Below are 60948 nucleotides of genomic sequence, written 5' to 3'. Positions count from 1 at the left end.
CCACCCAAAATGCGAACACAATTGCTCATCAGCTCCAGCCGCCAACTTGCACTCGACTTATGATGTGCATGAAGGAACCCAGCACACCAGCATGCGATTAGATCCATATGTCTCCTAGGAGGAAAATGCACGTGTGTTGAGTCACTCAGTGGCAGGGCTGTTCAGCAGAAGAAAAGAATGAGCCAGCTAACTTGGCATCTTGCCTCCAGCCACAGTGGATCCAGCATACACTTAGTCAGTTCCTTTGGAGGGAAATGAGATGGCAGTTTAGTATCTATTTGCTAACCAGTTTTGATCCAGTAGTTGCTAAGGGAAATCTAACCTTTAACCCAGTAAATGGCCGGGAGCCTCACTCCTACAACTTAAGAATAATTCCAGTTTGCACCGTTTTCCAAGTAGCCTAGTTACTGAATAATAAGCCATAGGCTGTATTATGTCTGGAAATTTAAAGAACCAAATAGCTGAACAAAAACTGTAGCCTCTGCAAAGTAAACTATTCAAAAGTAGATTATAAGATGAGTAAGTGTTTTTACGCTGAATTTCCTTGCCTTGCAGTATGCAATTGGCTGGAGATGTGGAATGCAGTCGCCTCAGAAATATGGCAGGCATTTCCAACAGCCATGTTATTACATATTAGTATATTAGTAATGTCAGACAGAGGGCGCTGTTGACTCCTTTTTAAGGCCACACCAACGTAAAATAACTATATAAGCAACAGAGTTTATAAGTATGAGCTCTGGAAATGCCATTTTCCTCGTTATCAGCTCTTCTGAAGCTTTAACAGTAATGCCGAACGAGACAAGAAGCGTAAACGAGAGGAACAGCTACAGGTGCTGACTGACCAAAGCAGTTTTAATAAAAAAATAAAAAATGTTTAAACTTATGTTTTTAGCGCGTCCTCCGCTTCTCCACCTCGTTCTGCGCACGTACAGTCGATATTTCTTCACTGGCCAGATTTAATTTCGCCAACTCTCTGAAAGAATTCACCAGCTGCGTCTATTTCTGGCCTCCCCTAGTTTTTCCCGCCTGGCTGACGTCAGCAGAAAGTTATTTTCATGAATGGAGGGGGCGGTCACGAGGAGCCGGTGACGCGCGTGCTTGCGGAAGCGGAGAGTGGAATGTTGGTACACTGTTGTTGTTTTTGTAGTTTAATGTAGTTGGCGGTTCCGTTTCGGCTCGGCTGCGGGACACTCAGACCCAAAAACCTGCGACGAGCCACGGCGAACCCCTCGCTTTAGGATAACCCCCCTCAAGAGTGCGCGCTCCCGGCTAGAAATTCCGCGCTCACGAGGTAAGGTGGTGGTAAGGCTTTTTTCTGTTTGGAGGAGATGTTTTGAAATTCCTGTCGAAATCGCTGATGTTCTCATGATGACGGAGCGGAGCCGAGCCCCATTCCAGAATATTCCGCAGTACAATTTATGGAATTTTTAAAAAATATATACTTCTCTCTCAGCACGTTCACCTCTGTAAGGTAGATGGGTCGAAGTTTTTTAAAGTTTAGAAAATATTTGATAGCAAAAAAAGTGCTTAATGTGTGGACACGTGTGTGAGCTTGAGACCTGACAAACAGCGCTTGCGAGCAACACTTGGCGTTTAGCGTCGCTTTGCTTATTTCAGACGAGCGCAAAACTTTGGCTTGGCTAGATAAATCCCAATATTTAACGTAAATTACATTTTATTAAAAAGAAAAGACTATTTAAAGGGAAAAGAAGACAGCTACGCTGTTCGTTCGCATGGTCGAGGGCGAATTTGACATATATTTTTTTATTTTCGACGGAGTTAGTGAAACTTTTCTGCTCGCTGTACATTTCTCTGTGAGTAACCGATCCTTAATATTACGACATAAGGAAATAACACGTGGTGTGCCCTGTAGGATTTCTGGGACAAAGGGCACTATAGCCAACTCACGCCATCTGAAGGACTCTTTCTGGCATGTTTGAACCGCTCGTTTGAACTGTAGTGATAAGTAAATATGAAATATGAGGCGAATATTGTGTTATTTGTTGTTATTGTGTTGATGTACGCTGCGCTCAGTGTCCAGGCGGCGGGCAGAGTTCAGGGTGACGTTATGTCAGATGTGGGAGTTCACTCGCTCAGTCAGTCAGTCAGGCAGTCGCTGCGCTCTGAGGCGCTCGCGCTGCGTGTTTTTCACTCTCTTTCAGACGGTCTTACGAAAGAAGGTCATTACTGTAGCCAGCGTTTCCCGCTTATATCCTTGGCCAGTCCTCATAGCACGGTTATTCATGTAACCAAACTCGTCATTTATATCAGCAAACTATTAATAGGCTACTTCCATATGTGGACATAGACGCGCTAGTTTTACAGTATCTGAGGTAACTGCTTGTTTAGCGCCGTTTGTGTAGCTAGCACTCACTCACTCACTCACTCACTCAAACCCTGAAGGAACATTTTGGAGTTTGTGCAGTAAATCTGCAGACTGTTCATATTCAGGAACATTGGACAATAGTCCATTTTGTGGAGAGGCTAGTACCAGAGCTACGCCCTCATAGGAAAAGTGAGTCATAACTGGATAATGTGATTCATTTCCACATGTGATAAAAGAGTTGTCATTAGGCCCTTCAAAGTGACACAACTGGGCTCCTTCAATGTAAGCAATGCAAATAATTTCTCTGTCAGAAACAAGACTCTGTCTATGTTATGTCTAAAACATGTCCATTTATGGATAATTTAAAAAAGGGCCACCATCCAGTTACTTGTGAAGGAGTGCTCTCTACATCTTTGTTAGTGGTGAGGCTGGCCTTTAGTTTTATTGTAATACTTTGGCACTTGAGATAAACTGTTACGCACAAGCCCTCTACATAAACTCCTGCTGCTATAAATTAAGGGAGGTAGTCCTTGATGTAATTCTGTCTGCTGGGCTGGCTATGACCACAGTGAAGAGCAATGGCTGTGATGATTTCAGTTTTAAATGGGAACTAAAAAAAAAAGTTGCTGGGCTGAAATTACACTCAAAACTTTCATAAAATATGTGCAATAAGCGAAAGCGCAAAGTAACTTCCTATCTTGCTGCCAAGCTCATGGCTCAGTAAAGCAACCGTATTCACTCATCGATGACCTTTGCCCTCGTGATTTATGTGGAAAATTTTGGAGGAGGTCCACCCCGTTGCTCCTCTTTATGTCATACTGTACGCAGGCAGCGTGACCTCGTCTTAGGGTTTGTCTGACTCACGGCGGCTGAGGTGTCTGTGGCGCTGACCTCCCACACCTATTGCGTCGTCTGCCTGCCTCTTTTAGAAGCCGTGAGGAAGCACATGCTTGTCTCCATCATAAGATGCACACGTGGGCTGGTCACCAGCATGGCCCACACAGCCCTGTCCTCACTGTTAGAAGTGGCCTGTGCTCACGCAGCTTTTCTTCATCGGCATTTGATCACATGTCTTGCTGGAGGTCAGAGTGAATCGGAGTTGTGATATTTGTCAGCTGCATATTCAGTGTCTAAAGAGGACACAGTGCCTTAACAAAAGTTGTGGTAAGAACCACACAGCTGGGTAAATGGAAGCGGATGCTTACTGTACTCTTTGTGGTTTTGCAGAGCAGGCTTTGAAAGTGAATGAAACAGTGGTGGTTAGTGAATTAATGACTCAGAGCGAGATGCGGGGAACTCCAAAGTCTGAAACTTTCTATTTGAGCAACATGTCTTGACCGAGGCAGCAATATTAGCCTTAGTCATCATGAGACAAAGTTTAGCTATTTTGACTAATTTCACTTCTGAAGGGTCAGAGGTCATATTTGTTGTTGCATTATCCTAGCAGCTAGTAATTGGCAGGATTGAAGTGGATGGCTGACCCATATCTGACCATTTCATCAGCTAGAGCATAGACAGTCAGTCAGCATGTGTAACTTATTAGCATGTTGATGTGTCTTGATTAGGGTGGGTAGGGGATGCATTAGCTCTTTCTGGGTCCCAGTGAGAGCTCTGTGGGGGTGTCTGAGCCACGATGTGCCAACTGCACCCTGCCCTTTTCCTGTTACTCTCACCAATTCCTGGATCTGAGAGGAGTGACCGCACCACACTGTGGTTTTGGGCTGTGGATGTGCCGTCTGGAGCTAAAAACCCATTTGGGTGATTCGATGTTTATGCTAGTAAGAAGCAGTGATGTATTTCACAAAGCAGGATTTCTCAGGAAAATGGATAATTTGAGCCCAGCATGAGGATTGTGCAATAGAAATACCCTCAATCTTCCCTCCTGTTGGACAGGCTTGACTTTGGGCTTAATTTATCTGGCTAAATGGGAAATCCTACTTTGTGAAGTTCCTCCTGAACAAATGTAGCTTTACTATTCCAAGAGATTAAACTCTCAGTCTTTAGACTATACATGCCTACCCATAAAAGAACAGAGCACTATCACATTTGATTTTCCTTCAAAGGTTTGAGGTTATTAACTGGTCTGTTTCAAACACCTGTATGATTTGCTGGGTTTGCAAGGCAGCTGAAAATAGATGTGTTACACATGTTTCTTCCTAAGGGACTGTGTTCACTGCTTTCTGCTCTTTACCCACGGTGTAATAGCTTCCCGTCGTCGTACATACTAGACTGCCTTGTCTTTGTTTTGTGCATGCTTTGCATTCCTCTGAATCCCTGCGTCCCAAGTTGGAAAAAAGTAGCTTTGCTCAGATATCTACCTCTCCTCCCTATCCGCAGAAAGTTCCGGTGATCACGCCAGCCCCGTTCCCCGTACTTTTCCTTCCGCCCCGTGAAACAACGGGATTTTCCAGGAAACGTCAGTTTGGGAGGGTGTGATTCCCTGCCGTTCGTCCTCGCTCTTACCAGTAAACAGCATGACTCACCGCTCAGCTATGCTCTCCGTTTCCTTTACATAATATCCCACCGAATGCGCAGCTACAGCGCTGTGGAGCATAGTGGGCAGGGTCCAGAGGAGACAGGCCTCTTCACCTCCCTGTGAAAAACAGCCCAAGCTCCGGAGCAGGGAGGAGCCAGCTCCTTCTAACTGTCCTCTCAGCAGAGCTAGTCTGCTCAGTGCAGAGCCTGCACAGTTAACTAGAGGGTAGAGAGATAGCAAAACAAACAGCTAGGACAAACCAGCGTGCCAATTATCATGGCAGCGTAAGCACAGGTGCCTTTGAAGTACTGTTTGACATCGCCCGAGGTCTGGTGTAATACATTACCTTTCATTCAACTCATAATCATGCTTTGAACTTGCAGAAGCCTCTTTGCCGAAACACAGCAGTTTCACAGTTTACAACAACAACAGTGGCTTCAGATTCCATAGTGAGTCTGGGACTTTCTGAGAAGGCTTTTAAATCTCAGAGCACAAATAGTGCAATTATATCACTGTCTGGGCCTAAAGACAACCATACAATGGTTAAACCCGGACCATGTAATGCTTGGTAAATATTATTGCTGTTGGCCCGAGATTTAGTCATAAATGATTCTGCTGCTTTGTTTTATTGGGATCAAACGAAGCTGCGCCAGTAAGCATGACGCAGAGACTTCTTGTACTTTACATCGTCGCAAGTAATGGAAAATATTAAGGATTTGGCAGTAAACTTTTTCTAGCATGGGGTTTTTCCTTTTTTGTGAAACCCAGCACTGCGCACACTTATTTTCACAATTATATTATTGACTGTAGTTACCCCATGAGCTTAAATACAGTGACTAACATCCTCATGATACCACCTACATATTTAAACACAGGGTGATGACCATCTTTCCCTTGTGATCAATGAAAAGTTTCAGTTCTGTTTCATCTGTTTATTCCAGACGGTGTCTTAATATTTCTCTAACCAAGATAGCATTTTATAGAGCAGTGATTCTAGCAGGATGATGCTGAGTGATCTTTGCTGGGCCAGAAAGAACTCAGCAGTTATGTTCTGCCTGATTAAAGTTTCTCTGATGCTATGAAGTTCCTTTTTGCTTAGAGATGGCACAATACCACTTTTCCCTTTTCAATGCTGATACTAAAACATTGAGTAATGGTACCGGTACCGATACCAATACGGATACAGTATTTTTTCGTTTAAAACCACAAAGTATTAAATTTATTTTTTAATTTACTCGAGATGAAGTAGGCTATCATGCTCACACTACTCAAACACTCTACAACCCCATAGGAAGAAATACACAGCTAACAGCATCACATCACACAATTTGAGTTGAGTTCATGCTAGATTTGTTACAAGATTGGATCACGTTCATTCTTTTTTCCCTCCATTATTTTCTGCTGTTATTGGTCCTATACCGATACCCATCAATACTGATATGCTGTCTGTTTTTGCCCAGTATTTTAATTTAGCAGGTCCTCAGTGTTATGACCACAGAGACAGAGTACTGATTAAGTGTTCCTTTACTTTGAATCATTCAGTCACTAACAATTGTTGTATTAGCTTATTAGGTTATCACTGGACAGATGAAAAGCCAGGGACCCTTAGTTACTGGTGCAGTAGCTGTTGTCTTAGATTGTGCAGCTCAGGGGAAAAAAGTAAAATAAGTCATTTCATGTTGTGTAAATATGTTGTAACATATTTACATTTGTGGTCCGAAGTGTGAAACTTTGATAAACATCTCTGTTAAAATGTTGAGAGCAGGGAGGGAGGTAAGATCAATATTATGGATTCCAGTAAAAAAAGGTTATGATTTTATATTCCTGATGACAACCATGATAGTGATGAAACTATAATCTCACTCAAGCAACTGATGAATGAAATGATAACACACTTGATGGCATAATCACGGCGATAACTCACTGAGTGACTCATCTTTGGATGATAGAGCCGAATGCCTAGAGATTTAAAAATGTCTGAATGAAACTTGCCTACTAAACATATGAATAATGATACAGTGGTAGTTTGAGCAACTGAATAGTTATAAAGTAATATTAGAGTGATGGTCAGAATACTTGACTGATAAAAGTAACATTTACTGTGCAGCATTTTTGAACTGCTCAGTGTTTGAAATGATCATAGCTTTTCAAAACAGTAAAGTTTGACAATCATGCATTCGATAAGTAATCAGGCATCAACATCACTTTAGTTGTTGAAAGATTGGTAAACGCTGACAAAATTGTGGGGCCTTGAACCTTTGGTCCTAATCCAAGTGGCCTCCGGGTTACTTAAGTTTGAAAACATCAGTTGTCAGCATATATATTAACTGGAAGAGTAGCTGACGTCAGTGTAGTTATTCTGTGTCAGAGGCTTTTAGACGGACCAATAGGCAATCATGTCTAAAAGGGTCTTTTTTATTCCTGTGTTGGACTGCATATACAGTTCAGTCATTTCTGTAAATGATCAAATATCAATAATATGTATTAATGAGGAGAAAAGGAAAAAAATGTCAAAAGCAGCTAAAGTTACTGTCTGCCACATGTAGGGACATTTATTTTCAGAATACCTACAGTGCAGTGCTTTTATACTCTGATGTTTAGACTTTAATCCATTGCTGTCTTTCATGAACTAGCACATTTTTTACATGACTTCTGCAGTTTGCTCTAATCTTGTATGAGCTTTCAGTATCATGTTGTGTTAGATCTCTCTATATAAGTATTTTGGTAGAAACAGAGCAAAAAAGAGTTAAAATGTTAAAACTGCTACCATACTAAAGTAAGAATAAGCTGAAGCTAAGGAACTGATTTGCCTAACTCTCTTCAGGCTATTCTGAAGGTGAGAAAGTTATGCGGGAAAGACATTAAGTATGCAACTTTTCCAAATGGAAAGTGGGGGCCCCTTAAACCTTGCCCAGTATGTGTATGTGTGTGTATAGTGAGGAATGTGGCTCTGTTATCCCCACTTCGTGCACTCTCCATGGCTTCTCTCCCAAGGCTCTTTCCCTGTGACATGTTTTTCTGTTTTCCTAGCCTGGCTCTTGATAGCCAGAATAAGAGCTCCAGTGTTTCTGTAGCCTGTTGAACGTGCGTCGCCAGAGGCAGCGGCGAACCGGGTGGGGTGTGTGCGGGGGTGAAAATGCAACCGTTGTTCTGCAGTAGAGATGATGAAAACGTGGCCTTGGGATGCTAGGGCTTTTCCTCTTTAGTGGGATTGCACAGGAAAAGGGGGCCCCGCTCTGGTCAGGTCACTTCACTTCCCACTGCAAATGGAAAAGGGGGGGCGACCACACGCCGTTGGAATTTGAAGGAAATTTGCTCTATATGTGAGTGAGAATGAGAGCTGAAAGGCTCGAGGCCCTATGTATAGAGAGAAGGGGGGGTCTTCTTTTGCATTTGCTTCGATGGGTCTTCCCTGGAAAGAAAAGCAGGGGCTCCCCCCTTGACGCAGCCCTTTTAAAAACAGCCACTTCAAGCCAACTTGCTGTCTAGGAATGCTCCTCTCATTGCTGCTGGCCTTGCGTCATTTGTCACATACTTTTTGTTTCTGGCATTAACCCTTGGGGACTGCTCAGTTTTCCATGTTCCATGTGGGAAAAGCACAAGTGACGCCATCATCTTGAACATGCATACCATTGCTAAAATTCAAAATCTTGCTATATAAGGTTCTGACAACTGTCTTTTTACTGACGGTTTCAGTGTACTGTACGCACTAAAATTAGTTTTGTACTTCACTATTTCGATCTGAATAAAATGTGTGGCCAGGCCCATATGGGACCTTACGCTGAAGGCCAGATGGTATGAATCAAGACTTGCGCGTACTTCTCATGTGGTGTTAGGTTTCAACTGTGCAGTTCATTATCTGTGCTGAACCTGACCGAGGATCCCTAAACTGCAGTCTTTGATCCCGTCATGGCTAAACCATTCGGACTGCCGGTTAATGCATGACAGGTGTACCGTACTGAAACCAACCATGAGAGTGACTAAGAGCTTATCATCGTAGCCCAAACCTAAGCCTTTATGTGCTACTCAATGTAGCAGATCACCCGTGTCACTAGGAAACCTACAGTATCCAAATTTTTATAGTTATGATTCTTCCTTTACATACTTTGAACTTGTTTGTTGAAGACTGTTTTCTTTAAAAAGCATATATACTGTGCAAAAGTCAGACATGAGAGACCACCATTCACTGAATTTGTACTTTGTAATTGTAATTAGAAAGAAGTTATTCATTTTTCAGGAGATATTTCTGAGGACATGAGATATAAGATAATCCACTGGCATAAGGAAGGGGAAAGTTAAAGGAAAACAAGTGAAAAAACAGGAGTTTCCATAAATGGAGTTCAAAAAATTATTAAAAGTTAGGCCATAGAGAAAATGGGGCTCTTAACAACCGTGCCAGACCTGGTAGGCCACCAAGACTGCCACCATCAGAGATCATCTTTGAGAGATAGGAGAAAAACAAAGCTTCACTCTTGATCTGGAGAAATCCACAGGTGTTTCTGTCCATCCTTCCACTGTGGGAAGACAAATCAATGGGATGGGTCTGAAAGGATGTGTAGCTGACAAGAAGCTGTTACTGAGAAAAGGAAACAGATGACAGAAGTCCATACCTCAACATCATTGAATTCTGAGAATTAGCAAAATGCAACCAACTTCTAAAACTGAACTTTTGAGGTGTAAAAAATATCCCTCCAGATTCTTTAGTAAATATAAAGGATGGACACATTAAAAGAATATCTTGTACTTAATGGCTGATTTAAATGGAAGTTATATAAGTGAAGGGTGGTCTCTGACTTTTGCACAGTGCTATATCTGTTGAATAGGTTTTGTAATCGAAATGCCCAACAATGGGAACCCGCCCCCCATATCTTCTCCCCTAAAGTTACTATTTTAGAAAAAGCATTTTCCCCAACAATAATTGTTATATATAACAGTATTATAACAATATTATATATATCATATAATTTCAATTCATATAAATACATTCTGTACAATGTGGTCTTCTGTAGGGAAGATGTGAATAAGGACATAGGAATGTAGAGACATCAGCAGAATCACAGATAACACGCATTACTAGGAACAGATACGAGACTGCCTAGGAACGGATGTTTTCCTCTGAATAAAGGATTAACAACCCGGGGGAATAATCACTCTTCTTTTGATCATCGATGGTGAGCACGATGCTGCTGTTGAGCTTGACCTAGAGTCTTTTCCCTGTTAATGAGGCATCACTTATCACATTTCCACTTAAATTGCATTGCTGGCAGAATTTTATGGTCAGCACACCGAGCTAAATATAACCAGCAGAGTTAAATAAGGGCATGAAGCAAGCCAGGAAAGCCCAGTGTAACAGAATCCAGTCTGTCAGCCGCGCTCCTAAACCTGATAAAGTACATTGTCTAAAAACAAAAATATAACAGTGACTGTGTAAGGGAAACTATTTGCGAGTGACACAGTGCCTTCTGGAATGTTCCGCATATCTCCTGCATAGAAAAAAGTACAGTATGGTCTCGGCTTAGCAGAAACGAATCCCAACACGTTCCAAAAAAAGGTGCATGACCAGCGTCTTCTGCCATACTTTGTTCGCTTTTTAGGGTGATGATTGCTCCTTTAGCAAAAGATGTAATTAGTGTCTTAAAAGGTGTGATGTAACTTTAGTGTACACAAAAGTCAGATACATTTTAGGAAGATTCTAGATAAACATAGACACATAAACCTAAGCATACACATAAACCAAAGACATACACTGAGATAAAGCAAGTGTTTCTGCTCAACTGCCTTGCGTAAAAACCAGTGTTTCATAAGTGTCCTTATCAGTATTACCCATCTTTGGGAGTTGTATACTGGGTTTGTTGAGGAGGTTGCCCACCATGTGTGGCAACGTTATGAATGAACCTTGTTTACCATTGGGCTGCTCATGTGACCAGCACTCCCACACCCATTAGCTGGGCGTCTCCATGGTAGCACTCTTCAACAGAGTTCACGGTGCATTCTGACACTGAATGAGACACTCCTGAAATGGAGACCGTTGAACGCGTCTTTACGGGCTTTTTTTTGTCAAACTTTGTCTTATTTTGGCTGTGATGTCTGTCTTGAAACTGCAAGCTCCTCTGTACAGAAAGGTCTTTTTAAAGCCCGCTTGAGCAAAAAATAACCTGGCGCGGATAGCTGAGCAGAGAGATCAGACAAAGCCTCATGTTGAGGGCTGACCTGCTTCTATTATTGTACTCGCAATGGTCTAGTGAACTACATTGTGAGAACGCTCCCTCAGCAAGTAAACAGGGTTGCCCTTGTCTGGAGCTCGGTTTGTGGGGCAGTGCTGACCTCTGGCGGCCAGCATGCAGAACTGTTGGCTGACTTTAGTTTATTAAAGAGCAGTAGATATCAGTCTTAGTCCCCATGCTCCTTAGTACTTATATTAGTCTTCCAGTCTTAGTCCCCATGTTCCTCCTCTGGCACCCTTTATTCAAGTCATCATGTGACTTCACAGGTGCATTAAGGCATAAGTACATGTTTCAATGACCATCTACTGCTTGAGACTTACTCTGATTGATCCTTGAGGGCCACAGAGCTGTGCAGTTTGGCACTTAAAATGCTTTCCAACTTCTGATTCAACTCATCATCTAATTACTAAGCTCCTTTATTAACTGCATCAGCTGTCAGACTGTGCATTGCTGTTGCCCTCCAGAACCAGACTTTGCATCAGTTCAAATTTACAGTGAGTTTTTGTCCCTCATGCATTAATGAATCCTCTCCATTCTTTTCACAGGCATTTCTTAGAGCTTCTGACCAGCTGCTTGCATGCAGGGTATGACGACTCATTTTAAACCCAGCAAAGCTTTAAAGGTAAGCTTTGTTTTCAGTGTTCATTCAGTGTTGTGGGACATTTTCCCAGGCCCAGATTAAGCCTAAGTATAAAAAGGATTTTTGTTTAAAAAAAAGAAAAAAAAAAACAAAAAAAACACACACTTGCAATAATGGTGTATTTAAGCTATGGTATTACAGTTTGCTCCAAGCCTCAGCTTAAGCTTTGTCTGGGACTCTGTCCCTACAAGCAATATGTTTAGAGTCATAGCATTTTATACTCTGTTGCAGGTAAAGAAGGAGGCGGGTGAGAATGCGCCGGCGCTCAGCGACGATGAGCTGGTGGCCATGTCGGTGCGGGAGCTGAACCAGCACCTGCGCGGCCTTACCAAGGAGGACGTGGTGCGACTGAAGCAGCGGCGGCGCACGCTGAAGAACCGTGGCTATGCTGCCAGCTGCCGCATCAAACGCGTCACGCAGAAGGAGGAGCTGGAACGACAGAAGACGGAGCTGCAGCAGGAGGTGGACAAGCTGGCCCGGGAGAACGCCAGTATGCGGCTGGAGCTGGATGCTCTGCGTGCCAAGTACGAGGCGCTGCAGTGCTTCGCCCGGACTGTGGCCCGCGGGCCACTCTCACCGGGAAAGGTGGCCGCCACCACCAGCGTCATCACCATCGTCAAGTCGAACAACCACAGCCCCAGCTCCCCGCCGTTCTCCGCGCCATCATAGGAGGACGGGAGGAATGCAGGACGGTCCATCTGGTCCAGCCCGGTTTTCCAAACCCCTGGCCTGGCCTGGCCTGCATCCACCCGACCCGCGACTGAGAAGGACACTCAGTGACTAGACTTGAGGGGGTGGGGTGGGGGAAGGGAGGCTGACTCTGTGTGACAGTAGACTGCATTGACTTCTCTTTCTCTCTCTTCGTTTCTCTGTCTCTCCCTCACACACACACACACACACACACACACACACCTTTCTACGTTGTCTGTGCACTGTGCTCTAAAAACCTCCGGCACCGGCAGGGCACACTGGCCTCTTCCTCTCTCTCTACCCAGACTGAGACTTAGCAGAAATGAGACTTGCTGAAAGTGGGACTAAGTACTTGATTTAACCTGCCATGGCAGTCTGTGATAGCTCTGATGCCTGTGGTATCTTGCATTTTACATCAGAGAGTAAAGATATATTAGCATTGTAGAACGTTCACTATACTATATTCTTGTTGATATCATGCTTGTTTTTCTAAGTAGTTTGAAACATTGCATGTTGCCTCCGTTGGCAACAGTTTAATGGGCACAGATTCTAACAGCTTTTCATCTGAACTTTTATATTGCCGTCCATATGTGAAGACAAAACATGGTTTCATCACTGAAATTAGGACCCATAATCTGCTTCATACTTAAGGGATATCAGATACCGTTGAAAAACTGGTGAAGAGTAGAAACTAGAACAGGGAAGTTCTAGCCATTGCAAGCCATGTGGTTAGTTGTAGAATAGTCCTGTACTTGATTCACAATTTAGACAACAAAGAAGCAAATAGAGTGAACTACAGGGAAAAACAGGCTAGTGGCTAATACTTAGCAATTTCAACACGTGAAATGTATGAATAGCACTTATTTTACTGTTAAATTACAGTTTAATACTACAAAAGCACTTGCAAAGTGGAGTTATGTATAGATATATAAGAATGAAATTCTAGACGCTTCTTGAATACAGACTACTTGTATAAGTCAATCACAAGATTAACCCTTCGTTGAACGTTATCCTCTGATAGCATTAGCTAAAGGGTACATTTAGTTGTCAGTTATCTTGAAAAAGATATGCACTCTCTTTCCCAGTTTTTTTCCTCACCAGCGCCATAATGAATGGTAGGTAATCCATATTGGATATAGAGATTATGGGAGCTGCCTTGGCAAAGTAATGCAAGTCCATTATTACCTGTATATTACAGAACTTAAGCTATGGCCTCATGAATGAAAATATCATCCAACTTCAATTTCACACAGAGAATTCCGTCCATGTAGAAAGCATTCCTACTGCTAGGTCACGAGAGGTGGCACTGCCGGTGTTGGTAATCCCTGATTAAACGTTTATAAATCGCAAATACTTTGAAATTTCGACACAGACTCTTGGGTAAAGACAATCCTGACGTTTTGACTTGAATTGAGGTATCATGTTTATTCAGTTTTCAGAAAATTATCTGACTCTCAGTGTCTTAGTGAAACGACTAGTCGTAAGTGAGAGTTGTTGTTGTCAGGATCTCTTACCCAAGTGACTATGACTTTTCCTTCTGCTCCATTTCCCTGTAGTGGAGAGCACCGGGGGAAGACTGTGCTGCTGTGTAGCTCGCTGCTAGCCTCGGCTCAGTGAGCTACTGCTGTGCTTTTAGCATACTTATGTTTTTTGTATCTTCTCTGATGTTTTATATATGTCCTTTTTATGTTCAAATGCTCATTCTCGTTTGTTGTTTTCTAATGTTTCTGTGTGATTTTTATCTCTGTATTTTACATGGTTTAGGGCATGACATGCATATCTTGGGAGTAGTGTGACTTTGTGACAGTCTGTTTAAGTTCAGTTTTACTCGATTGATTTCTTTCAGTTGTATAATCTTCTCTGAGACTTCAGACACAATAGCCATTCTCGCTTTAAAAACCCTGCTTGCAAATAAGCACATGTTTAATCAGTCAGTCAGCTCCTAAATCTAGCAGTGTTCATGGTGATCCAGTGCTTTGGGCTCACACAGATGCTTGTGCTATTTTTGTCACAATATGAATTGTAAAAGAAAATGCATAATTTCAGTATTCACAGGGTTGTAAGACATTGTTGTGGTTGGTTGTAAACCGACAGACAGCATTTCAAACTATGTGTCTACGGAATGCGTGGCCGCATTGACTAACAACATGCAGTTTTTTAAATGTAAATGTCACAGTTGCTGTGTTTGGCATATGTTGTAACCTCAGATGTGTTTTTCCCCCCGTTTTACTCTACTCATAGACCACAAAGGCATTCTGAAAAAGCCCAAAAATTCCCAGCCTCGTGCCCACTTTTCTCAGTTCCTGTTATGTGGAAGCCATTTATTAATTCCCCACAAACTCTTACTCTCATTTCCTCATTAGGGATTTCTGTCTAATTTGGTCATTTCCATTTGATTCAGATGTTTAAAGAAAACTGACAAAGCGGCTCTTTTCGTGCTTTTTACTGACATCTGGTGGTGATCTTTCAAAATGCTGTGAATAATGCTGGTGAATCCAAGCGACTGCCTCTCCCTGCTTTGACAACAGAGGCATTGTTTTTTCTCTAAAGGATCTCAGCTACCACCAAAAGTGATAGGCTACTTCATTTTTTTCTTTCAGAATACTAAACAAGTCCATACATTCTAGCAGGCAGATTATAATGTCCCCATTTGTTCTAATTGGGCCTTGTCACACTCAAACCAGGGCACATGCAGCTCTAAAATGGTGCCAGTGCTCTGTTGGCCAGTTTGGATGCTACTTCTTGCTGCACACACTCAAATCGCTGAGGGTGTAATCTGATGCTGAAGAAAGGACATTAGCCACCTGTGAACTCTGATGTCTCTGCACAAAAAAATGGCCTTGTCGTCTTCTGGACAAAGGTGTACTTTTCCATACCAGATTCCATTTGTAGTTCCTTCTCATTTCTCTCCTAACATAGTCCATGGTGAGCATAGCATCTTGACTAAGTGGGTACTTTTTGGTCGTTATATTCTGTGTATGCTGTGTGTGGCCTTTTAGGCTAAACAGGTTAAATTATTCTATATTTTACACATGACTATATCTATTTTTGAAAGTATAAGTATATATTATATATGCGCTCAGACAGTCCTTAAAGCTATTTACCATGAACGCACATAGGAATTTTAACCAATGCTCTTGAGCATACTTGCCTATAAAACAGAAAGGAACTTCTTGATAAGGTATGCTGCTCCAAATTATTATGTCGTAATTGTCAATGTTAAGGTTGAATGAACAGGTAATGGAGGAAGAAGTCATATTAACTGTAGTTAAAAGTAGAGTCTATAAGGAGCTTGAGCTTGGCATCATTTATGTACTGTAGAAAAGGCTGAGGTAGTGATTTGTTTTAATGGGCACCCGCAGACAAAAGTTTAGTTCTGGTAGGTTTGAGGCGTAAATCTAAACTGCTCTACATTCAACGGTGATTGTAAATACAGACAAGAAAGGCAGCAAACCTAGGCTTAGATTAATCCTACTATCATGATTTACATCATTAATCTGTTTGTATGTGTTACATTTGAACTTTGATATTTATTTTGATTTTCTTTTTTTTTATTTTCAACCTCTAAATTATTTTATTTACTTTTCAATGAACTACCCTCATGTACAAATAAAATGATTCTCTATTTTCCACTCTGGCTGAAAATAAGGAGGTAAATTATTCCTGTACATAGTATGCAGTGTCCATTTTGTACTTTTAAATAAAGCTTCCTCATTTAACCAGGTGTCAGTGATTGAAAATGACTAGATTATAATGTGGTACACTGGTGTTAATATTAGTTAAAAAATGAGATAGTAATAGGAATAAAACACAACCCTTTACAAATATCTACTATCCATTCTTTTATTCATGAGAAACTTTTATAAACATGACAATTTTAACAGTTAAAACCCACAAAATTATGAACATGCATTGCTTATTACTTAAAACTACCTAAGCTCAGGTGATTCATAGAATATAGCATATAATGTACAACGTTAAGTTACCATAGAACCTTAAATCTGCTTCTTTCACGAGCATCTATAAGGCTGTTATCATTGGCACAACAGAAGACAAGTTGCATAAATGAGCCCTGCTCCTAATACAACATGTATATTAAAAGTTCAAGACTGACTGAGACAGTTTGGATTGCCACAAATAATAAATGACATGTTAAGAGTTTGGAAGACCAGTTGAGAAATGAAAAGGTCTACTCCAATATACATTAGTAGGTTTAAAGGCTTTATAACTTAGTTCCATGGCTGATCCCCTGTAAAAGCTTTGCCAATTGTGATGAGGCACAGTTTGTGGTCATCATTGCATCAATATAACTTATTATTATTATTTAATATAACATTCTAAAATGGTTTAAAAGTCCTGCTGAGAAACAGATTATTAAACAAGCTTATGGCTTGTTAAAAACATACAATATTTTCAACTTCAGTTTACCTTAATTTAACTAAAATGAGTTAATTTGTGACTTTCTGTGACTTACTAAGTGAAAAATTAATGTGGGGAAAAACAAAACAGTGGATAGAACCAAATGCAAATCAACATGCTTAATTATACCCTATACATTCCCAAACATAATCTGTACAACCAACCAAATAATAATCTTATACAAATTATTTACAATTAAGAACGCAGGTCCATTTAAAGAACAAGATGCTGAAATTCCCTGATTCTCATCCAGTTTGCCATGCTTGGAGTGCATGGCAAGAAAATTAATGAGCTTCCCAGTCACTGCAAGTGGCGTGAAAGCCCTCCATTTTGTCCGTGATGTGAGAGATGTGAAGTGTTTCAAAGGGTCTAGGTAAACAGTTTGAAGTGTGCGCTCCAAAGCTGAGGTGTCTTTGAGAGACGGTTCCGTTTGTCAGGAGACCCCGGCGGAGGGCCCCTGGGCAAATACTTCAAACGGGCACATGCTTCCATACTCTGTGAAGGGTCAGTTCCAGCCAGAGTGAGCTGTGTGAACACCCAATCCATATCCCACCGTTTACATTTATCCACCATGCTGTTGTACAGCCAGGAGTCAGAGGGGCACGGATGAGCAACGTGACTAAACAGCGCAAAGTGGCCTCTTTTCCCTGCTGCTAACAGGGAAGTTATGAGCGTTAATTCTGTTAATCCCTTCATATTACTTAATAAAGTCATTTTCACTGGAATCGGGTGGATGACTATTATTAACATGCCTTCATTAGTGGGGGCTTAAGAAGACCCAGATCAATTTAGGATTAAGTAATCTGAAGCAGAGCACACAGATCATGCCAGTCTGAAATATTTCAGTCTGAGTTTCTGAGTCTGTTCTGCATGAAAACCGCAAGCTCCCATTCCCAAATACTCACTGCGGACTGCTCTCTAGAACTCGTCGTCCGTGTCGATCAGAGTGATTTTGTCAGACTTCTTTGGGCTCTTGGTGACGCTGGGGCCGAGCTTTCCATTCTGGGTGGGCTGCACCACCTCCTGGGTGGACTGCTGTGTGTACTGCTGGTAGGCTGGGGAGAAGTTGTGGATGGCATCCTGGACCATGTCTCCAGGGTTGATTGTCTCCTTCAGTCCACTGGAGATGCTGTGCATGGGGGCAATGTTATCTAGAAGAGTAAAAGAATGGAATTACTGTGCTGTCTTATAGAGAGGAGGGTATTTGTTCAGTCATTCACATCTCTGAGCATGAATGCTGATCTAATCCCAATAAATATGAGTATGTGGGAAGGTTGAAGCAGATTAATCATCAGTACTTTCACTCTGAGATGCTTTAAGAAAAGAGTCCTGCTTTCTGAAAAGAAAGAAACATGAGAGGGGATGAGAGAGACCCTCTAGGTATGGTGACAGGAAATATAAGAGAAATTCGAGAAATCAGAACAATGCAATAGCATATGACTTCAGGATGACCTGGAAACACAATGGAAAATGGTTCTCAATCCTGGTCCTGGTAAGCTTGTTATTGTTGTGCTCCAACACACCCAGTTTGACTTGCAAAAGGTTTGTTAATCAGCTGATCAATTGAATCAGGTGTGTTGGAACATATAAAAAATAAAAAAAAATAAAAAAACACAGGGTGGGGTTGACAACACTATACTGGAACAAATGTAGGTATGTAGAGTGAACAGACACTACTAAATATGCAGGAAATCATGGGTAAAATGTGGATTTATTTTTGTGGCCAAAAAAAACAAAAAATAAAATTTACCACATTTGACTCACTCTCCTTTCACTAATCATATTTTTGCTGAACATATTTTTTATGTATTTATCTTGGAAAGCTCATTCAGACAACACAGATCTGTATTTAATTAATTTGCATCAATTTATCAGGCCTTTTAGTGACTGTTTTAAGTAGCCCCTCCAGTAGTTACACAGATGTGTAGGTTGCTTGTATGAAGGTATCAATCTTGCTCAAATATTTGTTCAAATTATTTAGCAGAACAACAATGTGTTAGGGTGTTCCGTGTTCTGAAAATAATATACAAAGTCATAACATTTGCAAAATTTCCATTACAAAGAAATAAGGAATTCAATAGGCAACCAAAAAGTGAGGATTTCAAACTGGTACTGCTAGGTTACATAACCTCTGATTTTTAGATGATGTTTTTAAACATATCACTTGGCCCTATTACATAATCTCTCCATGTCACTAACATTCTGCTACGACTGCAACACTGCCATTATTTGCACTTTTGTGAGGATGTTCTGCCACAGGCCCTGCCAAGGTATGACCCAGCTGCTCTCAAACAGAAACTGGAACACACACACACACACACACACACACACACACACACACACACACGTATGTATGTATGTATGTATAACGTGCCAGTGTTCCCCGACATGGACACTGAATCACTCTTCTGCTTCCTTTCTTTAATACAGCTAGAGATGCCATGTTCAGTGACAGGAGAAAAACCCCTGACCTCGCTGCTCCTGTGCGCCGCTCTGCTGTGGATCTATAAAAAGAGGTTACTCAGTGGCACCTGATGTAGTGCTGCATGAGAAGCTTCATCTAACTGTGTCTACTGTTGCTGCTGATGGATGAGGGCTTAGAGAGAGGTTGCCAGGGGCTGCTGCAGAGGTGAAACCATCCATCTCTTCTTCTGCCCTCTAGTGGACAGCTGGCAGCTCTGCCTGGAGGGAGCCTTTAGCCTTCAGAGACTCATCTCTGCGGGGCTACTCTAGGTGACTGGTCCAGCCCATTGGAGTGAATGTTTGAGGGTCAGTGGGAGAGTATGATAAGTGCTGAGGGGCCAAAAGCTCTGGGTCAGCATGTTCTCCAGAGCTTCAGCTTGCAGCTGGTCTGCTGTGATAGGAAAGGATAGCCTAGAGCTGCGGTCGACCCCTTGAACCTCCACTGAGATCCAATTGTTCCCTCCTAACCTTTTTGCCCATCAGCTAAAGGTCATCAGCTCAGTGGTAGCATTTCCCCTTGGGTTACAGAGTTGGACAAGGTCTTGGATGCAACTGGCACAAAAGTGACATCGTATTCGGTGATAATTGAGGGTTCCCAGGCATTGAAATGACCAGTCACGGAAGCTCTTATATTAATTTGCCAACAGCATATTCCATCAGACGGTTCCTCAGTAACGTCTAAAGTACACAGAGTGACAGAAGACCACCCCCCGAGATTATGTATTGGCATTCAAACCCAGTCAGCCACAGCAGATGGAGTTGAAGGTTTGAGCTGTACTTCATGCAGACCTCATTGAATCATAATACAAATCTAACACAGTGTTTAACATTCTGCAACCACAATGTCATTAGCACTCAAATTGGAGAATATTAAATAGAAATTTTCTATGCAGCCTTGGAACTTGCATGCCGCCAAACAGCACTGATTCATTTCAAGCGAAGGTACTTCGAAGCCCTCTGTGAGATGAAGAAAAGGGGAGGTCTGCCAAAATGAAATGGAGATGAAAACGTTTGACGGTTTAAAAACCACTGAGCAATTCTTTCTTTTCCAGCATGTTTAAGCTCAGTCAGATGAAACTTTTTAAGGGGTAAAAAAAAATGAAATAAAAAAAAGAAACTGGCTGAAACACTATCAATTTCTCCTCCTCTGAAATAAAATGTTCTAATACCTCTAGCTGCGTCACAGGTCTCTGTTCCTCAGTAAACAGAGGTTGCTGAAAACTCTCTGGGCTCCAGATGAGAGCTGAACTTTTCTGACTTCTGCTGTCTACAGTCACCCCACTGAGACACATTATTCTGTGTCCATCTCCTCTGAAGCAGCCTGGAAAGCCCAACAAAGCCTCTTCAAAAGTGTGAACATAGTAGGGGAATTGGATGGTTAGACAGTGTACTAACCCGGAGCATGGCTCTTCTTTTGCTGGTATACATTGTATGTGAAGGCATAGCGCAGTGCAATGGCAGCAAAGAACATCTCAATGCAGGTGATAAAGTTCTGCCATCCAGCTGCCACAGTTCCAGCGCCCACCTTATGGCCGTCTATGAACAGTGCCTCAGGTATTACCCCACAGCGCTCCAGGATCGCTAGAACCATGCCTGAGGAAAAAGCAAGAAAAGATTCAATTGTAAAACAAACCTAACTACTAACTACACGTTTTAAAAATGTTTGCTATTCACACAAGAAAAATGCACCTAACTGCATTCGTTGTGACCCCTAGACACTTCCCAGCAGCAGGGCTCAACTTTGAATGCCAAAAGCAGCTCTTTTATCTGAACATCTACAAGTGATATGCTGCCCTTTTCACATTTTGATTGTTGAGAATTGTTCCTGCTAATTACTGATTACTTAAAACTGTTGCTTATAGTAAATAACTGTAGTGACAGCAATACCCTCCAACTTTTCAAACTCGGAGTGCCTAATAGCTTGTACATACTGTATTGTACAAAAGTCAGAGACGACCATAACAGCCATTAAGTACAAGTTATTTATTTTTCGGTGTCAGGAAAAAAAAGCAGACTTGCTTTGAGTTTTTCCAAGTAACCCCAAACATTTAATTATGCTGAGGTCTGGACTTTAGGGTGGTCAGTCCACTGTTCTAAAAACACAGACAGCTTCTTTATTTGATTTGCAAATTTTCTTTTTTATTGAAAGCTCTCTTTCAAAGATGGAAGCTTTAAGGACTGTTTCTCTGATGGTGACAGTTTTGGTGGTCTACCTGGTCTTGTCCAGTTCCAGTTGACTTTTATTTATTTTTGGGACTCTGTTCAGTACTGTATTTTCAAGACTTTAGTCATATTTGAACAGGTCAGCTTATATTTTGGCCTGAAGAGCAAGCTCGCTCTCTACTATGCTAAGCAAAAGCATAGCTCCAAAAATGAAATAGTTGCTGTATTTTATATGCCTTTGACATTGTTTATTGTCTCTTTCATTGATTTTAATTGAGCAATGAGGCTGGCTGTGTTACCAGAGTAAGGTACCTCCAATTTTTATAGGCATTTTTGGGCAATTTATTGGCCATGCAATGATCACTTCTTTTTTCTCTTCCTCCAAAACTAAGGCTTTGCTGTTATTACATTAAACAGCTGTGAAGTAAAAAGAAAATGGTAAACACAAAAGATAATTATATAGATATTGATTTTAATGCAATTTGAATCGACACTGTCCAAAAAACAAAAAAAAAGTAACACCATTTTTTTCCTGTTTTCCATTTTCTGACATAATTTCAGAAAATCAACTGCCCTTTACATTTTGTGAAAAATTCATGATGAATAGACCAATATAAACGCTCCAAGAATTGCTTGAAATAAGAACTATTTACAATAACTTATATTAAAAGTAAAGAAGGTTTTTGCCTTCTCCTAAAGCTGCCATTTTGGAGATAGTTGTTTTTCTTTGTACAGCGACGATATATTGATGCTGTAAGAATTTATGAATAAAATCAAATACATAACAATCTAACCCTCCATAAACAATGTATTGATGACTGATGACATTCTTATTGACAACCCACATGAGGTCAAAAGATGGTGATCTACACACTTGAGAAACGTTTTTTTTTTTTTATTCAAAATCACTGCCTACTGGGTTGGCTGGTGTCCTTTGACATGAGTATGACAAATATGGATCCTGAAGTGACCCACCTTGCCAGAAGGAGAGGAAGATGACTGATTTGATGGTGAGGAACTTGAGCACAGGTTCGTAGGGCCTCAAGAGATCACTGGTGGCAGAGTAGAAGAGGAAAAGGGCATAGAGAGCCAGACTCACAGAGACGTTGTAGATGATGGTAATGTAGAGATATCCTCCTGTCACACTAGAGGAAAACACACATGAGAAATGCTCACAAAATGTTTTGATTTGCTCTACTTGAAGACCCGACAACAATAATTTTGTAGTAATCAGATTTGGTTTACGACACTGAAATGTAAGTAGAAATGGAAAAGCGTAACTCACTTAAAATCTCCATCGTGATATTTGCCAAAGGCCTGCAGGAGGATAGTGATGAGGGACATGATCGGTTTCACGACACAGAACTGAAGGGTGGCCTAGATGACATCATCACAATGGAACAACATTAGGCACTGCATGCTCTTGGGCACAAACATAAATGTATGTAAAAAAAGAAAGTCCACAAACATAACTCTTCAGCATAAAACATTAGCAGATGGATATTTTAATGGAATGCTGGTACTCAGCTCTACTCCGTCTGTTATGTTCTCATTACTTTTCAGCAAATAAAGAGATTCGTAGAGTTGGAGATCATAACGACACAGTCTTAACTGCTCACATCCCATAACAAACTGTACACAATTAGGCAGGATGTCTTAGTGTGCAAAATTAAGTTCACTTTTAAAAAGCAGCTTCCTAATCAAAGCTGTCTCTTCAATGAAACAGAAAGAAAAAAGCCCTCACTAAGTGTACTTCATCTGAGCTCTTGTGTCTGAATGTATAGCGAGGAGCTTCTTTGAAAAACTTCCACGTAGGCATCCCGTCAAAGAGAACCACATGTTTAGCAGTTCCCATTTCGCTAAAAAAAAAAAGTTCATTTCACAGACTCTTCACTGTTTTGAAGGCGGAGTGCTCAAATCCAATTTCCATCAGTATTATTCTTTGAGTGCAGGCAGCTTCCCCAGTCCCTCTGCAGACAGCATCAGCCTGACAGCTCCTATTATTTCTCCATGTTTATTACTAAGCTGCGCACACCTCGTCCTCATTGTTTTTTATTCTCTACCTTCCCCTGCTAGATGTTATCGGAAAGGAAGTGGACGAACAATTTTACACGTCTGTCACTTTATAATTTAGGAGAGAGCAGGTTAGATGATAGTTCAGATAAAAGTATAGGGATGGAATGAGTGAAGTTTTTCCCTATATCTATGTGCAAATATTTCCTCTGAATCTTCATAGATAATAGTGGAAAAAACATGACAAAGTGGCATACAGACAGACAGCTCTTACGTTCATTTGCCAACAGCATATTTGATCAAATGGTTGCTCTGTAATGTCTGTAATGGCACAGAGAGTGACAGCAGACCTCCTCCAGAGTTTAAATATTGGCAGTCAAAGCCACACAGGCTTTGAACCATGCAGCTGTATGAGCAGGGTTCTGAGCTGTACCTCATGCATACCTCAGAGAATCATAATACAGATCTAACGCAAAGATCATGATATCATTACTAAAGATGCTGGTCTCAAATAATGTTCACAATAAGGTATTCTCAGCACCATGCATATGATCATCAGGGAGGTGAACAAACCTGTTTGCAAAACCTCAGGAAGCCAATGGAGTAACTCATTCCAGCCAAGCAGCAGGTACCATACAGGCAACTTGACCTAAATGGAAAAAAATGATAACAGCTGAAATGCTGAACATTATCATTATCATCATTTACATGACTATTGAAAAGCACACTGTAACATCACAGCCATAACACAATTATATACAGTACACTGCAAAGGTCAAAGGCCTTCATTATTTAATTTCTAGTCAAAACAGCCATTACGTACAAGTTATTCAGGATATTTTTTTTTTCAGGAGGTTAGATATAAGAGAAACCTCTTGCATGGGGAGGGGGAAAGCCAAAGAAAAATAAGTGGAAAAACAGGAATTTCCAAAATTGGAGTTCAAAAAAAGACTAACATATGGAGAGAAAATGGGACTCCTAACAACTGTGCAAGACCTGGTAGACCACCAAAACTGTCACCATGAGATAAACAGTACTTAAAGCTTTCATTTTGGAGAGAAAACTCAAGCTCCACTCTTGCTGCTGATCTGTAAAAATCCACAGGTGTTTCTGTCCATCCTTCCACTGTGAGCAGATAACCCAACGCTATGGGTCTGAAAGGGTGTTTTGCTGTCAAGATGCCATTACTGAGACATGAACACAACAAAAAAGAAAAACAGTTGCCACCCCAGAGCCCTGCATAATCAACATCAACATCACTGAATGTGGTTGGAATTAAATAGATAGAAGCAGAAAATGCAACCAATTTCTAAGACTAAAAATAAAGTGTGGGAAAAATACCTCTGCAGATTTCTCCTGAAAAAGAATGGCAGCAGCAATAAATACTGAACAACCTGATATATTTAGATGTTGAGGCTTTTGTGTAATTTTGTAAGTTGAATATGTTTTCTGATTTTCCCCTGATGCTGAAAAATGAATAACTTGTACATAATGGACATTTTGGCTGGAAATCACGTAAATGAAGGGTGGTCTCTTGATTTTTACATTTTGCACAGTGCTGTATATTTAATAAGGTATGGAAAATTATTAAAATGTACATAACTATAGCTTAGTTTATTTCAGAGCTACAAGACCTGCCCAATACTAACACAGTGACTACTGCAACTCTCTTCTTACCTTCTGCTGCACTGCAGGATTAAAACAAAATGACATTGTGTTTTCTCAATTTATTCTTTAATTTGGAACCAATAACATTCAAATCAAGGCAAAAGGCAACATTGTGTGCTAACTGTAAGAAAAAAAGCAAAAAACAACTAAACAGAGTTTGGTTTGGGGGGTTTACAAACCCCTTAACTGTAAACAAGCCGAGAAGTAACCAATTTACTTCCAAATAACAAAATGCTAATTAGGCTCATCTGTGTTCAACTGTTGGGATTCTGATTAGAGCCGAATAAATCCAGCTGTTCCTGAAGCACTGCTTTGGTGAGTAGTGCTTCTTAAAGTAAAGAGGGCAATGGGGAGCTTTTAGAAGCCCTCAGAATAATGTTGTGGAACGGCACAAAACAGGATATGGGAGCCAAAAGAATTTCAAAAGCCCTAAAACAGGCGCTCCAAAATCTGCTCATGGAAATCTACCACCCTGCAGAGTTTAGTTCCAACCCTGATCCAGTGTACTCAGAAGCTAATCAAGGTCTTTTAGGAGCATGTGAATATTAGTGCCAGGTGCATTACATAAGATGGGGCCAAGCAGATGATACAATAAGATAATATGTTTTGTACAGTTCTGGGCTGTATGAGAGAGAAGCAAGAATAAAGACAGTACTCAACAAAGCCCACATGAGGTCTCACTTAAAGCGTTCAATCTGAGGCCCAAGAGATTCTGCAGCTTAGTGAACAAAGGCTTGTAATATCAATGTAAAATGGAGTTTACTAGAACACTATAACAGTGGCGTGAAGTAATAGAAATAATGGATTACATGCAGTCCAAAAAAGTGCATGTGTTTTTTTTAGCATTTTCTAAGCCAACTCACACTACATGAATATTTTACACAGAAGAGGGAAAAAGTATGAAGATCTCTATTCGATATTAAAACTACAATTCTCTTTGATAGCCTAGACAGCCTTAATTTTATGAGGGCATTTCTATTGGGTGAAAAGTGGGGCACTTGTGAGAATAAAAGCAGAGCTAGACCTTGCAAACCTCAGATAGATTCCTGAAGAATGCTGCTGTACTCTGCCAGAAAACTGACAGTAGGAAGAAAGCACACAGCTAAAACAAGAGTGGACAGACTAAAGAACAGAAAGGTAGATGTCCTCATGTGGCCTTGGTGAAGCACAGACCTCAATCTGACTGAAAATTCAAAGAGTCGCCTGAAGAGCACCATCCGGTCCCTTCTGGCTGAGCTGGAGGAGACTGCCAGATTGAGGAGTACATACAATGGTGCATGTACACACAAAGACTAACAAAAACTAACTGTGGTAATTCAGGCAAAATCCATGTTTTGTATTCAGAAAATAGGATAACTGGGTGAGTCTTGATTTCAGGTAGTTAGGCCAAAAAAACATGAGCATTATGAAATGTCATTGAGATTTGCTATAGCCAGTGTCATTTACTTCAGTGGATGAGCCAGCGTTTACACTTCACATGAGGTCATGAAAGAGCAGTTCAGCAATCAAACCGCAGTATAATGTGCATCCATTACTCCAGAGGGGAAAGACAGACACTCACTGAATTTGCTTCCCTCGTATTTCTGCCATGATGGCACTCTCTCCTCCTAAATACTCAAAGGACAGGCTGAGAAAGTTGTAGATCACAAAAGCTGAAAAGGATAGAAAAATACAGTATAATGTCAGAAAAATACATAACAGTTTTACACAAATAATAAAAACAAATCAGTTGCCTGGACAACTACACTGGTATAAAAACTGGACACAAAAAAGCAAGAAAATCTATCTTCCTCTACACTGTGAATGTAATACAGGTCAAGCTTAATGGAATAGGTTGTCTGTCCAAGAAAATCCATCTTAATCCGTTGTTTCTATTTAAAGGGGGCTTAGATAAAGCTAATAGAAGGACTGTTCACTCTCTCTGTCTCTCCCTGCCAGAGCATTATGACAACAGTTGGCTATTTTATTATATGAGTTATTTTCCCCTGATAGTATCTGGAACCAGTCTGACCATATCTGAAATTAAAACAGTAGATAATGTATTCAAATTTTCAAATCTTTTAACTTTTTTAGTAAAAGTTATTTGTATGATTCATCAGCACTTTTAATAAAAGCTCTGCCTTTTGCTTAATGTAACAGTGCACAGTGCTCTTATACAGTGAAAAAAATTCTTCTGAACAATTCACACTACATGAATATTTTACACTGAACAGGGACTAAAAAAGGATTATAAAAATGTCTGTTTGATATTAAAAACTACAACTCCCTTGGATGGCTGAACTATTTTGGATGATATTGGTTTAATAAAAAGGAGGGAAAAAAGATTCCCCTGAGAAGCAGAGTCCCAAGCAGATAACTCAGATAATGGAATTCAGGACAAGTGTTTTCTAGCAGAGGAGAGGAAGATACGACACCAGAGATGATAACACTCTTTTTCTACTACATGGCAGGATAAAGGAAATAGGCTTGAGCAGTTAAGTGAAGCCTATCTCTGAGCTGAGATCAGTTCTGTACAGCTGTTACTCTCCATATGTAAACTGAGGTCTGCAATGTACATAATGTCATGTTAGGGGAAACTGTAAACAATAGAGCTTATGAATTGCTCGTCTAAAGTCCCTTGTAAAAACAATGAAATCCAAGATGTCAACATTTTCACCAACTGTCTGCAGCTAACTGTTTGAAAGTGTCTTTGTGCTTTAAATCACTATTTCTCATTTTCATTACCATAAAAATTCTGACACTTCATTGTAGGTATATTTAGCCATTTTTCTCTCTCAAAAGTGCCATTTTTTCCATTTTTCTCCCCTATTTGATGCATTCCTTTTTTGAAATGTAAAGATGTGGAAGGATTAAGTCAGCAGTATTCCAAAAACCAAGTTAATTACAGTAATAGTTTTTATAGTCCACATTGCAACTGTAAATCACTGTTAAAATGGCTGGAGGGCAGATTCACCAAAAGGGCTAGAGGGTTTCTTTCCTGCCTCACAAACCTTCGTAGCAGTCCCGGACAGAGTCAAAGTAGACATAGTACTGGTCATTGCTGATGAAGAGGAGGCTGAGCCAAGAGTCGAAGGCATAGATGGGCACGATGAAGAGGATGCGTATGATGTATCGCTGCTCGTTTGGGACCGTGTATGACCTCAGGTGCGAGTAGATCTGTCACATACACAGAGGCAAAAGAACATTTTCATGAGCTTCAGCAAACGAGACACTGAAAACATGAGACGGAAAAATCCTGTTTCAATCATAAACCTACCCAAAATGAATAAATGTAGCAAATTAAGTAGTAGATATAACCCCTTTAAACTCTAAGGGCCTGCAATTTTAATTCCACTCTGTCATAACAACATAACCTATGTGCCAGCTGCATAGTATTTACAGTATGAATAACTGATTAATAAGTCTGCAGTTTAAGGGATTAAAAGCAATGAATCTGTGACACACTGAATAGGTTATGGATAAAGGTATTTCTCTCAATTTTTCCTTATAAAATACTGCACCAGAGGTGTGGAAGAAGGAGCCATGTGATAAAAAGGGAATTTAAATTATTAAAATGTAAAATCAGGGAGCAAGCTGGAACTGAGGTCAAGGGGTGACTGAGGTTATGGGGCAAATGGAAATAATGCATCAAACACTTCTTTGGTAATAAAGGAGGAGGTCAAGTGATCAAAGACACTCAAACCAGATATATATATATATATATATATATATATATATAAGTAGAGCAATGAGTAATAATGATAGCACAGAGAGGAGAAATAATCTACTACTCTTCCAGAAAAAAACAGGAACCTGTTACCTTACCTTATCTCTTAAGTTTTATAACACCCAAGACCGATTTTGCAGTTAATCATTACACATAAGGTATACCTAGGTAAAAATGGATTATTGCCTTTTTGTGATTAACGTGACAACACAAGATACACAGGATTATTGGAAAGAAGCTTTTTTTGACACTCAAAAATCCTACAAAGCTTGTGAGACATGTCAATCACCCTGTACAGTCAAGAGTTATAGACGAGCTTCAATTTGTGCATGGATTCTGACTCACATGAAATTAGATGTGAGATTTTTTCTGGCTCAGTCATTGCGTGGGTGGAGGACTGATGTATTTGGGCACTCTGGAAAGCTGGGGTGAGTCAGCCTGTAGACTGATGTGGTCCATTTCTCCTGTACTGCAAGAAGAGAAATATGCCCACAGCCTCCCTGGCTCAGTAAACTCTGCTCAAGGTAATGGCTCCTGCCACTGATGCCATCTTTTTTTCCCTTTTGATGAATTTGTTTTTGATTAATTTAACCATCTCTAATTGCCAATCCTTGCAAATGTATGTATGTTTTTATGAGTCTTTACATCTTTTAAAACCACACAAAGTGCAGAATTGCTCAGAGCATTTTAAGACGACCAGCTACTTAATGTTATAATGGCATTCCCTGGTCATGGACAGCACATGGCAAAAGTAGAAATATGTTCATTTAACGAAAACATTAACTACACGCATTAATAAAGAATTTGTCCTGCATTTTCCACAACAACAGCCTCTACTCTTCTGGAAATGATTCACACAGGTACTGATGTTGGTTGGTAAGTTCTGGATCACAAGCAGTACACCAACTCATCCCAAAGGTATTGGTTTGTTATTCATCAGCAGAAAATGCAGTTCCACTGAGCAGCTGCTCCAGAGCATCCCATTCTATTAGCAAAGCTTTTTTATAGGTATTACACAATGTGTGCATGCAATTGACCGCCTGTGTCAGCAATGAATGCACCATAAAGAAGTTAAATTCAGTAATTAGAAGGGGTGTCTGGATACTTTTGGGCAAAAGGGCATGGTTAAGGTTCTTAAAAATAAAGGGTACTTTGGAACGATGCCATAGAAGAACGACTTTTGGTTTTCTAAACAACCTTTCAATCGAACATGGTTGTATAAAGCACAATTTTTGTCAATGTGAGTGTGAAGAGTCTTTTTATAGCTCAAAGAAACTCCACATGATGTAAAGCTTCTATGCAGGTTAGGTTTTCCTAGAACTGTATGTCCAAACCAAGAAACATTTAGGAACCTTTATTTAAAATAGTGTGTCCTACTAGTTCATTCTGGTCCCAGTGCATCAAATGACAACAGGTCTCCATGCAGATCTTAAGATCTTCAGCTTGCAACATTACCTTCAAGTGATACCCATCTAAGGTAGTAACTAAGTCTTTAGTAGCCAGTCCCTTTTCCCTTTTTCTCTTTTGGCATCTATTAAGTGGCACTCTGCACTTGTCTTTGCATGCGATGTGCAGTGCATGTTCAGGCATATTCTGTCACCTAATCATAGTGGTATCCTGTAGTCTTTTCACAATCCCCTCGTTTGTAAGAGGGTCATGCCATGATATCCATGATATGGTCCTAAGGCACAGACGATGGAAAACATGTAACCTTTTACAGATCTGTCTTGTCTGATTTCATGTTTGCTGTCACATAGTGCTGTAGATATGATGACTGATTTACAGCTTGGTGCTCCAGCTGACGAAAGTGCTCAAGCATGTGGGATACTCTTGGCATTCCACCAATGGCAACTCCTAGCTGAAGTTATAGGGGGTGGCTGGTACAGGCTGCTTCAGCACCACTTGGAAATGTTCTACTCATCTTGCTGACTGTCCCTTGGCTGTTACAAATACCTTGCCATCCTTACCCTCAAGTGATATGCTAGAGTCGCTTCTGGAATCCTGGAATTGTACCGTGCTGTCTTTACCTCTGCTTCTTTTCCCTGCTCCTCCAATCTGATTTTCTTGACAAGAAGAAATACAGTTGAACAAGATGTCTGCATTCCTCATCCCTTGCCCTCACAAGGTCAATGTCACCAGTTCAAGGCCTTCTTATTTCCCAACAATGAGAGGAACTGCCAAGATTGTACCTTAAGACTGCTCCATATATACACTCACCAAGCACTTAGAGCCTCCCTTTGCTCTCCTTTGCTCAATTCATCATGGCATGAATTCCACAAGACATTGCAAACATTCCTTTGACATACTGGTCCATGTTGACGTGATTACATCATGCCATTCAAGCAGATTTTTCAGGTGCACTTTAAAGCTCCGGATCTCTCATTCTACCACATCACAAAGATATTCTATTGGATTCAAATCCTGTGACTGGGAAGGCCCCTGAAAAACTGTGAGCTCGTTGCCACGTTCATGAAACCTGTTTGAGATGGCTTTGTGATATGGTGCATTATCATGCTTGAAGTAGCCATTAGAAGATGGATGAATTGTGGCCATGAAGGAATGCACACCGTCAGCAACAAAACTCTGTCTGTGGCATTCAAGTGATGACTGATTGGTGATAACAGGCCCAAAGTGCACCAAGAAAACATTCCCCACACTATTGCACCACCTCCACCACCACCACCCTGTTGACACAAGGCAGGTGGGGTCCATGAATTCATGCTGTGTCTCAGACTTACCAGACCAGGTTTTGTTTTTCCAGACTTCAACTGTCCAGTTGTGGGAAGCCTGTGGCCACTGCAGCCTAAGCTTTTTGTTCTTAGCTGACAAAAGTGAAGCCCAACATGGTCTTTTGCTGTTGTAATCCACCCACCTCAAGGTTAGATGTGTCAAGCATTCTGAGATACTTTTCTGCACATCACAGTTGTACAGAGTGTTTATCTGAGTTACTGTAGCCTTTCTCCCAGCTCAAACCAGTCTGGCTATTCTCTGTTCAACTCTCCTATCAACAAGGCGTTTCTGTCTGCAGAATTGACCCTCACTGGATATTTTTTCTTTATCGCACCACTCTTAGTAAACTCTACAGACTGTTGTGCATAAAAATCCCAGGAGATCAGCAGTTACAGAAATACTCAAACCTGCCCATCTAGCACCAACAATCACACCACAGTCAAAACTACTGAGATCACATTTTCCCCATTCTGATGGTTGATGTGAATATTACCTGAAGCCCATATCGGCATGATTTTATGCACTGCTGCCACACAACTGGCTGACTGACATAATTGCATGAATGTGTAGGTGTACAAGCGTTCCTAATACAGTGCTTGGTGAGTGTATGAAAGCATTACAGGACAGCTAAACATGCTTGTAAGAGACCTCTAACTGCCCTGTTCTGTATATATGACCGAACATGATTGTCTGTCATGAAGTGCTGTTCTTTCACTACAGTCTCAAAATGGTACGAATTCATCCAAATATTTGATTAATCTGTTTTAACAGGTGTGGACCAAGTAAACTGACACTGCCTGCTATAGCTGCTTCCAAATATTCCCCAAAACAGCCATTTGTAACACTGAAATGGTTGGTGAACCACTGGCAAGTTTCAGGAATGCCTTAATATTGACAATTTTGGTGAAACAACTGTGATGTCCAGGTCAGCTTTTCCCTCCTAATTCTTTTGAATACTGAAGAAAATTGTGATAGTATGTTGTGGTCTTATATCAAAGACTTTTATTACCCAATCTTCGACCCTCTCCTGGGGGGTATTCATAGAACAGCAAACAGCAGAAAAACTATTCTTGGTTTAGCATTTCCACTTAAGCACATGGTGAGATCTTGGCAATGATAGCTTAAAACTTGATCCTAGATCAGCATGCTACTCTAAAACTCTTTGTCAGCACAGGCCCTGCCAACAAGAAGCCCCTACTGTGTGGATTTGTCTTTAGGGGGTTGCTTTGACGTGATCTGAAGTGCTTTGTGAGTTGGACTACTGTCAGGTTGTAGCCAGTGAGAAAGTGTTTAGATCCATTCACTGGTTATAATTTGTAATCCTTGCTGCATTTATGAGCACACATTAGTCAGGCCTCTGAAGCCAAGATGTTTTCTGGACATGTTAGTATGGCGCATACATAGTATAGCTTAATTACATGGATGAGATTTGTGAAAAAGATGAACATAGGTCAGTTGTAAGCAATAAATAAGGGTTAGAAAAACAACACATGCTTGCATAAAGTCAACACTTTAACAGCCAAAAACAAGCAAGAAAAAGGTTACTTTCTGTCACTTATGTTTACATAGTGCTTTGGCATCAAGTAAAAGAGGTTACATTTTCAGAAGTCTGAATTCACAGTTTGCGTCTTGTTAGTCTTGGGCACGGATAGTAATGCTATTGATCCAAATCAGTGCCTCAAGAACACAGTGTTTCGGAAATACAACCTCAAGCTTACCCTTTTAGCATGCACAGAGCACTAAGAACGGCAATGACAGAATCTTTCAGAGAGAAATCAAGAAGAAGACAGCAGAATACTAAAAGCAATGAGAGCTGCTTTAATCTCTTCACAATTTACATACGTTTTCCTCACACAATCCTTTCCACCAGTTCTCAACAGGCTGCTGTTTGCCATGCCTCAGAAGAAATGGTTGTGGACAAATTGCTTGGCTGCTGGTCTGAGAAGCGAAACGGGACTGCCGGGATGAAGATAATAATTATACGCAGAGGAACACCGGTTCATAGAGATTCATTTTTCAGCCGCTGAACACCAGCCTAACATTGTTTAGCTGCTTCAAAACCTGCTGCCTCTCAAAGGCATTAGAGGTTCGGAGGGAGGACGAGAAGCTTCGGAGGCAATCAAAACATGTCCTCCAGGTGCACTCCAGGCATTGTGTGGAAGAAAGTCTTTTTCTGACCCCTTCTACCATCCCTACAATCCCAGCAGTCCAATTACATAACACATCCTTGAGAAGCATATTCTATATTACAAGTTTTTCATGGGTCATGTAGTCTAAAGCAAGGAAGGTGCACATGGGATGTGTCAGCAAAACCAGTGAAATTAAATTTGGCATCCTGTCAACCTTAAGTGAATGAATACTCTATATAATTTAATCTGTGTATAATAATATATTATATATATATATATATATATATATATATATATATATATATATATATATATATATATATATATATATATATATATATATATATATATATTTGCTTCAGCTAGAAACACAAGGTGAGACTGTATTCATAGTGAGCAAGTTTATCTCCTAAAACAGCCCCTCAATAACAGTTACGGTATCCAATGTGATCTAATGAAACACACAATAAGCATGACAAAATGTAGGCTAAATGTGAGAAAATTCTGTAAAAAAGACAAATAAAAATATACAAAAACAAATAATTAAACACTTGGCCAATATGCAAATTCCATTACTATACAGCCATTACTGTGGGTAGCAATTTAGCAAAGCTACATTTACTCAGTAAGATGAGTCATTATTTAGTCATTAACATTTCGCAACCCTTTTTTTTTCATCTTGGATGTACAGAGTGGCTTCATTGCTGTTCTAAAAGTAATACAGCACTAAAGTAGTTTTAGATCAGTTACTTTTATACTTTTGTTTTGTGGAAAGGTACTTTCACTTTAGCAATAGCAGTAGAAACACTAAGTTGAGCATGGGTTTAGACTACTCTACACAGCTTTTATTGGCATATTGCAATAGTTACATCTGATAAAGACTGAGAAAAAAAATCATCTGCTAAACATTTCCACTGCTGAAATGGGCTGAGCAATCTACAGCTCCCATTATTGGTTTCATCATAGTGAGTGTGTTTGCTTTATTATTTCCACTCTGAGATCATTTCGACATGGGAGACTCTGTGATTCAGTTTCGCCTAGATTCCAGTAATAATCTGTTAGATTCTATTCACCGTGTCTTAGCTGGACATAAAAATCCTCAGGGATGGTCAGCATAAGCCTAGCTAAAAATTGTTTTTCAACAGAAATACAGTGATATTGTAGCTTTGCCCAGAGTACAATTGATCTCTGCTTGAAAAAATAGCCTCTAGCACAATCATTTATTTAACATACATATAGATTTGAAAGACTTTTTGATTGAAAACAAAACAGAATCAAACAACTATAAAGAGTTTAGCACACTAGTATTAAACAGTGACTGTCCATTACACCAGCATTCACAGTGTTTACACTATCTTCTTATCAGCTTGGGCAACTCACTCTATTCAATGCTCCATGTCAGCTCTGGTTGGACAAGGACAGCTAAGAGCATTCTTACTGGATAACGCTGTAATAAGGAAGTAACAATACCTGCCTGGCACCAGCTGGCAGTGATTTTATTTTTATTTTTAACTTTGCATTGCACTTTTGGTCACCTGTACCTTCAGAGGCAATGTGAGAAAAGACTGGGAGGAGGTGAGTGTTTTCATGGCTGTTTAGAAAAGTAGGGGGGCTCAAATTACACTGTATTATCCAGACTTGATGTGGATAGTCTGGCGCCCTGTGGCAAGGGTGGAGAAAGGGAGCAGCAAGCAGCTCCACACAAAGCTCCTGTCCTCCGCCTAGGCTATTTGCTTTATATTTTCCTGCGTTTTCAATGAGCCATGGCCATTAGCGTTGCCAGCTCCTCCTGTGCTCTTCAATGCTGAGATTGTTCCTCACCTCTCTTGGCAGGCGTTTCACCCAGGCTTTCATAAGCTTCCCAAGACGCAGCTTTAAGAGCAGCAGTGAGCTCCTATTTTGTTATATTAGGCTTTTCTAAATCCGAGGCTTAGAAACTAGACTGAATGACTGGCTTGGGTTGAGTTTGCACAGAGATGTTGTGCAAGCAATGCATTTGGAAGTCAACGTATGGTTAGGGCTGGATGTTGTCTGAAAACGACAACAATACAGATATCTTGACTTTTATAATGATTCATGAACAATATTTACATTATGATATTTTGGTCTATACTTTTTTCTTTTAAATACAAATTACAAATTCAACTCTATATGGTACACAACTGATGTTTACAAAAAGGAAATCACGACACAACTCCTTTTGTACGTAATTGTAATTGTATTTCAATATTAATTCTTTTTTCAAAGCTCTTTTGTAACCCAAACAGCTTACAAAAACTCAGTGCTCTGAGACACTCACGCCAATTGATTTTGTGTAGCAGACTGTTGATGCTAATAACTTTCAGCATTTAATTTAGACAGCCAAACAGCAGTCAAGATTTTGAACCAACAATGCTTATTGACTCACCGATGCTGATAAAACTGATTACTTGACTGTGTTGACACAGACAGAACTTTTCTCTACTCAAAATATTTCAGTTCACGTCATAAAGTTATGAAACCAAGCCCTACTCCAACTCCAAGCTAAAAAGCATACCAAGCATACCAAACTTACCTGGTGACAAGTGATAAGCAAGGCAGACCAAACAAATATCCCTGAGAGAGCCTGGGCAGCAGTTGTGTTCAGGAAGATCTGGTCCTCCTCTGGCGTCCCATTTGTTGATATGATTACGGTCATATTACCCATGCTACTTAAGTTTGACACGAACAGTGAAGATGAATCCTGAACACTATGGTCTGAAGCCATCATCACTGTACTGTTAGCAATCTCCTCCAATGATTCATTCATCTGTGAAAAAAAAACAAAACATTGGGATTATGATATATATGGTATTTTGGCACACAAAGCAACATTACTTTTTTTATATATATTTTGCTTAGAAGTTCATATAAATTGTTGCTTACAAATTTCTGGCTTGCTACTAGTGAAAAAGCTGGCTACATAGCCTGGATCAATTTAATAGAAAGCAACCTGAAATGTAACTGCTGCATGAAATAAGATGTGAGCTTTTCACTCTGTCACTACTTAAAGTGCAGTCATGTCTGTAGAAAGCCAATATAAATGTTAATACGAAACACCAGAGAGGTGAAAAACATGGTCAGTGATCTTTTCATCTATGCCTAAAAGACACAATTTTGTATTTGGTTGGCAAGTCGCTCACCTTTCACTGCCTGTCAGCAGACAGCCACCAGCAGATATCTGCAATTCTGTGAGCAAACTGCGAGTGGGCCACCAGGGGATGTCACAAGGGAAGTGCGGTGGGGCCAGTGGGCCACCAGCTGCATCGATACCAAACCACAGGCCTTGTCTGTCACAGTCTGTTGCCTTTGTAAGAAGGAAAACAGCTGTAAGTTTATGCTTTACTGTATTTACATTTTGAAAAATAACTGATCTCCTCAACTGAAAGGTTCTTTATAAGTTAGGGGTGTAAAGAGTCATACAATTCATAATCTGCAGCGATATGAGGCGGGAGTGTCTCAAAACAATACATTCTTCGATACTGTAAAAATAAGGAATGCCTGAAAATGTGCCTTATGTTAACAGGTTAATGCTTCCATTTTCAGTTTATTAAAACATTCAACATTAGAAAAGCAAAATATTTTATAATAATGAGGTAGCCATGAGCTACTATGACCTAATATACCTGCTCTTGATTTTGAGGTAACAAGGAAGTCATTTTTTCAGAGGTGGGATGGTCTGCTCTAATGATATGGTTTTTTGGTAAAACAGTCTTGGCTAGGAGGGCAAACAATAGATGGGTTGAAATGTCTTGTCTATTTACCACTCATATTTACAAACATCAGGCATTACCTGTGGATCAGTTATAGTTGCATTTTACAGATTTAGCATACCTATGCAGAAGGCCTACTATGCAAAAGTACCCACACAAAATACGAATTAAATACTATATATTAGCTTCTCAGTGTCAGAAAACAGCAGAAAAGTACAAGAAAGCCTCCAACACTAAGAATAATATGAAACCTATCAGTATTTCATTTGTCCACTCTTTACTTTTGTGCACCTACTGCTGCTTTTGCTCTTCCATCCTTACAATCTTAAATCGAACAAGTTAGAGCTGTGTCCTACCAATAAAAGCTGCTCCCTACTGAGTCACTGATTACTGTGTCATTGTGTTACCCTTCAAACTGACACAAACAACTATAGAGACACACCTCAGCTGCCCAGCAAACTGCTAATGTGCATCTAAATGGCTAAAGGAGATATTTTGAGGAGATATCAATGCTAAGCTGTTAAGAAGCCATTACTGAAAAAAGTAAATAGACAAAAAAGGAGTAAATTTGCACAACACTGAAACTCGACATCTGAGATGTGGAGCCTAAGTTTCTATGGGCTGATGTGTCTAAATTAGCAATTGGGGTTGCTTGGATCACGAGAAGCAGAAAATGCAACCAAAAGACTGAACGTTGGAGTTGCGGAAGAATATCCCTGCAGATTTCTTTGAAAAACTGAAAGCGAGTCTCTCGAAAAAATGGAAGCCGTAATGAAGGCAAAAGGTGGAAAAATTTTATATTATATTCAGTAGTAGTTTACTAATATTGCTTAAATATGATTCCTTTTTTTTGCTTGTATTGAAAAATAATAACTAATAAATAACGTCCACTTTGACTGGAAATAAATGAAAGGCTGGTCTCTGATTTCTACTTTTCTGTGGTACTTCTTCTTCTTCTTTTATGAGGAAAGAAGTCTACTTTTTCCTGCATTTCAGTCACTTTTACCTTAGAAAATTCCTTTTTTGTGTGTTTAATTTCAGGTGACAGCACCTGGACACCTGCTGTTGGTCACACAAAGCACATTTGAGCATTATAATTTTATTATATACAAAAAAGACGGTTCTATAAGTTCTTTAGTAAAGAAAATGGTTCTGCATAGAACCATGAACACTCAAATAACCCATTTGCGTGACTGCATGAAGGGTTCTTTGCATTGTGAAAGAGTTCTTCAGATTGATGGAGAATGTGCTGCAGACAGTTCTATATAGAACCTTTTTGAAAAGGTTTCTTCTATTATTACAATGTCAAGCTTGACACAATAGACGAAACTTTTTTTGGTGCTATGCGAAAACTTGTTAATCGTGCAAAGGGTTCTTTGAGAGCTCACTGTTCTATATTGTACCATTTTCTTTACTAAAGAAACCATTACATTTAAGTGTGCACCAAAGGTATTACAAAAAAAAGAGAAGAATAGTTCCTAACTAACTGAAGCTCCTACATACACATACACAAAAAAACACTGTTCTTCAAGGGTTCTTTTGTAAAGGCAATGATTCTATTTAGAACCATGAGTTCTTTATATAACCATTTCACGCTTAAATGGTTCTTCAGATTGATGGAGAATATACTGTGTACATGTATCTGTACTGTTATATAGAATCTTGAAAATGGTTCTATATAGCACCAGAAAGGACTCTATGGTTACATGCTTGCTAATACCAGAACCCCTTCACACTAGAACAGTGAAACTCGACGTCGCAGATATCTTCCATCAATCTGAACCATTTCACCATACAAAGAACCATTTAAGCATGAAATAGTTCTATAAAGATCTCATGGTTCTAAATAGAACCACCGCCTTTACTAAAGAACCCTTGAAGAACCATTTTCTTTTAAAATGTGTATGACATACTGGGTGTACTAATAGGCTCCACTGCAGTTCTATAGGTGACTGTACTTGTGTAGTTTATTCCTTTTCAGGCTGAATCCGGTAGATGTTGTTTGTGTTTATGTCCTTATTTCCTTCAAGTAACTGTTGGCTCCACTCGCCTTAACCGGACACTGAGAGAAGAGCTCAGAATAGAAAGGCAGCTAATTTACAGGACAATAAATGAGCTTTACTCCGTACACAGATACTGAGAAGTTTCATTCAAATTTAAATATCGTAAAATCTAAACTGAATCACCCACTGCAATTCATTAATGAAACACTCACAGTGGCATCATGACGCGTTACAACGTGCTAAACCTACACCGAGTCTCACTGTACAGAGAGAAATGGAGTCAGGGTGGAGGTGCTTTCTTATTTGTCCACACACTGAATAAAAAAGTTGCTGTTTATCATTCAGGGTATTTGAATGAGCGAGGCCAAAAGTTTCGTAGTCTTTCGGCAAGAGAACAAAACATTTTGGACGTTTTTAGGCATAATTTACAACCTGAGCGATGGAAAACGATGCGTTCGATGCGCCACTCACCCTCTCAGTGACACGGCAGACACCTGCTGTCTCGCTCCACCCGCCCTCCGCTGAGGCAGCGCTGCCGGCCGAGCCTCACCAACACCGTCTTCAAAATGTCCCCGTTTCCTCCAACCTTCTCCAACACAACACCGTCACTTTCAGGGCATAAACCGTGTACACACTTTCACTCTGAAGAAAACCTCGAGGTAAAAAGCTGCCATCAGTGGAAACACTTTCTCGCCCAAGAACTGACACCAACGACTCACAACTTCCTCGTTTGGTCGACAGGTAGGTCGAACGGATCGAAGTCCACCATAAGCTCAGCTCGCTTCAAGATAACACGCAAGTAACGTTTAAAAAACACCTGTTGTACCACTCATTAACGACGACATTAAAAAAGTGAGCTTATTTTCTATTTAATATAGTTTCTAAGTTATTAAAACGTTTTCCTCACAGGCTCCTCTATCCAGGTAGAAGCTCCTCACACAAAAACACATAGCCTGTCCATGTGACCTAACGACGTCCGTCCTTTAATCACGTGGCCTCAGTCCCAACTCGTAAGGTAAGTGCACCTGTTGGTCCTGCTCCCAACCACAAAGGTTTCCGCAGAAACCTGCCTGTTATTTAAGATATCCACTCAAGACACATGTAAACAAATGCAACACTTTAATAAAACAATAAGGAAGCTGACAGTTGTGAGGTATGGAGAGGAATTTGTGCCAAATTCAAAAGAAATCACTACAATGAAAAATATGTGGAATGCAATGCATGGCATTACTTTTACGTAGTGGCATGAATATATGTGTCAAAATGAAGAACAAAACCTCTGTTACACTGTTTTTACATGGCTTGACCTCTTGACTGAAAAACAGCACATGAATATTTGCATTTTAAAAATTAAATGCTGGATTCATGTCAGAATTGAATACAATCTACCTTGAATATAACAAAGACACAGCAATTTGCACCATGCAGTGGGTCTCTTTCACCAATATCGTCCTAAGTTTGTTCTTAAATGTGTTCTTGAGAAAGGGCCTAAGAAAATGTCTGTCAGATTCATAATGTGTTCTTTAAGCACAGGACTGCACCTTTGTGCTCTTGAGTGGCTGTAGATTCTGTTCTTACCTAAGAACAAATCCCAAATAAGAAAACATTGGCGATTGTCAGAATCTTCGTGAAAACTGCGTAAAAGAACAGAGCCCCGCTGGTTGCATGGTGTTTATAAAAATAATGTGTGGCCACAACTTAGTAAGGCATAATCTTGTTCCCACACCTTACTAAGTCGTGGCCACGACTTAATGATCTCATTTGCACACCTTACTAAGTCATGGCCATGCATTAGGATCTCGTTCCCATGCGTTAAAACAGCGTGGCATGCATTATTTTTATTTATATGGGATGTCACCAGCAGGGCTCCGTATAAAAGGGTTTTAAAAAGAAATTTCTTCTTAAAAACAGTTTGTGAATGAGGAACACTGTTTTACTTTTAACGTTGGCACATTTTCCACATGTTACTGTTTAAACACGATCTCGTGTGCTGTGTGTTCCGCTGTTTTGATTGAATTTCAACATGTTTGAAGTACAAAAAAAGCGATGTGGAAGCAATGTAGTCGACTGTAGGTCTGCTTTTCATTTTGGCTCTCATTCTGCATGGCCCCTATGAAAAAGTAAAGTCATGTGTGCATTGCATTTCACTGTTTTCACTGTTATGACTGCATTTCAATGAGGCATATCAGTGTAAAGTCCTGCAAGGTGGAAAGCAGTATAGCTGTGCCTTCATTACATTTCAAGGTAGTTTGTTGTTTTTCAGTGAAGAGGTCAAGCGATGTGATAATGTAATATAGGTTTTACTTCTTCATTTCAACACTTATTTCGCATGTCACATGTGCACTGCATTTCACATTTTTCCACTATAGAGACTGCTTTTCAATTTGGCATGAATTCCTCTCCATAGTGAAGAAATTCAACATTATGTAAGTGATGGTCCTCTTCCAAACCTAATACATTCAATATCATTGTACTTTTCAGCAGTGACACTGAAGGAAAATATCCAAACTTAACACAATGTCATAACAAACACATAAAAAGATGACAGTTAATCAGTTAAAAAAAACATTCACAAGAATGATTATTTTGTGCCACAAAGTGTTTCATGAATGTTTTCCATAAGTCCTTCTGGTCACCACACTTGGCAGCTTTTGATCATATCTTTCAGAGTTTTCATGTTTTCAGCACTGCAGTCTTTGAGCGCAAGTCCCAAAAGAACAGGTCGATTTCCTGCTTCCTGCGACACAAATGTTGCAATATTTTTTGCATAAACATGCGTCAGAGCCTGTGAAAGGGAAAAAAAACAAATATGAAACAAATTATATTCTGCCACTGCACTTTATGTTCTGTCATTCGACAGTTGTTGTACCTCATCTTTTCCTAGGAGCACCTTCGTAGTAAACATAGGGGTGCTGATGTCACCGCATCTTGCATCAGGTGTTATAGATACAAGGGTCCCGATCTTCCCATACTGTGTAAGGACAATGAAGATGTAGTTGCTGAATTCTGTGCAAACAACTTGAGTTGATATTCCATTGATTATTTTCTCTGCCTGCCTTGTTTTGATGAGTGGTTGATGTGCCATGGCAAATCCTGTCACCTGAAAGCACAGCCATACAGAAATAAATGTCAACAAAGCTGTATGTTTTACTCATCTGTAGTGGTTAAATGGACAAAACAACTGAAATGAAAAAATTAACCATCGCTACATCCATTGTAAACATGCTCACTAGCCTCTTACAGCGGAGCTGCAGTAATTTCCAAAGTGGGATTTCCTGGTTCAAAACAATGTTATGTAACAATTTCACCTTAAAATAACAGCTTCATAATCATTTTGATGGTACACTGACTTATATTAGGGAGCATGGCGTCTCTGGGCCTGGAACACCTGCATAGCGCTATGTAACTTTGGAGGAGCAGGCGCGAAACCTCTCGCAAGGACTGCTTAACACTTTACGGCCTCACGTCACACATCAACAACAACAGCTTCAGCTAGCTATAAGTAGCTTTGTATTCCCAGCATGGACATCATAGCAGAGGCTGCCAAAAGAATGAAGGAGACACTGCATAATGCCGCTTTAATGACCAGAAAAACCTTCTTCTGATGACGTATCCTGAAGGTGGAAGAAAATTTGAAAGGACTACAAGTCCTATGGGAAGGATATATGGTAGTGGTTTGATTTTTTTATTTTTTTTAGGTTAGTGCACTAGCTGGCATTACAGATTTATGAGCCCCTGTCTGGATTTGTTGAGCCAATAGAGTTCTCAGTGATTCTGTGATATATTGTGCATATTACCAGGTATTGTAGTGAGGGAACAGTGATGGGGGGAAAAAAAAACAAAATTGTGAATTGGCAAATCATTGGGGCCGAGAGATGCAGTGCTGTACGACAAAATACTACAATAGCATAGGAAATAACATTATTTTTTTGGCCAGAATGTCCCTTTAACTTAGACACTTCTGCACATTTGAAAATGATAATGCAGAGCAGAGAAGCAAGCACAGTATACTCACTAACAGAATGAGCAGGTAACATTTAAGCAAAAAATGTATGTGGTACTAGTTAGAAGCTGTCTCAGTATGAACCTTAATGAGATTTGCCTGTAATTACAAAGTATCTCGAAATCTTGACTTCTCCCTGTTCATCCTACTCGAAAAGCAGTCTAAAGGACAAAGTAAAATGCTTTGTTAACTTTGTTAAGGTATACCTTTAGGTGAAGTTTCACCTTTTTTAACACGGGAAACAACTTGAATACAGCCAGCAACGTTTCCACGTTAATGGTGACTACATAAAAAAATTATAAAGTTTTGTCGTATTAGTTTCTTAGCTTTGTGCTTTTTCCTACCACGGCATTCGCACGTACTTCAACTGAAGTGGTAAATATGAGCATTCAGTATCTGCCAGAAACAGAAAAAATAAGGGTAATATATGTTTTTCATTCATTTGTCCCGTGCAACATTTGCTAATGACATAGCACTACTAGCCAGAGTAGGCCCCACCTCCTCAGCGGAGAGGAGCAGCTGAAGCCCGGCTCGGAGCACAGGAAATACCGAGGCTTCCTCTGAGTAGCATTAAAATGAGAGATCGCTTTAAGACGAATTTATCATTTAAACCGAATATATACAAAAAAGAATACGCTGAATAAATCGTGTGAATGTTCTTACCACCGCTTCACCTACCGGTTTATGTTCTCATAAACACTCAGCATGCGTTCAAAACAGAAACTTTCATCCGTTCTCGTAGAGCAGCACGTCGGATCTACATCGCGTGCCTGTGCAACACTTCGTAGGAGAAATGTTTTGTAGATCTGCAATCTGTGCCACTCTGCGTACCTCCAGCACAGGAAACATGTCGCGCATGCGCGCTGCCTATTATTGCACGAATGAAGTTTATTTAAAAAAAAACTTTTTTTATCAAAGATTTAATAATGTAACTATTTCAATCACTATGAAGGACCTGTAATTAATTAATATTAATTACTTTAATCAACACCTCATTACGTCTTGAGTGACACTTGGGGAAACGGTGTAGGGGTGAGAATGAAGAGTAGGCAATTTTATGTCCAGGATTTTTATTTGATTTGTGAGTTGGGTCAAGTAAGAGTATTAGCTAAAATCCGCTGAACGTCTGTCAACACTGTTATTCACTGGAGGTATGGATCAAAGTGAGATAAGTGTGGAGACCTTAGGCTACATCCAGTACTGCATACTACCATACAAAAATAGTATGTCAGTACATTCATTTGTATGGTATAATGATATGTGGTGTTGGAGGCAGGCTTAATTTTTGCATTCCATGAAGAGGATTACATCATCAGTCTGTTGGTCAGTAGAAATGCTTTAGTGTGCATTAGTTATGCCTGCATCCATTCTGTGATTTGTACACATTGATTGTTATTTATGCCATTTATGCAGTTTAGTTGTTATATGTGAACGGCTAATCATACAAGTTTATTTATGCCTCTATGAGCAAAATCGTAGCAGTTTGCAAATCTTAAGGTTCTTTTCAGGGGAAGTGAAACCGCAGTATCTCATTGCATTTGCTTAGAAAAATGAATAGAATCAAATTACACAATGAATCATACCATTCAGTCATTACAAAATAACAAGTAAGTGAATTTCTTTACCAGTGCCTACACTGTTCGAAATAAAGGTACTGTGCAGGTACTTTTTTCATTCATCAAGGTACAAATAATGTAAATGTACCCTCAGAGGTACAACAGTGGTTTTAAGATCCAGTTGTGTACCTTACACAAGTTTTTCCCAGTGAAAAAGTACATATCTGTACTTTTCATAACCTAATGTTTTAAAACAGAGCAATAAAATAAAAAGCCTGGAAATGAGACAGGGTGTGTGGAGTCAATACAACTTATAAAATATGATTTCAATGGATTATGGTACAATTATGTTTCCTGACTAAAGATACTGAGATGTACCCTTGAGGGTACCACCCCAGTGACAAGAGGGGAACTGCCCCAGTGATAGTTTCGTACTTTTTTTTCTGAGAGTGTAGGGCTGGGCCTTTGGGGCTGAAGCTCTGAACGTTCCACAAGACACCCTCCAAGATCACATGAATTTGTGATGTCTGAGAGCATGAATTTACTGTTGTGTGAAGGCAGAGGAAAGTGAGAGACAAGTTTGTAAAGAGCCATCATCCATTAGTCCATGAAGGTCTAACATGGGAACCTTCACTTTGGAAGTAGCTTTTGTTTATCTCATTGCTGCTGCAATAATGCTAATTTCCACCAAGCTAATGGTGGTGCACATTCACTTTTGTATGCTGTAATGCTTAATACTACTGATTTTAGACCTGTGGGTGAGTGACAAAGGAAAAGCTCAATATATGTGAGTGCACATGCTTCCAGAAGTGTGTACTGCATTATGATACAATTAAAAAATTAACATCCTGCCATGCTCCTTGGCATAAAAACACCCTGCCATGTTCTTTGGCATAAAAACATCCTGCCATGTCCTTTGGCATAAAAATGCTGAGCGGGCCCAGTTAATCTGGATTTTGGATCAAGATGGCAAGAGGAAAAGATTTAAGTGATAGAAAGTTCTTTATTGGGGCACAGATGGCAGGAGATTCAGTTGCAAAGGCTGTTCAACTGGTTAATGTTTCAATAGGAACAGTGACTGAAGTAATTTCTGCATTTACATATATGGTGAATTATGAAAAAGAATTAAACTGGGCCGGAGTGCAATGGAGCAGAGCTTCGGCACCTTTGGTTGGTGTGAAAGGCAAACCATTTCCAATACAGTCTTGCAATACATTAAGCAAATTAAAATACAGTAAGTATGTTATTAACCCTTCCTGCAGTTTTAACTTGCTAAATAAATTGGTTTCTTATGGCTCGACCTTCTTTTGCATAAGTTACTAGTCAGGTTTGCATAACCAGATAAAGATGTCATCATTGAGAGAGCAAACATTTGTTCATAAAGTAGGCCTACTTTTGTTCCCTAAATTTGATAGCCATGGAAAACTATGGTATTTAGCCTACTATTTTATCTTTTGGCTGTGGCTAAAGACACACGTCTGCACTTAACTAGCTAAAAGTGTTTATTAAAGGAGCAAAATGTAATACTGACAGGAAGTGTTTAAAATGGGTACTGCAGTCCAAATTCAAAAGACTCAAAGCTCACATGGATTGCCAAGTTGAGGACACTGAACCTACATGCATGAGCACAACCTTAAACTTCAACAAGTTGACAAGTGACAACGAGTCCTACACCTTAAGTTGATCATCTAATGTGTATATGTGCAATATTTTAATTGTTTGAATTTATACACCAACTCGTGGATTTTTTATACCTCTGTCAATGTTAGCTAGAGGCATGGCTGGCTATGTATGGGAGCCAAAGCTAAGCCCATTGTCCTGAAAATAAAAGCCCACTGCTCCAAAAATACTCGCTGCCTCGAAGAAGCTGAAGTCATCTTCTTATTCGCCAGCTTCTTGTTCAAATTTTCCCTTCCCACCTTAAATTGTGCAGCACTTACATTCTGGCACCTCAGCCTATTCGCCAGCTTTTTGTTGGAATTTTCCTGTTCCACCTTAAGTGCCTCAGGTGCCAGAATGTAACTACTGCAACATTTAAGGTGAAATGGGGAAAAGACCAACAAACAGCTGGTAAACAGGAAACTAACATCAGCCTCGTCTGCCTTGATGACCCAGCTGCACACAGACCACAGAGTATGGAGCTACATAGAGTATGTAATCATGAGCTTTTTAGAAGGATGCAGAGACTTTTTAGCTCAAGATCCAGTTTGTTTGCTTGCTTCCATGACTTCAGCACACTGTGTTTGCCTGCCAATGTGTTTCATATCTGGCAATCTGGGGTGTTGAAATGGTACTGGGACATGGGCAGCGGGTGGGATCACAGGCCAAAACACAAGCAGACTTTCCGCTCCGGACGGAAATTTCAAAGGAGAACATATTAGCTGTACCACTTCTTTTAGAGAAGCCAGTATCTCTGATGACATATCATGTTCATTTTATGATTTGGTACAGTAATTAGATTACACATTGCTCCTTTAATATTGCTAATATTTGAGGCTCTAGTGTATTGCTTTGAATGTTTCATTTTTTAGTTAGTAAATTTTTCAGCTTAAAGCTAAATATTATAATAATATATAAAATATAAAGCTTCAGTATATTAGTGGAGGAGGCTGTTAGCCTGTTAGTAATCTACCATGCTGGTTAAAACAAAGCTATATTCTTACATAGGGTGTGTCTGGTATCATCTTTTGGGCTGAGACCAGGATGTCCACTGACCCTAGCATTGCCCCTGACCACCTATCATAAGCTGTTGTTTTTACTGTAAATGGAGGGTGGATCTCATTTTGGGCTTCCAAAGGTAAATATAGTTGTTTACTTGAAACAGATGTATAAAGTGTCATCAATAACACTGAATACCAAAATGCAAACTCACTATTAATACTTGTACTCTCTAAAGCTTCAGTTGTCAAAACTGTCTGAGAAAGCTGTTGAATATGCACCTCTGCACTGAGGCTATTAAAATAGCTATGTTAGTGAACTTTTAATCTCTCTGTGACAGCCTTGACCTTTCCCAGGCTGCAGGGTAGCCATAAAAACTCTTTAAAATTTAATAAGGCTGTAATTGAAGCATCTTTAAGTAGATGAGGACCGTTTTCTGCACAGCGCTGCCTTTTAGCTACAGATTCTTGAAAACCCATTCTGTAATTGGAACATCTCGTGCTGCATAATATTTTCCCTCAGCCGTACAGTTGGGGCTGTCTCATCCTGCTTTGAAATAGGTGATATGATTTCACAGTGATTTAGACTTAAGTGAAATGGAGAGCTGCAGAGCGGATGGTGATGATGGAAGGGATGATTGTGCTTCCGTTCCTTTAAACACAGCCTCTGGGTTTCTCTCTCTCTCTGTGGCAGGTAAGTTTTCTAACTTTCTTGAATTGCATTTGTTTTATGTCTTATTTTTTAATGTGACATCATTAAATTTGCCTTCAGCATATCATTATTGCAGTGGGTTAGGTGTTTCCACAGAAATTGATTCAGATGGATCTTTTCATGGAGTTATTTGGATGGATCTCTTCATGAGACAGCTAGTTAGTTGATTTATGAAAGATAAATTTAATTGAAACTACTTAAAAACTCGTTGAGGCGAGACACTACAGGCACATTTTGGTTCCTTCAGTCATTTTTCAGATTTTTGGATAAATCGCATCTGTAACATGCCTTATAATAGAATCATAAAAATGTCAAAACTTAACTGAAACATGTTTATTTCAGCATGTTTAGACAATTTGCATCACTCACATCTAATTGTAATAATAGCAGAAGAAATAACAAATTAATGGAGTTTCAGCTCCGCCCACACTTGGCACAAATACTTGAAATCATTGAAAAGCTTGTTTCCTGTAAAATCTAACTAGAATGTAAAAATACATCTATTTTCTTTGTAATAACAACAACGTTTACACAAATGGCGCATCTTCCCTGAGATCTCATTGGGTGTGCTTTTAAAAAGGATGATTCTTTGATAAAGATATATAGAAAAGAGTTCTGTATAGCACCAAAAAGGGTTCTGATATTGTTACGATGTCAAACTTGTAACAACACAGGAACCCTTTTTGGTGCTATACAGAACTATTTTCTATAAAGAGGGTTCTGATATTGTTACGATGTCAAACTTGTAACAACAGAAGAACCATTTTTGGTGCTATATAGAACCATTTCCAAAAAGGTTCTAAATAGAATCATACACAACACATTTTCCATCAGTCTGAAGAACCATTTCACCATGCAAAGAACTGCTCAAGAATGCAAATGGTTCTTTGAGTGTTCATGGTTCTATATAAAACCATTGTCTTTACTAAAGAACCTTGGAAAAACCACTTTTTTAAGAGTTTAGTACAGCTCTCAGGCCCATTAAAAAAAAAAACACTTTTTTTCAAAATCAGATTTTTTCACATTCAACAATAAAACAATGAGATGCACATTGGTGCATATTTAAGTAGATAATGTCTCATTTGTATACTTAATTGTAATTTCAGCAAAACCTCCAATACAAAATATACTTTACTAATACTTTACTGTTCTTGTAGGAATATCAGTAAACAACTGGCAAAGATTTGTTGTGATATCTATTGTTTTAACACATGCCCTATTCGCCTGTAGTGTATTGCCTTGAAGGGGAATTCCACATATTTTTCAATATTCTTCATAATTCAATGGTTAAAATGTAAACACAGTCATACAGAGTGGTTTGATGTGAAACACTTAATTCTAGAGCAACCTAGCAAGTCATAGGAACTAGACATCTGAAGAGTTTAATGACTCTAAAAGCTGCTTCACAGAGAGCTTTCACAAGAAATTGGTACGTTTATGCTGCGTGATCTCTGAGACATTGTTTTACAAATGTTTCATCATAAGATTTTCACTGAAAGTATATTTTCAAAAAGCCATTTGTGGCAGAGAGTTACGTGCAGGGTGCTGTAAGGCAAAATAATTCTCCAAATTTGGTTCATTATATTCAGACTGCCCAGATTTACCATTATTTCACCATTATCCACTTACTTAATTATCAACTTACATTAAAAATTTTGGTTATAAATGTATTGGCTGTGTTTGTGTGATAGGAACCAGGAGTCTGTAAAGGCCTGTACTGCACTGTAAAGAAATTTCAGTAGTTTAAGTTTTTCTACAACGAACCACACTAAATGACTTTGTTTACGTCTCGAAGACCTTTAAGAAAGAGGGGTATGCATTTCTAATCTTCATCCATATCTCCATAGCAATGCAGATTACTGAGGAAGACTTGAGCTCTAATTTAACTTTGGTAGTAGATGTATTCCATGGATTAAGTGTTATTAAAAGCTTACTGTCTGCATTAATGCCCTTTGGTTGTCTAAACAAAGAGAATTTAAGGCGAACCTCTTTAAAAGCAAATCTTCTATGGTTCTTTGCTTGCCTTGTCCTGTCCAAGGGTCCTGTGGATCTCTCATACTTTTGCTGAGGCTGGTTCGTTTGACAGAGTGTGTCATGTTCACAGAGGGTTTTCTTTTTGCGCCAGCCTGCCAATGCTCCAGCAGACTTATTCTGAAGGCTCAGCCACCTGAAAGAAGTTGCCGTGTCTGCACTTTCATCACTCGCCCTGCTTCTCCTTTCATTTGACTAACCGTGGCAGGTCTCTCCACTCTACTCTCTGCTGTCTCCCTCCCTCTCTCTCCTTCTACCTCTCTTGCTTTTTGCCTGTCGTTCTCTGTCTCCCACCCAAGCAGTGTGTACACTCTTTGCATTTGACAGGTGAATGGAGCTTTAGCTCTGTTTTGTAGCATTTAGCCTCTTCCTTGTTTCACAGATACGGCAGATACAGGTTGATCAGTTGTTATAGACTGAGATTGAAAGTACTGTATGAATCCTAGTGCTCTTATCCTTTGATTTATTCACTGAGTTGCATATTTTTGTTCATCAAAATGTCATCTCAGGATATCCTAAGCTCTGCTACAAATCCTATTTGCTTGCATTATACCATTATATTATATGCATCATCCACGCTCGCGCTGTTTTGTTTTTCTATTTTGCATGACTCCACAACAATTCTCTGTCCTCTCTGGGTGGAAATGAATGAGTTCTTCTGGGTGAAGGTCTACGGTCATTCGACTTGATTACCGCTCATTTATTGTTATTCCCACTGGCCCAGAGCTGAGCATCCCATGCTCCCATGCAATTTCTTTAAAAGGTCCACAAGGCGCATTGTAGGGCGTTTTCATTTGTAACAAGCACATGGCTTTTCTTCATTGAGACACTCTCCTAAAGCCAATTCACCCTCTCTGGTCATTTGCATGTGCCTGTGTAGGGCTTTATGCAACAACAGCAGCAATGGTGATTTGTGTGCTCGCGTAATTGACTGGTCTAGTATCCCTTTTATGACATAAAGAAATCAGTCTGCCACAGTGTACAGCTCAGAGGTCTGTTTGGTGGAATTATTAGCTTGCGAGAGATGATTTTTCAACAAGCTAAAGGCCTTTTTAGAGATGAGCCAAGCCTAAAGTGTCAAAGACAGCAAAGACGGCCGATTCATCAGCAAATTAAGGGACTGACAACGAAAAGGGGTGAGGCAAGGGTCACATACAACTAAATGCAAATTATTTGGAGCTTCAACGCGCACAAGACTCAGAAAATCCACTTGTGTAATTGATCATCTATCATCATCATTCACTGAATGTCATGATGATTAGTGATATCAATTAAAGTAAATGCAGAGTAATTGTATCAGCCTTGAGAAATAACATGATGCAACTGGGCAATTCTGGCAAGCCAAATCAGTTCATCAACAGTGGAATGTGCTACTGTTTCTCTACAGCCTCAATAGGCCATTGCTGGCAGGTCATTGGTGAACATGAGAGTTGTCCAGCCAAGTGAATCTCAAACCAGCCATTTTCCGTGAAGAGGATGGTTAGCCCCCTCAGCGCTGGGTTAAGCGCCTCACGCTTCTAAAATGCCATCAGGGCTCTAATCCGGGGGAGGACTGAGAGCGAGCTGCCTATCATGCCTAATAAAGGGAAGAACAAGCCACATCCATTGTTCATGAGCTCAGCCTGTGGAAGAGGGCTATCGTTTTAATATCTGTTTTATGTTCTGGTGGAAAGGCGCATGGCGTTCGGACTGCCTTTCCTGCTCCCATGGCAGGGAGATAAAGGCTGATTGGCTGGCGGGATTTAATTAAAAGTACATTTCAACCTCCATACAGTGGCAGTAGCGCACTCACACCTCCACTCTTTTGTCCCGGCTCAGCTCCGCTCCTTCTCCAGCCGTTCTTCTAATGAGGAGAGGATTATACAGAAATGATGGACATGGCCAATTCACTCGACGGAGGCGATATGACTTGAAATGGGCTCATTAAAGCGTTTTTTGTCCCATAGCTGTGGCGAGTAATTATGCACACTGATGAGACATGAGCGAAAAGTGTGTGAAATTAGCAGGAAAGGTTTAGCAACTGCCTTGTACCGACTCTTTAACATCTTATCGTACAGCGCTGACCTAGTATATGGCAAATCTTGATGTACAGAGGCTCGGCAGCTGTTTCAGAAACCATGCCTGGAGCGCAGAGCTCATTTTTCAGTGTGGTAGTGTTTGAATCAAAAGGTCTATGCTTAGGGCAAGTCCTGGAAGCAGTGGAAGAAGGACAGGCGGAGGTTAATAGGAGGCTCTATGGGTCGCTTGCCTCCTGGATTATGCAGAAATGCACTCATATGACACATCACCCCCTGCAGACAGCCATCCCTCATTGAGACTCAGGCACACAGACATACAGCAGGGAACAGAGGCAATGTGGATTCTGTATATAGTGAAAGTAATTATCCATCAATTATAAAACGCTGCTTCCTTCCTTCATTTCAGAGCCACCATAAAGTTGTGTGATGCATATTCATGCCTGTTTACGTCACGAGAAATAGATCATCAGTGTCTTTGATAGTGCCACCATTACGTCTCTGGGATAAATTGTGTCTCGGTCCCTTAGGATGGAAATCTTATTGATTTTGTAAGACTAGATTCATGACTTAAGTGGAGCGCAACAATACAAGTAATGAAAATTGCTCTTCTGCCATCTGGATGCCACTGTCAAAGGTTCTTTCATGAAATAAGAGGAGCTGTCTATCAATAAAGGCACATGCCTACACAAAAACACACATGTAAGCGTTCGTAAGAGTGCGCACACACAAATGCATACACACATGCTTTCCCCTAGTGACCACTAGAGTGCTGTGCAGCATTGCAGATAGCACCCTCATATAGCTGTTCAGTGAGCCTAACACACTGCCAAATGAGAAATGCTGGCCTTCACAGCAGAATTCTCAGAAAGCAGGTGCTTTTTTACACTGTGCGTGTAAACTTTCCAACCGATGACGTGCAGTAAATATTTCTGAATGCGAGACGTTGCAGCTGCTGCATTTCCTCTATTTCCAAAACAATTACTGTGCTTTTAATACCAACCTGAGAACCATTTTATTTCATTGCTTTTTCCCCTGTAACAGCTCCTTCTTGATTTGGTTAATTCTTAGTTTTGTTAATTTTCATTGGTACAAAGCCCTGAAGTCAGTGTGTATTGGGGCAGTGTTTGGCAAATTTACAAAGGCAAATGCTTATTTCATTTATTTCATCAGTAATCCTTAGAACAAAAGGCCCTGGTTTTAGAAAATTCATGCACATATATATAGCCCCCTACAAATGTTAGCACCTCTGGTAAACATGAGCAAAGGTGACTGTCTTTTTATTGAAATTCATATTTACAAAAATGTAACTTTTATTTAAAGTACCATAATTGAAAAAAAAATCTATCTATCTATCTATCTATCTATATATATATATATATATATATATATATATATATATATATATATATATATAAAATTTATTAAGTTGTTTAAAGCAACTGTAGATGTTAAGAATCTGCTGGGAAAAGGGTGAATGTCCATATTGACCCCACACACAGTGAGGAGGATGGTTCGAGTGGCCTAAGAATCTCCAATGATCACAGCTAGGGACTTGCAGATCTTAGTTAGGTCTTGGGGTCAGAATGTCTCCTAAACTACAATCAGACATAATCACAAGTTGTTTGGGAGGGTTGCCAGAAGAAAGCTTCTGCTGTCATAGACCTACAAACCCAAGCGTCTACAGTTTGCCAGACATTGCTGGAACTTTTAGTGGGACCATGTTCTATAGTCAGATAAGACCAAAATAGAGCTTTTTGGCCTCAGGACAGCAGAGGTGAATTTGGACACAAAGTCAGCCATGCAGAAAATCCTCACTGTGAAGTATAGAGGTGGATCTGTGTTGTGGGCTGTTTTGCTTCCAAAGACCCTGGACAACTTGTTTGGATACATGGTATCATGGACTCCATCGAGTACCAGCAGATATTAAATCAAAACCTCCCTCAGCCAAGGAGCTTACACTGAGCCAAAGCAAACCTCAAAATCAACATGAAAATGGTTCACTAACCTCAGAATCAAGGTTTTGCCATGGCCATCCCAGTCCTCTGACCTAAACCACAAAGAAAACCTTTGGTATGAACTTAAGAGGAGAGTCTACAAGCGTGAACCTTGGGAATCTGAAGGATCTGGAGAATTTCTGCATGGAGGAATGGTCTGTGATCCCTTGCCATGTGTTCTCCAGTCACATTGAGCGTTATAGGTGAGAATACAGAGCTGCAGTCTTTGCAAAGGGAAATTGCACAAAGTGCTAAATGAAGGGGTGCCAACAGTTGTGGCACACATAGATTTGAGAAAATATTTATTTCATGAAAGATTTAGTTTTTTTCTTTTAATCTTTGTACTTGAAATAAAAGCTAAGCAATAAAGCAATAAGCAATAAAGAATGTTTTTCACAGCCTAGTTAGCCTATATATATGTGTATATATACATATACAATGCTTTCGGAAGGAAACCTCGTATCCCCATTTTGATGTTTTTCAGTTTTTAAGATACTTTGAAAATACCTGTCACCGTTTAAATTGTATATGAATTTCATGATGAATGGACTTGAAGAAACAGCCCAAATAATTCTGGCTCCATTGACTTACCTTAAAAGTAAAGTAGGTTTTTTCCTTCTCCTGTAAAGTTACACTTTTGGAGATATGAGGTTTTCTTCCAACAACAGCGATATACATATAATACGCAAAATATCTACATATAAATATATGTGTGTACAGAAAACATTTGTGTTTGTTGTAGACCAGACTTCATTTATTATTTAAGAAAAGTCTGCTTTAGGGAATAAGGGAATAGATCATTCTTGCCAAACCATCTTGTCAGTATTGGATGCCATTGCTTGAGAATTATGGTAAACATGGTTGAGGTTAATATCAACAAACAGAACATCCTCAGTCAGAGACCATCGTATATTTAATTTACAGTTAAAACAGCCACTAAATACAAGTCATTCATTTTCAGGAGATATTTCTGAGGAGATTTTACAAAACTGGAGTTCAAAAAATGATTAGAAGATACAGAAAAAAGGTACTCCAAAAAACAAAAGCTGTCACCATCAGACAAACAGTATTTAAAACTTTCATCTTTGAGAGAGAGGAGAAAATCAAGCTCCACTCTTACTTCAGATCTGAAAAAGTTCACAGCTGATTCTGTCAATCTTTCCACTGTGAGAAGACAACTCAGTGCTATGAGTCTGAAAGGATGTGTAGCTGTCAAGAAGCTGTTACTGAGAAAAGAAAGTAGACAAAAAAGAAGATCATCTGCAAATCAAACAAAGAAGCTGCTGGTGTTCTCAGAACAATAAGCTGACCACCCCACAGTCCAGACCTCAACATTACTGAATGTGTTTGGGAATACTTGTGAGAATCAGAAAGTGCAACCAACATTCAAGACTAAACTTTTGGAGAAATCATTAACAGTAGTTAATGGCCAGTATGACTATAAATCAAATAAATGAAAGGTGGTGTCTGACTTTTGCACAGTCTTGCATACATTGCAAGCATACTTTGAACTGCTCACAGTAAAGCGCATTTTAGCAACCTGATGCTCAAAGACCACAGCAAAAACCTTTCTAGTAGTGTCAAAGTCAACGGCACTAGTCTAACCTTGCTAATGCACTGCAGTGAGTGTTTCAGTGAGTTAGCCGCCGCTCTAGCAGCAGTCTGATGGAGAGCAGGGCGAATGGAGGTGGCTATAAGCCCACTGAGGGGAGAGCGTGATGAAGAGCCTCTGCAGAGAGAGAGAGAGAAAAAGAGAGAGAGAGCGAGCAAGGAGTGCACGACAGCCTGCTCCTACAATTCTCTCTGCATGCTACAGGCTGACCTTGCAAAATCCAGCTCCAGGAAGTCCGGGGCTTGGCGCTCCCACTATGGGATAAACATGTTGCCCATAGAAACCATGCCAAAAATGTTGTTTGCCCCCACCCCTTATACGACCCGCAAAAACGCACATGCAGCAATTCGTGTCCCGCGGCCCGTGAATGCTCTGCATCAAAGGGACCAGCGTAGCACTCTGAGGGAATTAGCGATTAGCATTAACTGACAACATCTCTACTAAAGCCTCTTTTTTGTTATTGTGTGAACAGCTTTAGGGCACCCAGAGGGCTTTAAAACATGTTTATACACATGTTTCCTTTAACTTGACTCTAACTCTAACTCTTTTTTTTGGGCTTCTCCTCAGGGATGTTTCCTCTCCAGAAATAAACAGGCGGATTGATTTGCTGTGCCATCCAGAGCTTGTACGGCAGATCGTGACAGCTCGGCTGATTAGTTTGTTGGTCAGTGCATGTATGAGAGGGAAGCAGTGGACCTGCATAATCAAAGCCTGCTCCCCCTGCGCGCTCTCTGTCAGCAGACCCCCTCATTACTGGCAAACAGCACCACCAGTGGTGTCACTATTCCCTCATCTTCTCGGCCTACTCCCTTTGAGTACTTCCCAGCAAAGCAGGACTGAAGAATCCATGCAGCGATGAGCTCTTGCTTATTGCGCGACTAGCAGGTTCTGCATGGAAAAATTCCCTGCCTCCATCCTGCCTCTCCACAGTTTCTGTCCTACCCTGTCTCTAATTGCATGGTTACACAAAGCTATTATTAGACCTCTTCTTTGTTTACTTTGTCAGTGTCTATGTTTAGTTGTTGCTTTTTTGTTTTGTTTTTGTTTTTTCTACTCACTGATCTGTGGTTGGTTGCCCTATGAGCTGCGATGTAACGCCACCACCGCAGGGCCATAGGTCTCCTTGACAGTAATAGTAGGGGCAGTTCCCATAAGGCCTGCAGAGAGAATTTATTAAGATAATTAAAGCATGTTACTTGGTCTTCAAAGATAAAACTCGCCGAATGTGCGCTCGCAGTTATGATCCTCTAAATTAAAGGAAGCTGATTAACTTGTGACGGCAGCTGTCATTGTGCCTGATGATCAAATGCACAGGCCTGCTGCATTAAATTCAAATTATTCCTTCAATGCCTTTTGTTTTTGCGCTGAAATATCATTAAACATTCAGCAGGATTCACACGCAGACCCAAAAGTAACCTGTCATGGCTCTATTCCATTATTGATTGATTATACAGTGAATTAATCAGGGACTTTAATTATTTACATGCCGAATGGACAGATTCATCATCAGCGATGGCGGTGGAGAGACAGTAAGTAAGTGCGGCAGTTACATTATTATTGTGGCCGCAGCCCTACGCTAATTAAAAAGAGCACCAGAGAGAATAAAAGGTATATTCATCTTTATTGACTTAACAATATATGGGAAGTGTGCATTTGCAGTGACAGTAGTAAGAAAGGATTGTGTTCCGCTTATTGGTGGATGCCCCTGCTGATTGCTATAGCCACAGCCACACATCATGGAGTGGCCCCAGTTCAATGGGGATATCAATAAAATTGATCATGCGTGAGGAAAAATATTTGGGACTGGGTGATCTCCTATAAATGAAATCATAATAACCTTTTCTGCAGTGCAATTTAATAATCATGTACTTCTATTAGATTCCTGTCCCGCTGTCATCTATATTCTGCCATCCTCCTATCCCTACAGACATGTTCCGGAATTTTAACTGACTTGGACTTTAGAATAAAATTCTTTTTGTTTTGAATGACTCTGCACCTTACTTTTATTTTTTTATTTATTTTATTTACTTACTTTTATTTTATTAAAACAAATGATTGAACGTTTCAGTTTGCCAATACCAAAATAACGCCTCCTAAACTTTACCAAATGTTTCAGTAGTGACTGTTGCAGTAGTGACAATTTTAACTAATTTTGAGTTTAACTCCAAAATGCTGGCCAGTACCTACTAGCAGACACAGCTTTGAACAGTAGAAGACACATAAAATTATAATATTTTTCATTAAAACACAACAAGTTTATTATTTTCAGAAAAAATGTGTTTTAGTAGTGACACTTCTTAAGGTTACACACTGATTTTCAGATATATTTACTACAAAACAACAGGATCTAACTTCTCACCATGTGGTCATAAGGGACATGGATGCAGTCTCACTTCCTGCTCTAAAATGCAAGGGTGTGGCTCCGCCTATGGGCTGAAATTCTTTGTGTTTCTGTAGTGACATGAAAATGTGTTACAGATTTTTTTTTTATTTAAAAACTCATGATTAATGTAAATCTTTTAAATTCACTTCAAAAGAAATCGAAAAGATCTTTTGAAAACAACACAAAAAAAATTAAGTACTATTTAAGTTGAAATTTAGGGGTTTTAAGATTGGGACACTATATATTTGTATATATTTAGCTCATTACGATCTCAATTAAGGCCTTCGGTTTACATAGGTAAGCATAATTCTTGTAAATATATAAGGTCTGAATATGAATTGTTGTTTTATATATTTTTACAACTGTGAGACCACAGTTTGAACTATTTGGTAGAATATATTTACACCTACCAGCCACTTCATTAAGTTCACCTTCTTGTATATACACTGTCATTTTATCAGCTCAACTCACCATGTAAGTGCACTTTGTAGTTCTACAATTTCAGTCTATGACTTGGTGGTGGTGAGTTAGTGTGTGTTGCACTGGTACGAGTGGATCAGTTTTTAAACACCTCAGTGTCGCTGCTGGACTGAGAATAGTCCAACAGCATACTGTGGGCAGACAGTAGGATAGCATCTATTTGCTTACTCAAATTACTTAAAATGAGAACATTTGTGTCAAACACAAAGATTTTTGTTGTTGAAACCTGCACCACTCCTGTGGTAGGTTGTAACAGTTTGAATATAATAGAATTTATGTAAGAACAAATTTATGTATTATTTGTATTAGTGAAGGCATTTTTATTTTCCATTTATTTTATTTATTTTTTATTTATTATTAACATGTAACATTGTGTATGTGTGCTAGTTTAGGAGAGAAGGAAGCTGCAGATTATGTCCAGTTTTCTTTAACATTTAAAGTTACCTTACTTGAGTGGGCTCATAGAGGAATACGAGTATTGTTGTCAGTCTCTGTATATTACATTGTGTGTTACAACCCATCCTGTTGTGGTCAGTCATGTTATTGCTGCAAAAAAGCTGTCAAGTGAAATCATCTTAAATCTAGTCAGTATATTTTGTAGTTGGTATTTTGAGATTGCTGTAGGCTTATTGTAAGATTATTTAACTTAATTTCTACACATAGACATTTTACTTGTTTTAAGTGATGAAAGTAAGTCAAATTGTTTCACTACACAGGCAGATAGTATTGCTTTCTTGCAACAAGCAATATTATACTGCCAATACAGTGAGATAATTTGACTAACTAAAATCATGTAGATGTAAGATAATTTCACTTGAGAAGATATCATTTTGTGCTGCATAGATTTTATAGGGTGTATGTTTAAAACCAGCATACATTTCATCAAAAAGAGATTGTATTACATAAACATGTCACTGTGTCACACAAGTCTTCAAATGCGTGGCGTGCAGTGCATACAGTGGGAGCCCCTTCTGCTTTTTTGGAGCAGTTGGAGGTTCCAACGAATGTGGTTGATGTGATGGCTTAATTCAGTATCACGTTCCACAAGCAGAAGAAGCAGTTCATGGTAACTGGCTGGAGCTTTCATTTTCGTCATGATTCCTTAACACTAGCTCTTGTTTCCTCAAATATACAACACTCTTGAGGCTCTTGAGGATGTATCTGTTGTTTTTGAGTTTAGCATTGTGTGCCTCTACATCCCTTCTTCTTTGCTGATCAAGTGAATGGTCGGTTCTGGTGCTACTGAATGTCTTTAGCTTCAGAGCGTAAAGCAGATGTGAAGGTGATTCTTGGTATAACTTGTCAAACTGTCAAATCCCTTGTGATTCCATGCACCATACAAATCTGTCCCAAACAGCATACAATCCCAGCAAAACAGCTTCTGATGCTGTAGGCTAGCTGTTAGCCAGGCATACCTCTAATAGGTCATCCTACAGAAAGTACATAGCTACATAACTTTTTCCTTCTGGCTAAGATTTATAGGTGGAATTGGCCGACCTTGCTGAATTATTACTAGTTTCTCACTGAAGGGTAGCCTTGAAAAAGGCTTTTCAATTAGGTACGCCACAATATCTGTCTCATTTGCAGTCGCCATTTGAAGTTAGCTAGCTAAATTAGCATGTGCATAGACAGTGATGTTATTTTTCACAAATAACAAATGCGTAGCCCCTTCTTCAGAATGCTGACAAGGGGCAGCCAGCGATTGGCCAGCTCCCGTAGAGAAAATTCTAAATCTGATTGTTCAGATTTTCCTGTGATTGTGCTAACAGACTTACAAAACCCTTTAAGATATCATCAGAAGGGGCAAACAGGCATGTACAGAGGAGAACGCCCTTCAAGCCATTCTAATAAGCAATTTAGATTGGTTTTATATATATATATATATATATATATATATATATATATATATATATATACAGACACACACACACACACACATATATATATATATATATATATATATATATATATGTATATAGATTTACCTTACCCCCACCTTACCCCATTACCCTTTCTCTGAAGGGTTGGAAGGGCTTGACTGCATACCACTGTTCAAATGTCTCCTGTCAGTTCAGCAGGGGAGTGTGCACACCCCTATATGATAGTGATATCACTCCAATA

The 60948-nt window shown here is 39.8% G+C and overlaps 3 protein-coding genes across 4 annotated transcripts; 1 reads left to right on the top strand and 2 right to left on the bottom strand.

The window, feature by feature from the left end:
• Nucleotides 1–975: 975 nt before the first annotated feature.
• mafk (v-maf avian musculoaponeurotic fibrosarcoma oncogene homolog K) lies at nt 976–12867 on the top strand. Its single transcript, XM_036566758.1, has 3 exons — nt 976–1291; nt 11572–11648; nt 11898–12867. The coding sequence occupies exons 2-3, from the start codon at nt 11604–11606 to the stop codon at nt 12333–12335; spliced, it is 483 nt and encodes a 160-aa protein (XP_036422651.1). The 5' UTR covers nt 976–1291; nt 11572–11603; the 3' UTR covers nt 12336–12867.
• Nucleotides 12868–16185: 3318 nt separating this feature from the next.
• tmem184a (transmembrane protein 184a) lies at nt 16186–40361 on the bottom strand. Its single transcript, XM_036566757.1, has 10 exons — nt 39853–40361; nt 36809–36972; nt 36202–36435; nt 28073–28238; nt 26644–26734; nt 23988–24063; nt 22687–22778; nt 22377–22546; nt 20634–20831; nt 16186–17926 (listed from the first exon to the last, which is right to left on the bottom strand). Exons 3-10 carry the CDS (start codon nt 36433–36435, stop codon nt 17694–17696), a joined length of 1260 nt encoding a protein of 419 aa, XP_036422650.1. The 5' UTR covers nt 36809–36972; nt 39853–40361; the 3' UTR covers nt 16186–17693.
• A 122-nt stretch (nt 40362–40483) lies between these two features.
• psmg3 (proteasome (prosome, macropain) assembly chaperone 3) lies at nt 40484–44172 on the bottom strand. 2 transcript variants are annotated; one of them, XM_036566761.1, is made up of 3 exons: nt 44048–44172; nt 42251–42481; nt 40484–42166 (listed from the first exon to the last, which is right to left on the bottom strand). In XM_036566761.1, the coding sequence occupies exons 2-3, from the start codon at nt 42464–42466 to the stop codon at nt 42014–42016; spliced, it is 369 nt and encodes a 122-aa protein (XP_036422654.1). In that variant the 5' UTR covers nt 42467–42481; nt 44048–44172; the 3' UTR covers nt 40484–42013. The 2 variants fall into 2 exon arrangements, with proteins under 2 accessions (XP_036422654.1, XP_036422653.1); XM_036566760.1 differs by having other exon boundaries at nt 44063–44172.
• Nucleotides 44173–60948: the final 16776 nt, after the last annotated feature.

This window comes from Colossoma macropomum, unplaced genomic scaffold (genome assembly GCF_904425465.1).
Source record: "Colossoma macropomum unplaced genomic scaffold, Colossoma_macropomum, whole genome shotgun sequence".
Lineage (NCBI taxonomy): Eukaryota > Metazoa > Chordata > Actinopteri > Characiformes > Serrasalmidae > Colossoma > Colossoma macropomum.
The sequence above is the reverse complement of the archived record's forward strand: the minus strand, read 5'-3'. Positions and strand labels throughout refer to the sequence as shown.

Coding starts and splice junctions, on each gene's coding strand:
- mafk (XM_036566758.1), top strand. CDS start 11,604: ATGCAGGGTATGACGACTCATTTTAAACCCAGCAAAGCTTTAAAG. Junction 11,649..11,897: donor AACCCAGCAAAGCTTTAAAG/GTAAGCTTTGTT, acceptor ACTCTGTTGCAG/GTAAAGAAGGAGGCGGGTGA.
- tmem184a (XM_036566757.1), bottom strand. CDS start 36,435: ATGAATGAATCATTGGAGGAGATTGCTAACAGTACAGTGATGATGGCT. Junction 24,064..26,643: donor ATACGAGGGAAGCAAATTCA/GTGAGTGTCTGT, acceptor TTTTCCATTTAG/GTCAAGTTGCCTGTATGGTA. Junction 17,927..20,633: donor AAAGAAGAGCCATGCTCCGG/GTTAGTACACTG, acceptor TTACTCTTCTAG/ATAACATTGCCCCCATGCAC.
- psmg3 (XM_036566761.1), bottom strand. CDS start 42,466: ATGGCACATCAACCACTCATCAAAACAAGGCAGGCAGAGAAAATAATC. Junction 42,167..42,250: donor TGCTCCTAGGAAAAGATGAG/GTACAACAACTG, acceptor TCCCTTTCACAG/GCTCTGACGCATGTTTATGC.